The sequence below is a fragment of the Caloenas nicobarica genome, chromosome 1 (assembly GCF_036013445.1).
Source record: "Caloenas nicobarica isolate bCalNic1 chromosome 1, bCalNic1.hap1, whole genome shotgun sequence".
In the NCBI taxonomy this organism is placed as follows: Eukaryota; Metazoa; Chordata; class Aves; order Columbiformes; family Columbidae; genus Caloenas; species Caloenas nicobarica.
The window spans coordinates 185,873,165-185,945,253 of NC_088245.1; the positions used below are offsets into that span (position 1 = coordinate 185,873,165).

Genomic DNA, 72,089 nt, shown 5'->3' on the forward strand with positions numbered 1-72,089 from the left:
TAATGGAAAGGTGTAAATATTTTAGAGATATTTGCACAGTACTAAGATTTTTAAGTACTACACAAATTTAAAAATAGGTATTGCTGATTTCTTGCTTTGGATAGATTATCTTAGTATGCTTTGTTATAAAGCACTAGTTTTCTCAAAATATGGATGTAAAAATTTAGAGTAATGCAACAGAAAAAACTTGCTCTCTGAAAAAAAAAAATCCTGCCTCCAACGAACTTAGAAAAAATTTATCGTTAATATCCATGCATTTAAAATAAATTCAACATTTAAAAAAAGCTAGAAACAGTGGTTTGTTCAAACACACTACTCAGCAGTTGCATCTTCATACATGGCCTTTTTCATGTTAGTGTAACTACAGCAATCTGAACCAAGGTGGATTAATGAATCATCAATACATAAGTTGAACAATAAGTTGAACATTTAAGAACTCTGATTAAATTTCTCATTTGCCCAACTATATTTTAAATGTATGGGTTTACATAAACTTCTACTTAGCTTTTTGTTGAAATAATTAAATAAATAAAATTTAAAATAATAAAAAGGGCAATACCTTACTTTCATATATTTGTGTTTAAATGAGAATAACAAGCACTTAAATATCCCAGTTAGCATGTTTTAACTATTTTTCCTTAAGAATTTGTATGTCATTTGTTTTTGTTTTCCTATTGCCTTGCAAGACCATTTTATCAACAGACAAGGAAAAATGAGGTGTAAGTATACCAGTCTTAAATCCTTCCTATATATACGTTTCATTAAATGCCTAATCTAATAATAAAAGTTAATGTCTATTTAAATCTAATAGTATACAAAACTCCATTTAAAAATAATGTTAGGGCTGGATCTAGTTTAAACTAACAAAATCCAGAAAATTCAGTTGTTTCAGATTTCAAAACTGAAAACAGCCACACTTAAGATATCATAGCTGATTTTACATGTTTTGTAATAACTAGGCAGGGGTTGCGTTTATAGCTATGTATCTCTTTCAGGAAAATTATTTAAGTTGTCTTTAATAGCAAGAGAAGTCCTTAAAGAAAGCATAGACGAGTTGACAAAGTAATCTGCAACAGTTCTTTTAGATGAGCAATAAGCAAAGCACTGTCAGCTTTCAAATTGTGATTCAGTCAACAAGGTCTGTAGAGCCTCAAGCATGTATCTATAGTACGAACAGTAAAAGTGGCCGTGAAAAGTTACACATGTATAGGCTTCTTTGCTGAAGTGCTTCTCATTTTTATCTTTTCAGCTTCATTACAATTCGATTTTGCAAAACAGTTTACAAAGTCAAGCGTACAGTTTGCAACAGCCACACCAACAATTTTTAAGGGGCCAGCACTGCAGCCCTTATTTCAGGATCAACCTCCAACAAAATAAACTGTAGTTTTGCTAAATGAGAACTGCAATAGCAGAGGCTAAGAATAAGAAAATAAAACAAACACACCCCACATCTCTCTCGAAAGTTTCACCTACTCTTTGGGTCAGGAAACAGCCATGCTGACTATCAAATACAAAACAGTCCTAGAAAAGAAAAAAAAAAAAAAAGCCAAGTTTCAGAATAAAAATATTCTAGAGCAAATCAATACTTAGAAAGTGGGTTCTAATGATAACTGAGAACTGCAGCTCTCCTGAAAGCTATTTGAGCTTGTAAATGAGTAAGACTCAATTACTACATTACTGCAAAACTCTTCTCTTTGGATTCCATAACAATTATTTAGACTTGCCTCAAACTTCAAAATACTTTAGTATCTTTTATTCATTAAATTAAATAAAGTTTGCATGTAATGAGAACATGATTCTGCAAATCCCTCTTCTTGGTAGTGAGTCATTAGGACTACTTGTGTATTTAAAAATTTGCAGGATTAGGCCCTGAATTTAAAACCCCTTTGATTTACAGTTGCGAACCAGAAACCATATTTTTTTGCTCAATAAGAACCTATGAGAAATGCTCTGAACTTATGTCAGACCAAGGAACACTCCATCAAACTTTCACCTTTTAAATATGTCACAAGGGAGCCTTAGATACCTTTGCCTTGCAATATAATCCTGATTTTCATTAACAAGAATATAATTGCTTTTGTACAGAAAAAAAAAAAGGAAAAAATTAATAAATTCAAGTGTTTTGTGAAATCCTAATATTCCTAAGAGAATGAGAAGAAAAAAGGGAGAGGAGGGAAAGAAAGGAGAGAGAGGGGAAAAAAAAAAAAAAAAAAGGCAAGCCAGAGCAGTTTCTGGACAGACTGTGAAATATTTATTTATTTGGGAGCATTTTAGGCATGTTACCCAAACACTGTTACAGGATTAATAAAAATACTTTCACTGTGATTTTTTAATCACAGAAAGAAAGAAAAGATTAAAAATGAAAGAATTACCTATGCACTAATCACAAACTACAAAGCTTATATGAAGTTATGTTTCACTTCCTATACTTTCTGTATTCAAAGTTTTGTTTCTCACTGATAATTTTCCATAGGAGGTCTTAACTACCCTAAAATCATAATATTATATGAAAAAAATATTCAGAACATGTATGCCTCAATCACTTCTGTAACAGGAGGTGTTTTACTGGTAAAAGGCAGCAATTCTTCAGTTACACTAGACATTAGTTACAACAATGAGGAAATACGAAATTTACACCTCACTGGATTTGCTTGTTATAAATTAGCAGTTACTGGGATAATCTAAAATTTTGGTTTTTAAAACTTCTTATTTTATGGTACAATTACTTCCTACCAAAAAAAAGTGCTCTTGAAGACAGGCAGATTTGATTAAGGATAAAAACCGGATTCCAGCTGAAAGTTAGAATTGCTAAAGTCACAACGTGTTCATAAAATTTGTTGTACTGTACTATATTTTGCTGAAGATAAAAGTCTTACAGTTTTTACTCCTGCATTTAGTATTTAAACAAATTTACTCAATCCAAGAGCAGTTACTATTTTAATTTCAATTGTTTATGTAAATGGTTAGTTAAGATTATTCATATACAAGTAGATAGGTTACGATTACTCTGAATGGATTTCTCAGTTTCAGCCAAATTAGTGCTTCTAGTGCAAAGCAGGACTTGCAATATGAGTGTAGCGTAGTCCATATTAATTATTCTCAAATGTTCACTGTTTTACTATATAATATCCATTTACTAACAAATAGACAAAATAAATAGAATTTCTGACTATTCTGGTACAGGTGGGGGGCTCTGAAGACCATTTTTTCCCGTTTGCTGCATCTTTGCTTGTCAGGCAGCTTGTTTATCAATGCCTTTAAAATGAAATTTTGCACAGTACCTTGAAATTCACTCAGCTAGTCTCTATTCTTTAACACACCCTCCCAACAACAAAAAAAAGTTATTTAAAAATAAACACTATATCATCCATACTTTGTTTTTGGATTAGCAACATTTCAGTTGGAGTAATTCCCAAGGCAAGAATTTGAGAACAATACTATGTGGAGAATTTATATAACTCCAATGATCAAGGCTGTTGCAAACTCAGCTTTTTATACATATTTTTGGACACTTCATTTCCTTCTGAGCACAGCTTGTGCGAATACTTTTACTTAGTCTTTTATAATTTCACAGAAGGAGTGTAAAGAATAACTATTTTAACAAGAAATCTTGAGCAAACCCAGCAGAACAGGCCTATTTTGAATAATCTAAGTTATACCACTGTATAAATTTTTAAAAATAAAAGCCACATGTAATAAGAGAAATGTTAATATAATATATACCACGCTTATGCTCCATCAACCTTCCAGAGAGAGTTTTTCAGTCACAGGAGTAAGCCATTCTCCAAAATCAGCTCTCTATTGAAAGGTCGAAACCTGCAATAAAAATGTCATGTATTATAACATATTTCTAACACCCACAGTTTCATGGTTGATCCCCAAACATAGATGTAGGTCATCAGCTTGACCCTCGCACTGTCTATGTTACAGGAAATCCTAATTTTAAAAATACTTTTTTTTTTTTAAGCAAACTGACTTGATTAGGAACACCTGTGATATGCCTACTTATTATCAGAAGCCTCCTGAAACAAATCAGATTAGCATGTTTCTGCTTTCATTCTTCCCACAGCATTTTAAGATGAAAGAGGAAGAAAAAAAAAAAAAAAAAGGCGGGGGGGTGGGGGGAAGGGTGTTGTTCTCCCTCCTCTGCACCAAATCTCTCCCTCCACCCTCAAACAAGCAAACAGGTAAGTATAAACTACTTAATGGAGATGTGATTATTGCTGCTATATTTCCTAAAATATGCTATTGACTGTTAAGTATTTAACTTCCAGTGTTTTTCTTTGAGGAGCTTTCATTTTTTTTGCTCTTCAAGGCTGTACCATTATTGCCTTTATCAAAATGTAGCCTATGAATATTTGCTACTTTAAAACATATAATGGAAATATTACAGTGATAAAACACACTCTGAGTGATGAAATAAAATTTTGAAACTTAAAACACCTCCCCCACAACACAAAACCAAACAAACAGAAAACCAAACCATGAGAGTAATTAGCCATGATCAGGTAAGAACAAAGTATAACTTGATAGAGGTGGAAACTATAGTCAAATATCTACTGGAGGAAACAATGCATTCACACGGCCAAATTCTTAAATTTATTCTGACTTTATTTTGACTTTTTCACTGTAAATACCCTGACAAGACACATCCTATGCCTAATAAACAACAATCAGATACCTAGATCAGGTCACCTGTTTACAAATATTTCCATAAATTTGCTCTTAATTCCTTGAGCATATTCCAGAAATTACTAAAACTTCCCTCACAGGTGTGGAACTATAATAAGCACCCTGCTTTAACAAGAAAAACAGATTTGTCATTATTTTCCTGTATTCCACACATCTTTTATTACACCTTCTAAAAAAAAAGTTTCTGCTCTTAAACCAGAAACACAATAGTTCTTCTGAAAATCCCCCCCGCATGTCTGTATTGAGATTTAACATACTTAAAGATAATATTGAAACTGGACTTACATAAAACCACTTAAAAATGAAAATACAAGCTTAAGCTCTATTCGATGTGTAATTATCTTTTTCTCAGACCAAATCTTCAAGTGAATTTTAGTTAATGCTAAATAAAATAATTAGTTGCAACTAGATTCAATGTTGAAAAGTTTATTATAATCTATTTACTGTGGATACACTCATTGCAGTGTCTGAAAACAAACTAAATAGTCACGGGGTGAGGGGGTCCTATTTCTAACAGTGGTTTCCTTTAGACATTAATAACGATCACTGAAAGTCACTGCTATTTTTCAATTTTGAGAAATCTAACAATATCACCTCTAGTTTTAGAAGATATCTTGAGAAACTTTTAACAAAATAAGAGCTAAATGTATATAATACACATTTTCTACTGTTGGGTGTATGTGGTAATAAATGTGTATGTGAGGTCACCCTTATACACTAGCAACAGTTGATTATTGAGATATGGAAAAGTGTCTAGAATTACATAAAGTCATGAAACTTAGTATTCTCTGTAAAGAGAACCCATTTTCTAAATGATACACTAAAATATTACTAGATGCAAATATTAAAGTAAAAAACTGCCAAACTTTAAGTGTTAGCTGCACTAGAGCTCAAATTCTGCTGCCCTCCTCTAAATATTCGTGCAAGCCTGCTGGAGCTCTCACACAGCAACATACGAAGCTAAGATCAAAACTATTCCTCAGTTGCGGTACTATCAACTGTCTAGTGAACAAATATAGTCCAAAGTTTCTTTATTAGAATTGAAATGTTTTAAAAACTTACAATAAAGGGTTAAAAAAATAATAATTACAGACATTGCCTAACATCCTATTAAACATGGGCAGAAATTTTTGTACCTAGCTTATTCTACCCGTTTCTGAAATTGTCCAGCATCCCAAACTAAGATATTTTTCAATAGAGATTCCTTTGAAACCTAATTTCTCTAGCTTGTTATGTATTAACACATCAGTTACCTAAAAATTCTACGTAACTCCTGCCAACAGTGCACAAAACAAAAATAAAATTGCAAAGCAACACTTTCACCGAGTTAAAAAAAAAAAAGTTACCAGAAATCTGTGGCTACACATCTTCACTCTGCCTGATGTTCCCTTAACATTTGTAGGGCATATAATTTTTTTTTCTATTTTAAAAACACATTATAAGTTCTATTAAAAAAATAGATGGTTCTGAGAAGAGTCACAGAGTACTATGTACAAGAGTAATTCAGGCAGCCTGCTCAAAGTTTTCCAAGTATTAGTGATAATAGAAAAAAAAAAAAAAAAAAAAGAGATTGGGTTCCAGTGTCAGATGTTAAGTGTTCAGAAGTTGTAATAATATATGTGTAAAAAAAAAAAAAAAAATTTAAAAAGACCAGTGGGGAGCACTTATTGGTCTACATAAAGTTATTTTTAGTTTTAAAAACTTCATCATATAAATATTTTTCTGTTTGTACATAAAAGCCTACAATTTCATTCCCTCTTTCCTTCACAGACAGTCAAAACTAGTCCAAGATGCACTCTGCCTTTGACAGTTCGTAATGAATGTAAATTACTGGAATAATTTGCAATGGGCCTTTAGGTATGGGTGGATGACTGTATCTACAAAACAGAATACCTGCAGCACATTCGTAGAATATAGTGATAAGCTTCTCAGCTCTCCTTTATATATTCAGTAGTAAATCGCTTCCCAATGCAAATAACAAAAACCAATAAGGTCCTATAAAAGAAATGCTAACTGTTACATGGCTACTTTTTATGTAAAGAAAGGTTGTGTGCTTGTACATATGTAAAAGTGTTACAGAAAAGCATTGATACACCTGTTAGGATGGATTTTGACATTCGAGATGGATGAGATGTGCACCTTCCCTGCAGTGTTCACAAGCAGAGTGTACACACACAGGTAGTGTGTATGCAGCTCCAGTTTGTACTTCACTACAGAATCTGACTTATAAAGATAATTAAGGAAATAAAGATTACAATTTAGCAGCAAAATTCCTTCCATTACATTTTATTTTGGATGGAATAGTAGAAAGTTCAGAATTCCAGAAGCTAAGCTAAAAGCTTAACAACCAACCAAACAGAAAAAAAGAACCCCATGACATGTTGTAATCGTATATATAGTCTGCTTTTAAAATGTTACTACAATAGGTTTCCCGTGCAATACTACCCTAACACATGCAAAAGTCACATATAGTCACACTTTCAAACTACTCTTATTTCTGAAAATTAAAAATCTCAGAGTTACTACAAGCTTCAGTAGATTTATATCTATAAAATGCAAGGGTACCTCTTGGAAACTTTCCATACAACTTAGTGGGTTAAAAAAAATTTTAAAAAAATAATAATAAAAAAAGACGATGGAAGCTTATTTGTATTTTTTCCTAAGAATCAGGATAAAGGATTAGACTAAAAAGAAATATTAAAAAACCCAAACAACAACAACAAAACAAAAAAAACCCCACAACCACCCCCACACTATGCTATATGGTACACCTAAGCAATATTTTATTAAGCATAAACCTTTAGTTTTCACTTATTGATAGAATGTAAATATATATGTTTAGATCTTTAAGTTCATTTGATATTTCCTCTGAAAGTAACTTTTCCAGGGCTAAGTAATCCCAGTTAATGTTTGACATTTTAACTAAGGTGAAAAATGCAAGCAGTTCTACGAGAATCTATTTAAGCTACATGAATTTTTTTCCTCAAATATCTCAAAATAAGGAGTACATCAAATATAAGAAAGGAAAACCTACTTAACATACACTATATATTGATATTAGATTGCTTACTGCTTTCATTTTAGCCACACCCACCCTTATGTAATTGTAAAATATGGGAATGGTGCAGCTGAGAAATAAAAGAGCTGAAAAGAACAGTTGCTTTATGTACTCAAATATGTGCTAAGCACAGATTTTAATTAGAATGAAATCCAGGTATAAATTGTATGCTATTGAACATGGCTGTCAAATAGTGGGAAAAATGCATATGCACCTGTACAATACTGAATTATAGATTTATTTTTCTCTAAATTAGCTTTGAGTCAGGACAGTTATTTCCTTGAAAGTGAAAGTCAGTGTCTGTAAGCGCACTTCCACTGTTGAATAGTGTAAATCTCTTCAAATCCTTATATTTCGAAGTATACACAGCTACAATGAAACAGCTTTGTGCACATTCCCATACTAACTCTTCAAAACATTTCTGAAAGCATTCTGAAGGAAACGATGCAAATCTAAAGAAATAAGTGTTAAATTTCAGTAGGATCTTACTAGTATCACAATTTCAGAGACTAAACTGAATTTTCTAGCTATCAGGGCATAAAGGTACAAATTACAGAGACAAACGAGGTAGTTATTTCCAGGAAAAAATAACTGAAAAAGTGTAATTTGTGTACTGGATTAAAAGAATCCAGTGAAACTAAGGGTTCGAGGCAGAAAAACCTCCTTGAACTATTGTATTTCTGTGTTACACAGAAAATACCTTGAATCACAATCCAGTTGCCATGCTGGAAACGCTAAGTTTTGCATTTCACTTTAAGACTACACGCTCTCAGCCATGTACACAGAAATCTTTTGTACAGCACTTCTGCACCCCAACTCTTCTCTACGTCCCTCCTACGTTCTTCGGTTAACTCGTTATTTTCAGTGGCGAGGGTGCTCAGCGCAAGGCGGCCGGGTCTGGCTTTGAACGCCGGGGAGGGATGTGCGGGGGTGGGGGGGGGTGGGGTGGGGGGGGAAGAGGGTTGGAAGCGGGGGGGAGAGGAGCGGGGAAAGGCTGTGACCCGGTCCAACCTCCCATCCCCAGCCCCGCGTCCCCGCAGCCAGCCAGGGGGGGCAGCAGCCGGTCCGGTCTCTGCTGAACGGGCGCCTTAACGGGGGCCCGATGCTGCCCCTTCACTGCGCATCCTGCGCGCCCGCCAGCTCGACGGCAGCCCCGAGCGCCCGCCGATCACACGGCATCAGGGAAAATATCCGTACGCCCTCCTGCCTCCGGGAAAAAAATACCAAAACCCCCCGCTCCAAACCAACAAAACACTAACAAAAAATAAAAAATAAAAATAATTAACCCCCCCAGCACGGTCAGGCGGCCGAAAGTGAAGAGGGAAGTAGGAAGAGGAATAAAAAGTAACGCCAGAAATTGTAGCTGGGAAGGAGCCCGCTGGCCTGCCAGCGCTCATCGCGCTGCTATGGAGCTCCCTGCCCGCGTTATCCCCGCCTGCGCTCCCACCCGGGAACCGCAGCCACGAAAAGATGTCTTGCGTGTGTATGTGTGTGTGCGCGCAACTCCGAAAACGCGAGCGCCCACGCCAAACCCAGCCCCGAGAGGGTTAAACGGCGTCGTGGAGGAAAAGGCACCGTGTCACATATTAAGTGTGTGCGGCGGGGGAATCGCTCGGCAGATAGACTGCGAGAGCGGTTTCGGCGCCTATCACAATAAGCACGATCGCGCTCGTACAGCTACGAGAGACCGAGAAGCTGCCGGCCACCGAGAAATGACATAGAAACAGCCACCAAAAAATAGCTAAGCCAATGACAAATAGCGACCCGGGTGACAGAGACAGAGAATTTTGTAGGCGGAGAAGAGGAGGTGAATGGCCAGCTCGGAGCCCAGCCTAATACTGCGATATCTATGGGGAGGGTATTTACTCGGTTTTGGGGTGTGTAGGAGGAGAAGAAAAACACCTACAAATAGCTGGCACGATTCAAATGGCCTCGGATTATGTTTCCCCCCCTCTAGTTCAGGAAGGAAACTCGCGTTTTAACGCTAATGGGGGGGAAAAAAATAGCCTTGTGCAATAGGTGATGAACAGCATTTTGGTCCTTCATTAATACCCAAAGGGACAGAGATGATAAATGTGATAGCATGTGGTAGCATAACCGTCACCCAGGTTTCTGCTAAAGGCAGCTCCGATATCGTGACACGGGAAATCAAGCGCTTAAGTGGGAGGTGGAGAAAGCGCTTAAACGGAGAAGTTAATCTGCTAACATGGAAAGGAAACAAGCGGAGGAAAAATGCGAAGGTTGTCCTCGTATTTGGGGGAGGGGGAGGAGGGGGAAAGAAGGGAGAGGAAGAGAAAGAGCGAAGGGGCATTAATCCGGGTTACGAAAACACGGGGAAAGAGGAAGGGGTGGTGGGAGGGGGTGCAAGAAAGGGAGATGTGCATGTAAGTGGGGAAGTCATCGTGGCTGCTGCTGCAGAGCTGGGAAGCAGGAGCCGCCGTGTCCCGAGCGCCGCTCCGAAATTTCCACGGCGGAGAGGCGGGGGAGAAGGCGGGAGGGAGGGATCCGCGGGGGGGTGGGGGTGGCAGGCAGCGGGGGGAGATCAGAGGAAAGCCTGTCATGTTATGTCACGGGAGAGCGGGGCGCACACCGGGGCCGCGGCGCGACCCTCCGCTCCGGCTGTCCCGCGCCTCCCGCCCGCCCCGAGCTCCCCCGCCGGCCTCCGCGCCGCTCTCCCCCAGGGCGGGCCGCCGCGGGTGGGAAGCGGGGCTCCCGGGATCCCCGCCCGGGCGAGATGCTGCCCGCCGCCGCCCCGGGGAAGCGGGGTTACCTGCCGGAGGCGGCAGCCGCTCCCACCCTCTGAGGCTGAGGGAGGCGAGTGACAGATCCGCCCAGGAGCCAGCGGCAAGACCTGCTGCCGCCTCCGGGAGCCTCCCGCCTGCTGCCCGCCGGGCTCCTGAGGCGACTTTCCCCGGCAAGCGGGCGGCGGCAGGGTACAGGTTGCCCCCGCTTTCCGAAGACGGGCTTCCCCCGCCCGCCCAGTTCCCTCTGCCCCAGCCGCGCCCGGTCCCCCCGGCTCTTACCGCCTATGCCGGTGGCGGCACCCGCTCCGAAGCGCGGCGGCGGTGGTGGTGGTGGTAGCGGCGGCGAGGGGGAGAGGAGGGGAGGGGGGCGGAGGGAGGTGACTTTTGGCAGCAGGCAGCGGGCGGCCCCGCGAGCCGCAGCTCCCCCGCGGCAGCGATGCGATCGGGCATCACTCGAAAATGGCGCCGAAAGAGCAGGGCTCTTCATTCAAATTCGTTAGAGCCAGCCCCGCTGCCCTGGGGCATGCCGGGAAGGGAGGGGGGGCCGGCGGGGGGAGCGCGGCTCGGGCTGAGGCAGCGCTGCGGACACGGCGCTCGCTGTCAATGCCGCCCCTCCCCCTCCGCCCCCCCCACTCCCCCCGCTCGCAGCCAGCGCGCGCTCCACGCCCTCCCCGCTAGCGCGCGCTCCCGCGCTACCGACCCAACCGCCACTAATGGGGAGGGGGGGGGGGAGGAGGAGAAGGGGGGGGAGAGAGAGAGGGAGAATGAGAGAGAAATGTCACCCGGAGTCCCGGCCCGTGGGGGAGAGGTGGCGCGTTAGAGATGTGTGTGGGAGAGAGAGGGGGAGCGAGACCTCCGCCGGCCCCGCGGACTTGTCAAGGTAAAGGCGCCGCGGGCGGGGGGGCGGGGGGGGGCAGCGCGTTTTGGGAAGGTAGGGAAAGGAAGCCGGCGGGGGTGGGGGATGTGCGCCTGAGGACCTGAGGAAAATATGAAGAGCGCCTCCCCCCCCCCCGCCCCGCGCCTTCGAGGACCCCCGCGGCTCCCGCAGCGCTCAGGTTGCAACCCCCCTCCCGCCGCAGGCGCGCACCCCGCCGGAGCGGGCGGGTTCGAAGCGCTCGGCGCTTGCCCCGCATCGCGCGGAGGCACCCGCGGGCCCGATCCCGCCCTGGCAGCCGCCGCTCCCCCTCCCCCTCCCGCCGCCTCACGCGCTCCGCCGCACCGGCTCCGCGGCAGCGGCCCCGCTCCCGCCCGCCGCGGCGGCAGCGGCCCCGCGACCCCCCCCTCCCCACCTCCCGCCCCAGCCACCACCCCTCCCCGCCCCCGCCCGGGCTTGCGAACAGCCTCTGGCGGAGCGAAGCTGAGCGGGGCTGTGTGGGCGCATCTCAGGGCAGATTGGGCCCGGAGTGCCGTACGCTGGTCATTTGAAAAAAAATATCTCTCCGAGGAACTTGACGGAGCGAGGTTCAACTCTTGAGAGCGCTCCCGCCTCGGCTGCTCGCAATGCTCGGGGGGGGGAACGTGAACTTTCATTTTCACGCCGAACCCACCTCCCCCCCCACGCCCCCCGCCCCGGACCCAAGTTGTGACGGATCGTAAGGTACCTGATAGTTGGGTTAGCGCTCCTGTCCCCATTTCTCAGGCGGGGAAACCGAGGTGGAGGTTGCTGGCTGCGGAAAGCCGGGGAGGGCAGGCAGGCTCCGGTGCCGCCCGAAGCACCGGTCTGCACTTGACTTTTGACTGCTGAGGGATTCTCTCCCGTGTCTGAGCTCTCCCCGGGCTGTGCCGACCCCTGCCTTTGTACACAGACACAACGCATCCCTGCGAGCGTGCGAGCGGCTCCTCTCGATTTTTGACTTCAGTGTGGTGGTTTTTTTTTTTTAATCTGATCCCGCTTTTAAAAAGGGAAAGGAAAGCAGTCAAAAGCCGAGGCCTCAGATCTGCGAGCTGCTGTTCCCATGACTTTGGGCAAGATTTTCGAAAGTACATAATGAGAGTTTGGGAGCTCTGTTCCCACTGACTTTCAAAATCTTCCCTGCACGTCTGTGAGCTGGTCCTCTCAGACTCAGTTTGGACTACTTGCAGACGAACGTTAGCAGGCTCAGGGCCTAATGCTTCTCTTGATTCCACTGCTCCCTTTTACAGCTACACTGACAAAAATATAAGCAGAACAAGTTTTGAAGGGAGAGGTAATTTGTCTTTTTTTTTTTTTTTTTTTTTTTTTTTTTACACCAACTGACACAGTTGAAAACAGCAAGCTTTTGGGCTCAAAAAGCTTAGACCATCATGGCTACGAAAACGGCTGCTACTCAGAAAATATGTAATTCTGGAGCTCCTTAGTGAAAAAGTAGTACAAGGCAACATGTAAGTAATTATATAGCTAATGTACATTTATGTTACTATATTTTCCTCGGATTTCAAGTTCAGTATTGCTAAAGAAACTGATTCCTAATTTTTTAAGGCAAGTTCTCAGTGAAAATTAGTCAGATGAAAAACCTTCAGTTTGTAAAACCTGTCTGTTAAAAAGGAGAAAATATAAATTATTTGCAATATTTTTACATTTTTGCTGTTATTTTATTAAAATTACCATGCGTGAAATTTTCAAAAAGTGTGCCTTTCAACTGATATGAATGATAGCAAATGTCTTCTATTTTTTTTTCTGAAGGTTATGTGCCTGTGAAAACAGGGATTTGCAGTAGAAATAGCAATGAAAACAGTAAAGAAAAATATAAAATTATGTTGTTGCTGATACCACTTCTCTATACTTAGATTATGTATAGTTTTGCCCTAAAATAATTCTAGTTATTTTTTTCACCCATTTTTCCAACTGTAATATTAGAATAAGATATAGATGATAGTATGTCATACTGTTTAACAGAATATGGTATCCTCTTGTATGAATCGCACTATTGTCCTTTCAGATGTCATTCCTAAGGTTTCATTAAGATTTTTAATGAAAGCGAAATTTTTACACCCTCTAATATCTAATACTTGCTCTCAGATTCCATACTTAATGCACATAGGTCCCAATACTGTACAGACTGAAATGTATATTATTATGTGTAAGCACACTGAGTAGTTCTCTTCATTATTATGCTCTTGTATTTCAGACTTAAGAAGCTAATAGTGATATTACACAATCGTTATTCTCGATATTACTTAAGACTGCACAAAACATAAACCTAATGTAATCATCTTGATTTACATGCTCCATTCATATCTCTGGGATTTAAGTTAAATAACACACTGTTATAATAATTTGAGCATCAGAATGGGTAAATATTTAACTGAGTATCAGAAAAAGTGAGAAAGGCAATTGCCGTAGTCTGAAAATCCATGTAATACAAGGTGGGTATTGCATTCTCTGGCTGTAGCATCTGGGAGAGGGTCATCAGTTTGTTTTCTCAGTGACTAATGAAGCCAAAAAATCACAGCAGGAACCCAGCTGAGGACAGAAGGGAGAGGAAAGGGCTTTTGAGCCTCACCAAAAGTGATGTCAATTCTTTAGATCAAATTTCCATTCCAGACAACTTGGGCTCATCAGAATGGTGGAAGTCTTATCTGCTGTGGTAGCAAATATGAGATTAACCTGCAGTTTCTATAATGGACTCCTTTCCTCACACAGTTGTCGTTACAGCACTACCTGAACACCTTCTAGTAGTGCCTGTCCTCTGTTATAGATTCTTTTCCTTGGAGAGTGTCATTGTATTATCAGAGAATCTCCTCATACTGTAATAAGTGGCATGACCAGCACTTGTCATATTATCTATTCTCTTGTCGCCAGGGGAAGGTGCATGTACAGTTGAATGTTTTCAGTTTATTTTATTTGTCTTCCATATATGTGTTATGTATTTATGTTAGTGAGGCAAGGTCAAAGTAATATGTTTTGTTCTTCAAGCAAAATGCAGTTAGGTTTCTGATGGTCCTTAGCTCTTAGGCACATTAATTCCATAGACTTGCACCAGCCCTGAGAAAGTTCTGTCTCTAGAAATGATAGCTTCTTCCCCTTTCTGCACAAGTTCTCTTGTGTCAGAAGAGGCAAACTGTTGACAACTGTATGCAGTCTAGAGACTTAGTAGGCATTTCTTTAGGAATCCTGGATTTAGGCCCTGGAGGATCTTGAGACCCTGAATTTGTAATTTAAAGTCCCAGAGAAAATCAGTATATAGTGGAAGAGAGTGACTTATAATAAATGACATTGCTGAGGTGACATCCTCTCAGCTTCCTGTATTTGGAGTTTACAGAGTTTGGAGTATCCAGTTTCATACTTGGATATACTAAATTACCTAGGTCCAGTTGAGAGGTGGGAAAACCAAAGCAAGGTACTTCTCTGCCAAAATGTCACGGAAGCTTATAGCCTTGTTAGGGGTGATTAGAAAGCTGGAGGCTGTCTTCTGACTCAGGCACACATTACTTTACAAATTACCTTGCTGTGTGTTTTTAAGATTTATTTTACAACCATGAGGATTAGAGGAATTTGTTGTAATAAAAGCCGGCATTGTGTCGTTACCATGTAACTTTTTAGTTAGATTCTTTGGCTTGCCTGGGTACTTGCATGTTATTTCATTACCTTCATCTGGTCCATTTCCTAGGTAAGTTAGACTAGTTGGAGGGCACCAAGACAGACCCACATGTAGTAACTATAATAATCTTTTTCAGTCACTGCACATCTACATATTACTTTGGTATTCTGTGTTTATATGGCATATGGACATGCAGCCCATGGGAATTCAAAAATTTTTTTAATTTTTCTAATATGAGCCCTGTCTTGCCCCTGATGCTCATCCAGCCTTCTAGATCCCTGTTACAGGTTCATAGAAGCCTCACTTCAGACTTCTCTGTAAGTTTGCTATCAGTTGAAGTTTAAAGTTTCAGTTTAATAGCCTCGTAACTGTTAGCTGAACATCCTCTTTCATGTATGAGTTTCTGTTTCCTTCTGTAGCCATTCAGTCTCTGATTTATCCTGACAAATATAGGATTTGGAATTCATTACTTCTGCAATTTCAGTCTGCTAGCAATGACAGGGGTTGTAATCTAGAAAGGACAGAAGTGTGCAGCATCTACTATTGTACAGTGAAAACAGGGTTCTGAATGTGCCACTATAGACCTGATCTAGGGATGCTTCTGTAGGCAGTAAGGACTGCAAGAAGTATGTGCTTGTTTAGAACTTGTATCTGCTTTATTAGATTTCCTGTAAACTTCAGATGAAAGAAAACCTGGCAGTTTTTGTACTGCAGACTACCTCCCAATTTTTCAGTAGCCAACTTTCAATTTAACTTTTTTTTCAACCTCTAAAATGCTCAACATAGCATAAAGACTAATGGTGTAGTCACAAGGTTGGATTTACTGTATTTCATTCAGATATTGTAATGTTGACTCTAACATAGCTATAGGCCTGACTCATAATAATGAACATATCCCTGAGGATTTAAGAAAGATTTGTTATTAGACTTAGGTTCCATGGTAAAGTTTTGCCAACGTGGCCTGACTGTAACTTCTAAATATTCTAATATTTTTATGGATTTAGTGGTTGTGAAAAGTGCTGGCTTGGTATCTGTGAAAACTGAAGCCTATTCTTTATTCATGGATTAATTACAGCAGAGCAGTTGCCAAGTGATCTTCTCCACAGCACCCGTGAACTTCAGCTTTGAACTGAAGAGGACTCATGAAATGGTGAGAAAATAGTGTGGTGGTCATGCCTATTAAGTTGAGGGGATGCTCTATAATTTTTTTTCTTCCTAGCATTGATTTTGTTATTTAATAGGTATTGAAGTTAGATTTTTTTGTAGGGTAATTGCTGGGACCATAACCTAATTTCTCCTCCTCCCCCAGTATTTCGGCTGTTGATTTCTCAAGCTTTGCTATCTTCCTAGCTGTCCTTGACTTTTCAAAAATAATAGGTTAGTGATACTCTGAATTCATGAGCTAATTTCTCTATTAGTTGGTTTAGCCTTAGTCTTGTGCACGTGCTTAACTCTGTTCACATGAGTAGTTTTATTAGTAGCACTACTTAGAGGAGTGAAGTTCAGATTTGTGGAATTGTTTGAAAGATTGAAGCCTAAACTTTGCCGATATATATGCCTGCATTTAAATTAAATGCTACTGAAATGAATGCAGGAGTGAGGGATCTGGAAATGCTTTAGCTAGTAGTAATTTGTTTGCTTTTACGCAGTTGAATTTATTTCTTTTCAGGCAGCTTGATGTAAGTTGTTCATTAGCTTCTCTAGTTTCTTAATTTCTGGGAAATTTTGAAATCCGAGCTTCAAAACATTTATAAAATTTTAGTAATGCTCATAATTCTCCTGAGAAGAACAAAACATTATTGTATTTAATGATTTTATGAAAAAGTGACTGTATCCACAGAGGAACTAATCCTGCCTCTAATTTACTGTCTTAATCAACGCCCTACTTTCATCAAGTAATGACTCTTATATGTATGGATTTATTAAGCATACTTCTTAAAAACAGTGAGTTTCCTTTTTTACAGCTATAGATAAAGGGTGGAATATTGGTAGCAGGGAGTGCGTGTGTAAGAATATAGTTGTTGAGTGTTGATATTAGCTTTCTGGTCATTTGGATACATGACAGCTTAAAATAGCAGTGCACAAAATGATCCATGGTTCAGGAGACAGATCGAAGTGTTTAGAAGTTCACAGGATGCTGAGAGATGCCCCACACCTTTTTTAATTCACTTTTTGATCTCAAGAAGTGGCTTAATTTCTGTTTTCCTTTAGTAACTGTATTGTAGAGTAAGGAGTGAAAGGAACAGAACCTACTAGCATCTTATGATTTCCACGTTTTCTCCTCTCTCTGTGGTTGTTACCGTAGAGATTGGAATATGGGATATTAACCCTTTTTTTTTTTACCAGGTTGGGTTTGGAAGGGCAAGTGTGTTTAAAAAAAGCAAAAGAGATGGTGAGCTCTTTGTACCAATAACTGAACTGTAGCCTGTGTTAAGAATTACTTTAGTACTGTTACCAAACTCTGAACTAATTTAACCTTTGCCAGTTATTTACCATTTAGTGTATTAATAATATTTAATACTTAACCCAGAAAGAAGCAGTAGTTTTCAGGCAGAGTGCATTGAGACATAACCCTGGGGTAATTTATTTTTACTACAGATTCAACAATCTGTTTCTTTTTTCTTTCTCAGCCACTCTTTCTTTAGTTTTCTTTTTGAGACTTAATTCTTGAATTAACTTTAAGCACTTAATTATTTACATTCTGCTTCATGAAACAATTAATCTTGTACTTAAGTCACTATACTTGCATGAGTATGGCTTTTGAGGGAAGAGTTTGAATCCACGTTAGTCCCTTGCTCTTGTACTTGACTTTGCCCATCTGATAACGGGTAGGCTGGGTCCAGACTAGCGCCTAAGTGTGAGTCTGCATGTTAGCGGGGTAAGGAGTAGGGGCTCAGATTTGAATGCATGCTTGATACTACAGACATAGGGAATGATTACAAGATGATTTACATTTGTTTTCAAATGTAAGCACTTCTTTAGTTGTTTAGCTGAGCGGAGTTTAGATATTCCACGTGCTTAAAGTGAAATGGTCCAAGTTAAGTGGCTTAAAGGTTTTGCTAAAGCATTTTTGAAATTGATGTACTTTTACTTCAATAGAAGAAAAGATAAGCCAATGTCAAACAGTTTTGAAAATCTCATTCTCATTGCTCTGCTAAGAAGATAATTTTGTTTCTTTTACTCTGTCTCCTTTTTGGCTAAATCACTTTCACTTCCTTGACTCTTCTTATACCCATTGTTCCTGCTAACCTCTCCTCTAATGTCCAGTTTTCTATTAACTTTTCCATGCTGACTATTCTTTGTCTCTCTTTACTGGAGTTTTGGAGAGGTCATTACACTTTTTTTCAGTTTCTTTCCTACTTTCATCGCTTCCTGGAATCCAACAACAAATAAACCACTCTGATTTCAACTGTGCCTTTTTGGTGAGAAACACACAAGTCAAAATTTAGTGCTAGAGGAATAGAAAGGGTAAGCAGAGCATTGTGGATGCCATTTATGAAAAAGGGAACTGGAACTTGCATATTATTAAAAATTATTCTCTAAATTGAGATTTCAGGATCTGGATCCAGGCAGTAGGGTCAGCATTTTAAAGTGATTCTGTAAAAATAAGTATACTTATTCTAGAAAAACAAGACAAAACAAAAACCAAAAACCAACCCAAAATCCCATGAAAGTCCAGGTATACTGAAAAGATTCATTAGACTTAATGTCACTGTTCTTTTATTGAGCTGTATCACTGAACTTTTCTTAAGCCTTAGGAGAGACGGCATGGAATTAGAAGAGAAGCAGGGATCTCCATGAAGGGCAGCCAACTGCAGTCTTGGTAAGTTCAAAAAATAGATATAAAATTCTATTTCTGTTATGTTTTCATGTTTATGAAGCAGCATATATTTAGGGCCCTGTTCACAGTGTCAAAACAAAGCCGATTTTATTGAAACAATTTTTACATTCTCTGGATTCATTTATGCTATCACCATGTAAAAATCTGTGTTCTGTTATAACTGAGTTTGTGGTGTAACTCCTGAATGAAAACAATAAGTGACATAAAATTAATCAGTTATTTTCACAGTGATTATGCTACAATGTTTTCATGCCCAATTTTTGAACAAAACAAGATATACAGGATTGTGTTGTCTCCTAATAACTTTTGAATCTACCACTTAATTTCAGCTGCATTTGATATAGGGACAGAAGTCACGAAGTCACTTTTCTACCATTTGAGTGAAATTTATCAGGTTGGAGTAGAGAAAGGACTCAAATTTGTCCTCCTGGAGTAGAAAAAGCTGCAGCACGGACCCAGAAATTTTCTGTTCTGTTCAGCCTGTTGACTTGCCAGTCAGCATGCTTTGTTAGTCTGCCAGTTAACGCATGTGTAGCTCAGACCTAGCCACAATGTGAGCTGCCTCTTTTTCTTCAAGAAAAGTCAGAAGCTGGTGTTTTCTGCAGGAATTTAGGGAAATCTGTTTGGAAGGGAAGGGGAAACCAGCCAGGATAGTGTCAGCTTGTGATTACTGCACAAGAGTGTTGGTGGCACATACAAGCATGCTGATAGGAAACTAGACTTCATTACTTCTGCTAGTGCTGAAAAAGAAAATAATGTTTTTGCCAGGGCCTTGTAGTCTCCCAAAACATTTATGAATCATTCCATTTTATAGTAGTTTCTATACCTGGGTTAGATGCATGTTTTTCGTGTCCACGTCAGAGAAGGGAACTGTTGAGACAGCTTCAGTATTTAATATCTCTGACTGGATGGCAGCTCTGAGCTATTCCTCAGGCTGTCAAAATTGTAAAACTGTTTTCAGCTGGCCCCAGAAACTGACTGTAATTTGGACTGCAGCTATGTGTCCCTGACCCATCCTACAACCTACACTCTTGGAACAGTACAGGAAACATGCATTGTATTCCAATTAACTTCCTTTGTGAAGAAAGATGTGAAGGTAGGCACAGGGACAGAAAACAATATTAGGATCTGGCTGCATCAAGTTACCACGTTGTATTGCTACTTGGGAAATGCTAAATCTGTAGCTACATGATTGTGGGCATCATGATTGTCCTGAAAGGTATGGTCTGTCCTTTCTTCTCAGTGAGAAATGGACAGATTACACTTGACAGAGGTATTGGCTCACTCACTTTGCAGCCTCAGGTAGGCAGCACTAACTTGGCAGATGTCTGATATTTTTAAATTTTCTGTGTCATGGTAGATGGGGATCACTTTTAAAACAGAACTTAGCACTGTAGCACTGCTCTTTAGAAACAGTTGAATTTCTCAGAATAACAGAAACCTTAGAGTCATGCATATGAAACATAAAATTTAAAAGCAGTACATGAGAAAAAACACTCCCAATTCAATATGGTAAGACAACTGCCTTGAAATTTGTCATGATGTCTGAAATATGTATTTTAAATATTTTCATTTGTCCTTCTGCCCAGTTGAAAACCATCAGCCTGGCAGGAAGGAATGAAGAACTGTGATGCTCTTATCCATTTTATGCTTATTTTCATGTCTGTTGTTTTACTAAATCAAAGCCAGTAAGAGAACAACTGGTAAAAAAAAAAAAAAGGACTGCATTCCCTTTATGTGGAACTTTTGATTCTTCTATTAGATCCCAGCTTTTTTTTTTCTTAGAGAAATATTGTTGTTTCCCTAATGCTGTCTGTATTAAAAGAACGAAGAAATCTCTTCAGCATGTTTCTAGGGTCTAGTGGTTGTTCTTACAACCTTTATCACCAGTACTCTTGCACAGTGTCACCTGTTATATTATTTCATGGAACCTATGGCTAACCTGGTTTTAAATGCTTTATAGTATATAAAAACATTGTAACATATAATATTTTCCTTTTAAAGTTTAACATAGATGTGCTTTTAATATGAACAGTAAGGTCAAATCATGAATGTTAAGTTTGGTGTGAACAGCTAAGTGGTGATATATTCTTATTTAACATTATGTTATATGCTTCCTGTGTTTTAAATGATGTTTACTAAGAGCTTAAACTTAGCAAATAATTACTTATATTTGATTTTCATAAGGATTTTTTGTTTTAAAAAAAGATCCTTTTTAGTCTAAAAATGACTAATATTAAGCTACCTTTTTCCACGTGTTTTCGAATACCTTGGTCTTGCATGCTGCTATATGTGGTCAGATACTTTCATGATCACGAAGACCTCAAAAAATTCACAGGCTTATGCCGTGTCCCCAGAATGGGTTTTGTGGGACAGATTTTAAGAAAGCTTAAGCACTGAAAAGTGAGTTGCATCATAGACCAAATAAATTAGGCTAATTTATTTTTAGAAAATAATAATTAAAATTTTATATTTCAAATACATATCAGTAAAAGCTCCCATAATGTGCTGTCACTACATATAAAATTCTTAAGCAATTTTAAGCCAACCTTCTTTAAAAGAGGGAGCTAAAAATTCCTATAAATAACATGCAACTTAAATATGTATGGAACTCCTTTATTATGTGCTAAATGCTGTAATAAAACAGGCTATCAGTAGGTTTTGCTGCATGTTACTAATTTGATTTTTTTTTATCCCAATATTTTTGCAGGTGTGTGAAGGAACAGGTCCTGTTTTCACTGTTGTTACTCCCACATGGGCGGACTCTGTAATTGATTATGTCTGGGTAGGGCCCTATTGAAATTAAGGAGATTCTGCAATAGTGCAGGGTTCTTTTTGTGAAAGTTCTGTTGCAAGATCAGGACGCTACTGTGACTCCTTACTGTGAATTCTGTCAGTGTATCATTGATTGTGCTGGAACCTGCCTTTTGGGATAATGTAAGTCCTGCTTTTCCCCCAAATGTACTTTAGACATGAAATAATCATAAAACATTTCTAATTGGAAAAGTAATATCATTTACATGCATTCTTTTAATTATGTTTTTTTGGCAGTACCAAATAATATATTCCTCAAAACTTCTTAATGGCACTGAGGCTTTGTGGATAGTTGGTCACATGATGAGAAAATTCAGCTGTAAGTACATTGAAATGATTGAATTTTTCAATAGTTAGTCTTTACCGATGTTGACAAACTAATACTGATAAAAAGGTGAACCAAGAGATTTGAATTATGTCAGTTGACTTTAGTTCTTTCTAGAAAATATATACTATATACCCATTAAGGATTTCATTATTCTGGAGTAATTCACCATGTGAACCTGGAGTCCTTCCATACTGCTATTAGGTAGGGAGTTTAAATTTGTTTTTCTTTATTTTCAGAATAGTGTCTCTCTGACTTGGTCTATATTTTCACTCATAAACTTTTTGAAATTTATAGATCTATAAAAACTGTTGATACCACCAATATTTGTGTAGATATTGCCAACAGATTTACTAACATAATTGTCTTGCTGAGTTGAACACTGAAATGTTAATAAATATACACTTGTGTCAATGTAACTTGATTAAATTAAACGAAACTAATCTGGCATTATGAGTGAATTTGATCATGCATGCTGATTAACTATAGTCTTAGGCAGGAAATATATATTTTATTGTACCTAAGTACTTGGTGCTTAATCAATAGTAATTACCCATATCATATGTCAGTGGATTCACCCAAAATAACTATAAATATCTGTGCTTGGATTAAGGAGGAAGTTCTTTTCCTGTAGCTATGGGTACAGTCATTGCTATGACTTCTATTTTTATATCCAAATCAGGAAAAACTACATGTAGGTGTTTTCCCTGTATAACAAAAGGGGTATTATAAACTCCATGCCCTTTTTTATGATGCTGTATTTCCTTACTGGTATTCAAATACAAGAATGTTTTCAATGGCATCTTAGTATCTGAAAAATGGAAGAACTGGAAATATTGTTGAATTTGTGAATAATTATTAAGGGGCTGTAAAGGTCTAGAGGAGTGGTATGTTAGAACAATTAGACATTCTTTCCCATGGAGTAAGGACACAGATAATAGTTGGTAAGTAAAGATTAAGGAGGACAGGATTATTTTTTTTTTTTTGCTTGGCACAAGAGCAGCATGAAATTAAAGTAGTTTGAAGAAAGAGTAAGACCAAAGAAGAAATCATAAACTCACTTCAAAAGCAGACGAGAGAGTCCAATTAAAAAAAAAAAAAAGTTGACAGCAAAAGTACACCTGAAAGGGGAAATAAATGCATAGCTACTGGTATTTCTCATTGTACTGAATATATGATAGATTTCATTTTAAAACTTTCGATAAGTGTTTTCCTCCATTTTTTTCTGTTAGAGGGGAGTATATGGGCTTCAAAGAAGACTCAGTAACTAGTTGTGAATTACGTGTATAAACTAGTTTAAAAACTTAAAAGTGATTCTTTCGAGATTTTGCAATATAAAATTGAGATTTTTTAAAATCTGAAATTAAATCAAGATTAGAGAACATCGTATGTTTCATTTTGCATAAAAAATCTTTATCAGCATATTTTGGTTTTAAAATGTTTAGACCTAATGGATTACTGTTTTCACCTTTTAAATCCTATTGGCCATAGTTATTCTTACTTGCACTGAGTTGGGTAAAAGAGAGAAAAGGAGAGGGAGATGAGGTGATTGCAAAAACCTCTCAAACATGGCCCTCCAGCTGCACCCGCCCCGTCCTGAACCAGATCAAAAAAGGTGCCTCAGAACAGGTCTGGTTTCGGAGGAGAACAGAGAGGAAAGTGACGCGCTAGTGAGCGGGGTGTGAGGAATCCCGTGGATGTTTTGTAGATATCTACTGAGGCAGATCACCTAGAGGTGACTGCTTCTCCTTCCTGAGATGTCAGCTTCCTAGTACTTTGAAGGAAATAATGGTGGGGCACACTTGTGTTCTGCTTGCAGTAGTGCTACTACAAATATTATTGGGAAGAAAAGGAACTCTGAGCTGTCTCCTGGTGTAACCAGCTCTCCACTACTCACTGCCGCTAACCCCCATTACTGAGCACCTGATCTGATTGTTTCGTTGGCTTAACCCATGCTGTAAATGACTGAAGCTAGGAAGGCGGCAAGAAAGCAGATATCAAGACAGGGAGTTGATGTTGTGGAATGTAGGGAGTGGGCATTTGCTACACAGCTACTCATTGTGTGGGCTTGAGAATACTTCACGAGCTGGAATATGAAACTACAGCAAAGAGACTGAGTTTCCTTTAGTGGCAAATCGAGGTGATAGCTCTGGTTTTGTGCACTAAGAAGGAGGAGTAAAGGAATGTGCCTGAACATTCAGCATGCTAGTAGTTTTAAGTTGTGAGATCTTTTTCTCTGCTGCTGTTTGCACTTGGCATGTATTGTGACTGTCCTGTCTTAAGCTGGCTGTAGCATGTTTTTGTTTATGCCAAATGAGGCACTCATCGTATTATGATCTCACCAACATTGTTTTTCTTCAACCCTTGAAAGTCAAAATGTGGTAGCATAGATAGCTGTAATAATTTAGTAATAGATGTGACATGAAATAATTTTCTCATTTCACAGTATTTATAGGAAAAACAATGTTTTATGTGTTTCATATACCTCTTCCCATCCTCTTTTCCACTCGTAAGCAGATATACTGCATGAAAATTTTATTCAGCAGTGCCCTCAGTTCTTTATTTCCAGTTACAACTATTCGTCTTTTGTTAGTAGGTTTTTTTTATATTCAGGTTGAGGCCCTCACAAAACCTCTCCACATCCTATGTGAATGACACCATCGTGCTATTGTTTGTTTTAAGTCATCAAATCTAGGTTACATCTGAGTTTTGGGAATCTTTTTCCAGCCCTTTAAGGATGGTCTTTCTTCTCTGTCAGATGATTATATTTTTTCATCCATGTTTTCCATGCATCATATCTTTATTAGAAAATATTTTTCTTTTGCCTTGACAAATGCAGTCTTGCCATGGTCATTGTCTTGTCAAAGTGCTGCTGTAAATATCTGTTTCCAGAATTACTCTTTTGGTATTTCCAATTTCCTGCTTCAGTTTAAAGGAATAAAGATAAGCTATCTGTCTTTATTTTCAAGGCCTATCAAGACTACTTCTACCTGATACCTCTCCTTCAGTATCAAGAGGTTGACTCTGGTTTTGATCAACATGTGATGCCAGCTTCTATCATTCAGTCATTAATATCATTCAGTCATTAAATTTTCAGACCACAGCGGATATTTTCTCCTCAGCTACCTCTCATGTATTGGTTGACTTCTTCATAAACAGAACTGTTCACTATCTTCCTTCAAATATCTTCTTTAAAGTTTTATGTACTGTGAAGCTTAAAACAATCCAACCAGACAACAGTTGCGTTGCAGGTATATTAATGCCAACGCTTATCACAGTAGTACTGTGTCATTGGATTTGTACTGTGCCATAATCTCTCAGTTGTCTCTTTATGTGGAATTCAAGCACATCTACTCTTTGTTGTGTGTTTATTCATGGCCCAGCATAATGAGAAGTGGTCCAGGGTAAGGCCTCCAAAGATTTATGGTAATACAAACAAGTAATCATGAATTCTCACTGGTTACTGCAATGTAGCTGTTGGATTCTACTGTGGCTAATGTCATGTTATATTTAATGTAGGAAGAAGGTGCCCCAACTAGAGACCCCACAAAAGTGAACAAGAAGTGAGGTGCAGCCAACAGATAAAATGTAAGCCCCAGAGGCTGCCTCAGCTGTGAAAACCAAGTCAATAGCTACTGGCATTGTGTCCTGAAAGCATCCCTCTGTTCTCCACAGCAGTAATAAGAGACTCTCCTTTCTCATAGATGGAAGTAAATGCAAATATTATGAAGTTTTGCAGTGGGTGCAAAAATCACAAATTTCTGCAGTGGGTGCAAAAGGTTAAATGACTCTTTATACTTCTGTAGCTTCCTTCTGTTGTTTAGTGCATTCCCTCCCTGACACAGCATCTCTTGGTACAGAAATCTTGAATAACCACAAGCAGCTGTTCCAGCCATACTGTTGGTCAGTCCTTTTTCAAATGCCATCTAATTTCTGTTGAGAAGGAACCTACACTACTTTTGATTTGGTATCTTGGTACATTGCTGTCTCCTAGTGCTTCTTTTCCACTGTGTCTTGAAGATAATGATTCTTCAGAAGAGTGGCAAGCATGAATTCCGTCATTAATTCCCCAGGTATGTCACCCTCTTTTTGGAAGTGGGTCTGCATGTATCCTTTTTCTTTTAAAGTGACACTGAAATGTCAGTGTATAGATTATACAGAGAAGATAGAATGTTTAGTGCCTAGCTGATACAGAGATAGTAGATTGGACTACGCAGACAAAATCGCACTGTATATACCAAAGAAAAGATAGTCAAATAAGTTAATTTTGTCAGAATAAACTACAAAACGTAATTACAAATGATCCTATATCTGAATAGGAGAAGTCTAGCAAGAGCTCTGGACTAATTGAAGGGGTGGAGACAGTGACTGTGAAACACTGTGGGAGACTGGAGAGGCTATACAACCTGAAAGCTTGATCATAATAAGAGTTCTCAGTTATCTATATATGACTGGATAGATATCATCAAGAAGTACTTTTTAAGAAAACCAGCAAGAGAATCGAGGACAGCCCTTGATTTGGTCTAGATTAGCACACAAGAAGTGGCTATAGAAGAGCCATTCAGTAGCGATATATCATACTCAAGTTTCTCATACTGGTAAGAAAGAAAAAGATTTTAAAAAAAAATCCAGTATTGTTTAAAAAAGAAGGATTACATATGAATGAAGATACAGTTTATATAAATATTAAAAGACACCTGGGAACTTTGCTTTCTGATTCTAACCCAAATGAGTAAGAGTTGTTCAACACAACTAAACAGTAAAGTAAGTTTTTAGAAATAAACAGAGGTTTTTCAAAAAGTGAAATCCAAGCAAGCAAAGTAGAAAAGAGCACAATTCTGGCAAGTTAAATTTTGGAATTATTATAAGGCAGGACATAAAGATTTTGAAATGCAACAGGCTAAAATCCTAAAAGCCAAAGCCTCTTTTTTTTTCAACTGTAAATTTTGCTTGTAGGGAGGTGAGTTCAATAGATAATTGTGGATAAAGGGAATATTTAAAGACAAAGTCATTGCAGAAACAACTGAACTCTGCATGGCAAGGTTTATTACAGGGAGATCAGGGACATTCCCACATGAAAGTTGTTCTTTATAGGGTATATTTCAGATTTAAAATATTTTTGAACAAATTGGTTGAATAAGCAGTAACAGATTGCCAGATAGCATGTTGTTCATTCAGTAGTCCGAGAGAAATTCAGAAATAAAATCGGTGAGCCATGAACTGTGTTGTATAATCTGTCACTTAAATTACCTTTGATAACAGAGGAATGGAAAGTAACAAATATGACACTGGTTTTAAAAAGGGCTCTAGGGATGATCATGGACTAATGGGCTAATAGGTCTGACTACCCTGACACATAAAATGCCGGTGAATGTGATAAAGAATGTAATTAATAGGAACCATTATCTTGGCTTTTGTATGAGGTAGTTTTGTCTGAGATTTGCCAGTTATTTGAAGGTGTCAAGAGATAGAAGAAAGGGTGACCCAAAAGTTTTTAAAAAGCTCTGTAACCAAAGACTGTTTACAAAATGAAGTATTTAGTCACTTGAAATGTTTTGTGGATTAGTAAGGGGTTACAAGATAAGGAATAGTATTGCACCTACTGGGCAGTTTTAACAGCGCCACCTCACAAAGGTTTGTACTGGCACCTTTGCTCGGCTATCCATTCCTAAATGGTCCAAAAAAGTGCAGTGATAAAGATTGCAGATGATAAAAGGAAAATATTCAGTCGGAGTCAGACCTGATGCTGACCCTGAAGGATCTTGCAGCAGGACCTGTGGTGATCCAGGAGCTGTGACTGTCACAGAGGCCAGATATTGCTGACCCTGCTGTTCAGCCACATCTATCAGCAGAGAGAGGCAGCGGCTGTTGGGTTACAGCAGCCGTCACCCCACAAACCCTGAGCTCAGCAGGCTGTGACCAGTCCTGCCGCTCAGGAAGGCAGGGACTTGTGGCTGTTCTTTCTAACCACAGCAGGGGCTGCAAGCTGAAGAGATGATTCTTTCTATTTATCAGGGTTTCACGGCCCCGACTGAGTTTAAAGTGCAGGTTTTGATCCTGGAGGTCCTGCCTGTCACAGGGATGGAATTATTACTGTTAAATTGAAAGACGGTATCTTGCTACTGTGAGAAGCCAGGGTTCTCAAGCCATCTTACTGGTGTTTGCATGGATTTTTAACAGCTCCTGCTAATTCCTGAAATCATTCTGAATGAAGCTGACACTGGCAAAAAGTGGCAAAATGGTATTTGAAACAGAGAAGTGGCACTGGCATGCTGGTCCATTTTGAGCATTAGTGAGAACTGCATATGATATAGAAAAGGATGACTAAGAGGTATGGCACAGCTCTTCTGCAGAGACGGTAAATGGATCAGGATTCCTCAGTTTGGAAGAATGTGGACTGAGGAGCAGGTAATGTGAGAAAGGTCTCTAAAACTAGGAATACATGGAAGTGTTTAATATTAAGTGTTTAATATAAACTCCCTCTTTTCGTAACAGAAAAACAAGGGGCCTTTGGTCACTGTTTTGTTTAATTTAGATGATTTTTTAAATGGCGGAAGGCTGCTTATCACCAGTTTTATTTGCCATGGTTTTGTGAGTACATCTGTTCAAGTGCACAAAAGTCAGCTGTTTACTGATCTTGAAAACTCCACTTGTCCTGAACCAGCTGTGGCCAAAATCCAACCCGTGCAGAATTACAGCTTTTCTGTAAATAAAAGTTTGTAGTCCTCATTGATGACTGATAAGTTTTCAAGCATGAATCAAGTGTAAACTGGTCTTGTTTTCCTAAATCTGCAGATATATTTTTTTTATCGTCTGCTTCTGTTTGTTCCTTTATCTGACAGTAGCAACATTATGGATGGGCAGATCGGTTTTACTTCTGTTGTTTACAAACCTGTGGGCAATGGAGAATGCCAGTTTGCTGCTACTTCAGAAAGCTAAAAGCAGTAGCAGGCCCTAAAATTAGTCCCAAGGGAAAGCAGATAAAGAAGCAGAAATGTTTCACACAACAACCACAAGGTCTGGGGGGAGGGGTGGAGTAGAAGACAGCGTGGTACCTTTGAAACAGCTGTAACAGTTTCCAAGCTGTGGTCCACAAACCCCTGGTGGACTACAAGGCTATGGTAAATTGAACAGCTGTTTGGCTAAACCATAGTTAACAGTGTTTAAAATAGTGTTTCCCACTAAAAGTTTGATCAGATAGGTGTATGGTGGGTTTTGAAAAATATTAAGGGCTGATAACAATCTCTTGTTCCAAAAATATGGGAACCACTCTTCTGGGGTGTATGAAAAGGTGGAGAGCACTCCTCGCTTTCTCAGCTCTAGGTAGGTTGCCTGTCTCTCCACCAAAAGCAACAGCTAGAGGTTCCCAGAAAGGAACCAGGGTGAGCAGTCTGGTAGCATTAACCCTTCTGTCCCCACCTTGTCCTCCCCAGTAACAGAATTATGGGGTTCTTAATCATTGCTTTGTCCTTGAGTATTGCTAAAAGTCTTTGCTACGCCTACTTTTCATATATACTCATGACTAGTAGATTTAGTTTTTTGAGAAGTGAGTATAATTTTTCAAGTCTTGGGTCCTCATCAGGCAAAGATTAAACTTGTCAACTCCACTACATTAAAATATATATCCATTTTTGAATTAATACCTGATTTCTCATTGCCAGAAAACCAGATTTTTAAAGTTTCTCTTCTGTCATTATTAACAGATGTAAACTTCCCTTATAGGTGTTAGCATGTCTTATTATAATATTTGTTCATTCCTTTAAAAAAATCCTAATTCTGTTTGACCAACTTACATCAGCACCCTGAATGGTAATTTTACATTGTAAAAATCTTCTTTGTCCTCATACCAAGTCTCTTAATACTTTTTTTTCCTACCGAAAAATTTCCGGCATCATAAAGTATTTGCATTATCAGTGCTTTTAGTTGCCTTTGACATAGGTTACTTCCCATTGTCCTGAGTACTGTATGAGCACATCCATAAGTAATTTGCGGAGATGATGTCTTTTCCAACATCCTGCGCATCCTTATATTAGGAATTATGGTGGTGTCGAATTTGAAAAATGCCACATTATACACCTCATTCAAATGGTATGAATGTGTTTATCCTGAAGGAATCAGTTGTCTAATCTAAAATGACTGTAGTGTTTTTTATGAAATTTAAACAAAATACTGGAAACACAAGTTAACGGATATAGTGTTTTAGAAGGAACTAAAGAAAGTTGGCAGGTGAGCATGCCCTGTGTAACCTTTTTTTGTTCCATATTTCTCAGTCGTATGTTTTGATACATATATTGAAAATCAGAGAGGTTTTCTATGTTTTTATATTATCGTGCTAAATACCTGTTGCTAACTTACATGATTCTGAAGCTGTCTGCTCAGGCTTAAGCTACTAGGTGAATATGAGATCAAGGGGAATCTTTGCCTTGTATCAGAAAACAACATGTAAGGCAGGGGAGAGTAGCTTCTGCTGTAGTGTGGAAAAAGGTTGTTTCCTGGTGTCATCTGTGAGTGACAGGAGAGAGGGATTTATGGGTCTAGGCAAGGCAGATGGGTACAGAAGCAGTGATGGGGTCTATGGGTAGAACTGGGGAAGAGTGTATGTGAATGAAGAATTTGGTATAGGGATGAGAACAGGATTTCCATGGGAGTTGGAGAGATCACAGTTGAATAAATACATCAGGGTCAGTTGGAAGTCACTTTACCACAGAATGTGGATGCAGCTGTCTATCTGAATCTAGTTCACGCCACCCTTGCCCATGCTACAGCCTTCCCTGTGTCTTCTGGAACTCCAGCTTCTTCTGCAGTTCCTGCACATGACCCTTCAAAGTGGAAAACCTACTTTCCTGTTTACTTCAGAAACAGTTGCATGCAAGATACAGATGATCCCACAAATCCCTCCCGTCTAAAGTTTCTCTTCTGTCTCACTATACTTTCTCCTGCCTATGGGGTTCTGCACTGCAGGTGCAGACAGACAAATGACTCATAGGATAGAATCGTAGAATCATTGAGGTTGGAAAAGACCCTTAAAATCATTGAGTCCAACCATTAACACTGCCAAGTCCACCTCTAAACCATGTCCCTAAGAACCTTGCCTAAATGCCTTTTAAACACCTCCAGGGATGGTGACTCCACCACTTCCCTGGGCAGCCTGTTCCAATGCCTCTTTCCATCAAGAAATTTTTCCTAATATCCAATCTAAACCTCCCTGGCGCAACTTGAGGCCATTTCCTCTCATCCTATTGCTTGCTACCTGGGAGAAGAGACCAACACCCTCCATGCTACAACCTCCTTTCAGGTAGTTGTAGACAGTGATCAGGTCTCCCCTCAGCCTCCTTTTCTCCAGGCTAAACAGCCCCAATTCCCTCAGCCACTCCTCATCAGACTTGTGCTCCAGGCCCCTCACCAGCCCCGTTGCCCTTCTCTGAACCCTCTCCAGCACCTCAATGTCTTTCCTGTAGTGAGAGGCCCAAAGCCGAACACAGGATTCTAGGTGCAGCCTCGCCAGTGCCCAGTACAAAGAGACTCAGGTGCTGTGGAAGTGCTGGATGCAAAGTAATAACGCCTCTCGGTTCCAACATACAGTTTGCATCTTCTCCAAATGGGACATGTTCCATCATTTGAAATCTGCTGATAATAGATGAATCTTTTGTTATTTTTCTCCACTTCAGGTAATACTCATTAGGATGTGATAGGGTTTTTTCCACATGATGAATTACGATTTTTTTTCTTTTGTAATGCTTATCTTACTGAACAGCAGAAAAAAATCTCAGACTTCTAAAGCCTGGTCCCTTTGATTTGCATTTTTCTGTGATCTACGACCTTCCTAAAAATAAATACAGTATTTAATCCAGTGGATGATTGCTCCTACTGGTGATAAGTTGAAGCTTACTGACAGGATGGTTGCTTTTCTTAATTATTATTTTGCAGACCACTTAAAATTGTTCACGAAGTCTAAAGAGTCTGCAGAAAGATTGAAAGCCGATGTCTTAGGGCATCCCCCTAAATGCAAGTTTTTTTGAACTGCGGGTTTGTTGTTGTTGTTTGTTTTTAGAAACAGATCTTTTTGTAAGTCTTAAGCTTTTATTTAACCATTTTCCTTCTTAATATATAACTGCACACTTATGTCTATGACTAAACTTAGCTAGCCAGAAGCATGATTTCTGTTAAAGTTTCAAATTCAGTAATTAATTAATATTCCTTTCAGCTCCTGACATTACAAATAGGTTAGGTAACAAGATCACCATAACAATAATAAAACAAAGCATACTTTTTTTTTGGTCAGAGGTACACTTTAATGTAAAACTATTTTGGTGTTTCTTTCTTGGACAGATTTTTCTGGTGGATATAGAGATCACTCTTTTAGTTAGTCAATACTGGTCCCTAAAAATTGGCTCTGCTCTTATTGCTTGTCCTATGTCATTTTATCTTTAAAGACTGCAGGAGTTCATGACTGCTGAGAGGTAACACCTTGAAGTTTTGGCACTATCCTCTACAAAGTTACTTATACTGTTATGTCAGTGAAACATCAAATGTTGATGCTATCTGTGAAACAACATTTGATATAATGGCTATTAAGTTACTTGAAAAAGGTCTTGTAAAGATGGATTTTGTGTTTAGAAGAACTGGCATCTAAAAATGTATGTCATGTATACAGGTAATAAATGCCGTTTGTGAATTGCTACAGGCGAAAAAAAATATTTACATTTATGTACAATATGCTAGTCTTAACCCTAGCTATTTTTATCTCCTTCTAAATATCTTATCATAAACTAGTTGTAAAGTATTTAAAGAGATGAATCATTTCATTTGTTGAAGCATTCAGTGCATCATTTAAAATGGCTACTAAAGGAGGGAAGTGGATGTGCGCTTCTCATAACAGCTATGCATAAAAATAAGGTATCAGAGATAATAATATAGTGCCAAATCAGTAAAAATGGTTGTTATGTTTTGCTGTATGAGCAGAGCTCTTCACAGAATGGTGATCTCATTCTAAGATTACAGTTATCTAAGTAGATTTTCATTGCTGAATTTTATTCTGGTGATTTTGTATCCTTATTGGAAATAAGAGAACAGAAACACCTAATTTTTTGATCTTCAGCCATGGTAAAAGCTTTCAGAACTTGGTATTTCACCCCAGGATTGGATCCATAGCCCTTTTAAATTTTGGAGTTTCAGAAATTGTGCAGGTGAGTAGGAAAAGCAAATATGAAAGGAAGAAACTCAAATGGAGAGGAGGAAATTATTTTCTTTTCAGAAGGAAGGGAAGGATGAAAAACAATGTAATGAGCATAGGAGAAATATTATAATAGGGTGAAAATGGAGGAGCCAGGTAAGTATTTACACTATTAATTTGTATTTAGTGTTCTGACATGTTATGCTTTATGCTTGCATGGAGAAAAGATTCAGACTTCAGCTTTGTGACTAACTGCTGTGCTGAGCTGTGCTTTGCTCTGTACATTTTTGCTTTAGCACGGTTGCTTCTAAGGAAAGCTTTAAATTGACTTTCAGAGATGACCTGAATCACAAAATGCATTATACTACTAGCAAATGATGACTGCCCCAAATGTTCTGTCTTCCTAAGTTAGCTCTTCAAAAAAACCACTATTAGACATGAAAAATCAAAGCCATTTTTTCCTATATGTTTCTGTTGTTAATTCTAGTCACTAGCATTTGGAGCAGGGCGCAGGCAGGCAGTAATACTTAAGAGTGGCAAAATTTGCATGCAAAATCTAGTTGTAATAATGTTGAAATTGAAAACTGAAATTGCTAATTAATCGTTATTCACCAGCACTAGCAAAGCAAATTAATTCATAACCAAATATAGCCATAGAACAATAGATTACTTACATCAGCTTTCATTACAGGTTAGACATCAGTGTGTGGATTTCATCCATAAGCTGTAATAAAATAAAATAAATTAGAAAATTGGCAAAAAAGTTTAATTCATAAGTTGTTCATTTACGTGTTTAGTTATTCCTTGAGTCCCATGAGTATGTATGGTATTATAGCAGAGTAAATATTTAGGGGAATTATGTACTACTTAAACTGAGCAATTAACTAATATTTCTGTAGTGACTATAACTGGTCTTCATGAATTACCGTGCTAAAAACTTGTTTCTTTTTAAACGTGGTGGTTTGCATCGAGTGCCGTAACTGTCCATCCAAGCAACACTCCAGGGTAACTGATCCCCGAGCTGATGTGCAGCAGTCGCATCCCCTCTAAAACCGCCCCGTGGCTGACTGGGGACACAAAGAGTGAAAATGGGTGGAGCAGGGAGAGGCCTCATGGTGCCAATTCACAAATATTTTTGAAGTCCTAACATCTCCTTTTTTGAAGTCCTAACATCTGCTGATAGAGATAGGTCTACATAAGAATTAAGCTATAAATTGTTTTGTGATGAGGTTCCTTTTCTTGCGCAGTGTCTGTGTCACTGGGCAGCAGTTATTAAAGGCACCCAGTGAAGATATGAATACCTGAAAACTGATATAACTCTAAACGGAAAATGAAATTAAATGCAGTTTTAAATAAGAGACTTCATGCTGTATTTTATAATTAGCCCTTACTGTTATGTTGTTTTGCATTAGTGTTACACTATGTTATGTTACACGACTCTAGAATTGTTTAGATCATATAAACTCTTCAGTGCAAAATAACACTTCAATTGGACCCATATGTAGATTTTAAAGGTGTCTTTTTAGTTGCATGGTAACTGACAACTCTGTGTTGTTCTCATGTAATAGGCAGTATCAGGATGACTATTCTGAAATAGTCATTAATGGAAAACCATGGTATGCATAGGTCTCCAGTGAGGTATGAATTGCACAGTCCCAGGATTATGTCTCTCAGACTTTCCATAATAAGAAAGTGCAGACTGTGAACTGCCCCTTTGGTGTATATTCCAGCCCCCAGATCAGTGCCCAGGGGGAAAGCTCCCTTTCCCATCCTCTTCTCTGATTATTTATGCTTTGGTACAGCAGTTCTGTAGGAGCAGAGTCTTGTTTTAGCGCCTGGGCTGGCAAGCTGCTGAAGGTGGGATGAAGAGGTTGTCCCCACAGACCTGCTCCACACTGAAGCTTCCTGCACAGAGACTGGGCCGTATACTGACTTTAAAACCAGCCCTTCACCCATCTTGTATGTAATTATAGTTCATTTAAAATAACCATTATAATGTAAGTATCTGTCACCATGACACAGGATTTCAGCATTTTTTCACAGCAGTGAAAAACTGTGTTCAGTAACAAATTACTGAAATGTCAGCAGCGCCATTTTAAGTATCAGTTAAATGTGATATTTCCTGAATCAGGTCTTAAATGTTGGGAATGTAGAATCCCAGTGATTACAGCAGATAAACTTAAAGCCCCAGTAGTACATAATTAGCCCTAGCAGAAAAGCAAATTTTCTTTCATTTGGGTCAGACTTCATTTTTGTGCTCAGTATAGTGACCACAAGTAATGTTCAGTAACAAAAAATATTATGCAGCACAAACATGTTCTATGCAGATGAAAGTCATTAGGAAGTTTTCGTTGTGCTGAGTAAAGGAAGTTGAAAATGTGCTTTTTCTCATATTATTTTAATTCAAAAGTTGTTATCCATAAGTATTTAGCTTAAAGATATGCTGCTAGGTTCACAAATACCTAGTGAACCTCACAAAATTAATCACATTTCAAATACGTGATTCAGAGTCTAGGATTCAGATCTTAGGATGGGATGAATCGCCCTCTGGAGGTGCCCGTTTCAGTCTACTGACTTCACAGGAATCCTGCTTTGAACTGACGAGCTCAAGCTAAAAGTGAAGTGAGTGGTCTGTCACCTTAAGAGAGGAATAACTAAGCATTTCGTATCATACTAGGTCTTTTCTGTAGATCTTTCTTTTTAAGAATGGCTGCCTTATTCCTCACTTCTTCTGTCAGTGTTCCTCTTGTACTGTTTCTAAAATGAATAAACACAATTGTTACTGTTGCTATTTCCTGTGTATTTTGTTTTTTCCTGTGCTTTTCAATCTTGTTATCTTTCTCTGTGGGATTTTTGTTTGTTTGTTTGTTTTAGCTACCAAATCTTCTGATGCTTTTCACTTGCTACCTCTCTGACCATCCTACCTTCCATGCTGGGAGTATTGTCCTAACTTCTGATGTGGAAGATTGCTGACACTTTCCTTTGATGCTGATACCAGTATTTTCTGTGAGAGACAGTATTGTAGTGAAGACATAGAAAAAGAAGAATATGGCACTCGTTAATTTTTTATGGTTTTGAGTAGTCAAGAAGTATTGTTCTTCTGCCTTCAATATAAAATGTGCTGCTTTCCTAATGTACTTTTAATTGAAAGATGTTTGTAGAAATGTAAAATCAAATGTCAAGAATATAAAATCCATATTAAAGACATTTAGATTTAACAAAATATAGCATTAGTCTTTATTTTAAAAATCTAGTCCTACATGGCTCACTTGCAAGAAGTGGGAGAGATTTTAAAAGTTGTGGACTGGTGAAGTCTGACTTATTAAAAGGTGAATATTTTCTTCCTCCCAATGTAATATTTTCTTGATTTATACCTATTAAAGATCTCTCCTTCTCTTGAGCTCTCTGTCTTCTCCTTTTTTTGCTCCTTTTGTTAATGTAAATTTCCTATTCCTTTCTGCACTGGACTCTCTTAAGTCTTTTGGTTCAATACCAATCCATTTTTCTCTCATGTGTGCATCCATTTGCCTAAAATATTGCCTTATGCATGATCATATATATTCAATAATATACTTCTAAACACCGTAAGGATCTGCTATTTTAAGACTTCCAGTAAACCAGATAAGAAACTTAACAATTCAGTGACAGCATTTTACGTTTTTTATAACACATAGCATCAAATTATGTTGCCTCCTACATCAATAGAATAACAACTATGGACAGAGAGAAACATTCCTGTAAAAATATAGACTTATGGTACTTGTTCAATATAGGAATGCTAACTTAAAAAGAGCATCTGAATGAAAGCGAGCATACTGCATTTATAAATGTTATGGCAGATGTTTTCAGATTTTGTTTGCAGATAAAGAGAAATGCTAATGGAAAGAGTGCTTTGTATCGATAGTAGTATAAGCAGTTAAAATTTTTAAAAAAAGGACAACTAAAACATGTACACATATAAAATCAGGAGAATTTTTGCAAATCATGCTTTGTTATAGCACAAGCATTAAATAAAAGTTACTGTCTGAGGGGTAGATACCTACATATTTTATTATCTATACTAAATATTCTTTAGCTAATCTGAATTCTTTGGATTTGAGATAGTGCAATAAAAGGAAAGCCAAGTCCACGATAAAACAGAAATAGTGAAGTTCAGAACTTTTCAGTTTAGATGTGTAAAATATGATTCTGAAGCCTCTTCTGATACTTGCAGTAATTTGCAATAACAGTAATAATAGTAACTTACTAGGAGGTGACTGGAGGTGTGGCTAAGAATGTAACTTATGGTGCCCAAATTTTTAAACTAGTGTAGTTACGAGCAGGACATTGCATAATTTTGAGCCCATTAAAAAAGTACCTTCTTTCCCAGATTCATTTACTGAACATGAGGATGGCATTACACACAAGGATTAGAAAGCGGAGAAAATTTAGAGTCTCTAAAGCAGTCACACTGATGATGAGGTTTTGTGTTGTACAGTAGTAGCAGTGTTTTTTTGTTAGAATGAATCAACTGCAACTAATTTTGTAAAAATTAACTATATGAAAATTATCCATAGAAAAAGAAAGAATATTAAAAACTATGTAAATCCCATTAGAGTTTTCTGGGCTATATCCTCAAATGGTATAAATTGGCGTGCATAAAGTTAAGTCACCACTGCTTACTGAAGATTTGGCCTTTCTATTAACTGTATAATACAATAACAGATCCTGAAATAGTCCCTTACTTAATACTTGTATTCATTTTACAGTAGAGTGGTTATGGAATAAGGTCTTACTCATCGTGAGAAATAATACAAGTCTAACAATGGCGTATTATTGTTAGAAGGAAGTGCTTCAAACTGACTTGAATTAGCATAGTTTTAGCAAACGACTTTGGTTTTGAAAGTACTGTATTGGTATTGCTTGTTAAATTACAAAACTATTCCTTGGGTAATCACACTACTAATCTAAAATGTAGAGTTGTAGTTTGAAGATAAAATTATTTTTACACTCAAGTTTATGTTTATTTGATTTGCAATTTTTGAGTGATAATGTCTCGGTTAAAATAACCAGTTAAAATGTCCATCTTTTTCATATATGAAGAACAGTGAGGAAAGCATTGCTGGAAATATTAACAAAACAGGGAAGATTTTTCAGCAAATGAATAAGTGTAACCATAAGGAAACACTTGCAAGAGGACAACAACATTGAGTGACTATTACTACATTCAGACGTGAAAACATACTTCATCTATAAATTCCTGCAGGAAATAATAATGAAAAATTAGGTATTTCTGTTCATAAACACAGCCAAGGTACATGTGGTCTTGAGAGGTGCAATACCACTACAAATTCCATGAAATGTTCTTTGATCACATTACAAACAAGTCTGTCTAAGACATAAGTAGAATATAACTATCTGTTGCTATATAAGGAAGATAAGGTGAGGGAAGCATAATTTATAAAAGAACCACCCTGCTTGCAGATCCTGCAATTCACGTGGCTGGCAGACACAGAAATAATTTCACAAATGAAAATGGAAGACGCAAAATCCATGAAGATTATGTTGAAGGTTTGTTTCATTTGACTTTCTCCAGCATTATCAGGATCTCTATTATTATTATATGTATATACACATATATGTATATTACACATACATATATTGCTATGTATATGAAAATAAATGTGTGAAAAGCTGTAGAAGAGGAATTTGAATTACATGCAAGAAATGTTTCAGAATAGGCTACAGGGGGATATTTTTGTGTAGAACTTAAAACAACTGGAAGAAGTAATGAGAGTTAATTCAGTCCTGGGTCTGATATCGATCAGGAAAAAAAAAGGATAACAGATCTAAAATGAAGACCTTATGAATGTACAATACTTCTGGTTTAATAAAGAGACCAGAAAAAGGGTAAACATATTGTGAAAATCACTGACAGAATGGTAAAGAGTTTGAAGAGTAATAGCAGAAAGCTGGTTCCGCAATAACATTGCAATAGAATAAGAGCAAGATTATGCTGTAAATAAATGTTGAGTGAAGTATAAAGTAGAAGGAAAGAAAATGGAACTGGAAATGGGAACTTTAAGCTTGCCATCATGCGAAGATAAAATAAAACGGAAAGAAAGCTCGGACCGTGTGATGCTATCTGAGAAAGCCTAATTATCCGCTTAGCTACTATAGTTTTGCTAATATAATCTGAAAATATATGAAACTTTGAAAGAAACTCTAAAAAGCAGGTTTTTTTTTCAATTTTCTTCAACATTTAATATTTCTCTTTGTTTCCAATAGAGTAATACTGAATAAGAGGAAATCTGCGATCACTGTCTACATATCATTTATTTGAAAAGATAGTTGAAGAGAGAACAAACAAAAATGATAACTGAAAAAAATAGAAAAGTGTCTGAAAATATGAAGGGGTCCAGATTCTGTACCCTTATTCTGCCCACTGGAGGTAGCGCAAGTAGCCAAGAGCCATTCCAACTCGCAGGCTGAAAATCCTCCTGCCGTGGGGAGGTGACAGTCGGCCGAACACTGGGCTGTCCCTCTCCCACACTGACAGCCTCATCCTTCTGCCAGGGTGAGTAATGGGAGCATGAGAAGGTTCCCGTGCTCTCTACCCATTTTCAGCTGCATTTAATGTCTTAGGTGACATTGGTACTAGAAAACAAAGTGGACTACAGCCTGGTCAAGAGTTGGTAGCAAATGACAGCTCCCGTTCACACGGCTCACCCATCCGCCCTCCTGAAGCAGGGTAGCCTCCTCCCTGGTCCCTCACCCCTGCTCTTCCCCAAATCTTGTTGTGTCTTCACCGGGCGCTTGTTGGCCTGAGCCAAACACATCCCAGGGAGCACGCTGAGAGTGAAATGGCACGGATTATCACATGGGAGAGCTCGAGCACGTGCCTGGGCCCTGTTTAGCTCAGTGGAACAGATGTAACCTTATGAACTGCATCCAGTTGGCAATAATTAAAACCGTACTAGCCTGCTCTAAATTAAAATTGCAGTGGTATGAAAACCGATGATCTATAGGTATCTTTCAGACTACTGTTTCTTGAACAGAAATGTCAATGAATGTATAAATTTGGATGTAATGTGTGACTCTATAAAAAGGAAAGAAAGCCTAGAAAATCTGAAAAATCAGTAAATTAAGAAAGCTGGAGGAGGACAATAAAAGGCAAACCAGTATTTATCTGATGTTGTAGTATTTTTGAAAGGAAACTGGAAAGCCAGTTAGAGGAATGAATATTGTCTTCAAAATAAGCAAGGTTACAATAAAGAAGTCAGTATTTGACCATTTGGGTTAATAGGTTTATTAATAGTTCATTATTAAAATGCTGTTGGGGTCCAACCTATGTAGACCTCCTTGCAGGATAAAAGCCTGAAACACAGTGCATTTGCTTACAGTGTTTTATTCTGAGACGTTTGAGAAGGGCCTGATGCTGAAATGGGCACACTGCAATATAAAATAATGACCTCATCACGCACATGATGGGATAAGTGCTTTACTGAATATTTATACAGATTTCAAAAGGGGATATGCAATAATATCTTGGGATTAACATAAGCTCTGTATTATTTGGACAGTTTTCCAGTGTGTGATGTAATTACTATTAGGTTCCAGGTCATATTTTGACCTTGTGAGGTCACCAGTTATTTTCATGATCGTTTCTAATTTTACAGGTTGTAGAAAAGTATGTGCAGGATGCAAAAAAGGGGGAAATAAAATTACATTCATAGACTACTTTATGACCTGCGATTAACTACTTAAGTCTGAAGACAGAAAATAAAAAGGGAAGGCATAATGTGGCAAGTCAGAAAACGTTGGAATAGAATGCATTAGTATTCAGTTGAATATTGTCTTTTAAGTTACTCAGAGGTAGATAGAGGAAATAAACTGCTCAAATAAAAACTATCTGCAGATTCTGAAAGGCGAGTGCTGAGGATCTCTACTTCCTACTTTGCAAAATTGATGCTTGAAATATCTGTCTAAAGTGTGGTAAACTCAAGAAAGGTATCACAATGCCATTGGGTTTATGCAAGGAAAGCTGTCACTATTTTTGTTAGCATGTTACATTTAAAAATACAAAATTAAGGAGCGGCTAGATCTGTTACACATGGTGCTGTTATAACCATACCTGTAATGCTTGAGGCATTTTGGTATGGTGTCACAGGTAGTTTAAAAGAAAATAAATGCATAACAACATAATGACTCTCCTGAAAACGTGCTAAAGTTACTAAATGTATGTAATCCACAAACAAAGCAATTTTGCGTGCTTCAAATTTTTAGATGTACAATACTGACTAATTTTAAATCTAGTATATAAAGGACATCAACAAAATAAATAAATTGGGCAAGATTTTAGAATGCTGTAGATCAAAGGAAAATAGCCAGAAGTTGAGAAGGAAGGTTGGGAATAGGTGTTTGGAAACAATTCTTAATAGGAAATGATTCTTAATGGAACACTGGGAAGCAAGTAGACCATCGTAACAACTATTCAGCAATAGATTTGCCTATAGATTAAGCAGTGTAATTCGTTTGGAGAATGAGTCCTGCAGAAATGCAGGCAACTTTTCTGGAGGAGCTAACTGGCTATTCTGGCTTTACTGTGTTGCCATCAACCATATGTGCAACACAATGGAGAACTATGTTGGGAAAAATCACTTCTGTAATATGAATGTATTCTTCTGTACCTTCAGCTCACTTTGGCTTCAGTAGTGTTATGTTCTTGCAAATAATAGAAGCTACATTTTTAAAAGCAAAAGAATATCAATGAAAAATGTAAGAAAGTATAATTATATACATGTAGATGGAGAAAAACATAAAGCAAATCCGTCACGTTACGTACCTAGCTGAAAAAAGAGAGAGTTCTTTCTTATAATTACCTCAAAATTTTGACATGCAAATGCTTTATATAAAATTCTAATACTATGATCCCCTCGAGCCTAGTTTTAGAAAATGACATGAAACAACCAACCAAAATATTTGAAGTTGTCCACTTCTCTCTGAATACATTGCGTATTCTAACCAGAACTGCCAGAACTGGTAGTTCCTGCTTTGGGGGAAAAAAGTAATTTTAAGACTTCTATGGAGAGAGGTTCTGGAAAATGTTATGGTGGATAGTGCAGGTACAACTGTCTGCTAGAGACGTGTTCATTAACTGCCTCTGCCTTTATCGCGAATACATTCTGTGCCCATCACTTCTGCTTAAATAATCCCTTGTTGGGGGTTTGCCTCTCTGTGTTTCCCTAGGAAGTGGGGGGAGATAGTTTTTAGGAGCTGCTGGAAGCTAAGTTGTAGTATGGCAAGGAGGAGATGGCTACATCAGAATTTTGGCTGAAAGGTACAGAAATTGTAAAAAGGCTTTTCCGGAGATGGGACCTGGATTGCTCTTAGCAGGAGTGTAGGTTCTGGGGGCCCTTGAGCCTATTTACTCGTGTAGTATATTGAGAACACACCTAGGTATCATGGGATTTGGGTGTTTTGAAGGTGGATAGATTAACTAGATTACAAAGAAGAACTACTAGATTTCAGGAATTCATTATGAAAGTACCCTATGAATAAACTATATGAATATTAAAAAGCAAAACCAAACCATAGAAACCACTTCTTAGAAGACCTTTCATATGTGACTGTGGTGTAGTTGCATAGTCTGTACAAGTGAAGTATGGCAAAGAAGCAGAAAAACTCTGGGCTAGATGTCATAAACTGCTGCCCAGTTTTTCACTTTTTTTTTTTTTTTTTTCTTTCCAAGGAACTAATTTGGAGATTCCTGGGATAAACTATCTCTGGGTAAAAAAAGTAGAGGGACTAGGTTCTCTCAAGGCAGGCATCTGGAAAGAAATGTGAAGAGAGCCAGCCACTGCAGCATTTAGACCTCTTCTTAGTTCGGTTATTATCTTACATCCTCTGTTTTACTTTTCTTGATCCAGTATATTTCCGCTTTATTCAGACAAAACTCTTTGAAAACAATGCAGAATGTGACGTGCTTTTACCACAAACTAATAATTGTGTAATCATCAAAAAGAGACTCCGTACTACAGCTAGCAACATCTTTCTACCTCCATTTCAGCAGACACTATCTGTTTTGAGACAATAGAGATACAGGCTTTAAGTCAAATCTTCCTTCTAATACACTTGATTCTCAAAGAAAACTGGATTTATGTGTGCCTGTCCATCCATCTATCCGTCTGTTTGTTTATTAAGAATATTATAATTCTCGTAGCTGTTAAATGTAAAAACGAAAGTTATAGTATTAGTAAGTAGAAGGCATACAAACCTCGTATTTTATCTGACTCTTTAAAGAAAATAAAAAAATAAGAAGTGAATTATTCTACATTCAAAGAAAATTAAGTGTAATTACTGATTTCAAAAAAAGTTACTGAAGAGATGCACAGATGCATTTTGTTTCAAGGTTCTGTGGGGCCTACTGCTCTGGAGTACCACAAAATTCCAAGTAACATTGATTCTACCTGGTTTTACAGATGAAGCAAAATTGAAGGACGCTCATGCAAAGTAGACAAAATATAAGTCAGTGAATAAAATTGTTGTATCTGTGTGTTAGAATAAAATCTGGAAAAGGAAAATGATTTTCATGTCCAGGCAAAGGTGAATCCATAGGAGAGCACGAGTGAAAAGGTTTTTGGAAAGCAGGATTTATAAGGCACATTTCAAAATCATTGTATTTGTTTAGCCTAGAGAAGACTGGGGAAAATAACCCGACATCTAAAGATTATTGTGAAGAAGATGGTCATCATTTGTCTTTTGTACCCAGTTGTAGAAGGACAAGAACAATTTATCTTAATTTACGGTGAAGAAGAACAGGCTACTTATTTGGAAAATCTTTCTAAGTATCAGGACAGTTAAAGACTGGAACCAGGGTATCTGGCAATGCTGGAGCATCTTCCTCACTGGCAGTTTAGAACAGATTAGACAGAACATTTCTGTCATAACAATGCTCTTACATCTATCTTCTTTCATAATGGTTGGCTCCACTCAGTAAATAATCTGGAATATTAAGAAGTAATTTGAAAAATAAGTTTGAAATGTGGAGATGAAATTGCACGGTCTGAACACATGATAAAGAATCAAAAATGAAAGTATCATTTTTTTGTCAATAGATGTATTCATGTATTTTGTATTCCTTTCCGTATTTTAATTTTCACTTACTTTAATTTTAAGGTTCATATACATATAATTTCTATTTCCAGATTGTCAATAAGGATAAAGCATTTTACCTGTTCATGCAAGCAGTACTATTACTCCGCTTACACTACTTGCTTCTCCAGTCAGGAAGCTGGTTTCAGCATTGTCAATACCTTTTTTCCTTGGCTTCTAATTCTATTTAACACATGCTCTTCACGGATGTATAGCTTTGTAGGTATTTCAGGGAAATATTCTGCATTCAAAACATGTGTAGTTTCTTTTATGTCACATATAGATAACTAGACTTCATTATTTGATAGAGTATCTGAAAAAGTCTGATTCCTAAGCAAAACCAGAACTTTGATGGTACATTTTACTTTCTGTGGTTAACAGCCTATTTTTACTGTGCTAAGTAAAGCCTGTTAGTAATAAAAATGAAACCTAGTATCTATGCTGTGATAATGGAACCCCAAAGTGAAATTAGTTACTGATATTAGAAAGTATCACTTGTATTTCTGCTCCAAACCTCAAGATATTCTATTTTCCTGTACTCAAAAACAAAAGTAAAGAATATGTATGGTTTATGTTACCAACGTTCAAGGCCTTGATTATGATGTCTTTCGGGTATATGTTTTTGTTAGAGCACAAAATAAGTAATGTAAGAGAGCAAGGATATTGAAGGAATAAAGGTCATTCGCCTATTCAGAATACTGACAGAATTCAGTCTATTCAGAATAATGGCTAGCATGTCCTTTCTAAGAAATTCAATTTGAAGGATGATGAGAAAACTGTTTATTACTGTGATAATCTGTTAGCTGCTTAAGGACTTACATATTCATATCAAATAATAATTAAAGTCTTCAAATTAAAGTATTTATCTTCTAGTGGTTTTTCTTGTATTGGGTCTGTGACATGAGGGCTGTGAACATTTGCAAATGGACTTTTATTGTACCTTCTTCCCTCAAATTGTGTTAGAAAGGTTACAATTATTAGAAGCAGCTGTAATAAATATGTGAATAGTGTACAGAGAATCAAGTGACTTTCACTCAGTTAACCTCCCAGAGAAGAAGATCTATGTAAGAGAAGTAGTACCCCTTCATTTTGGAGCTCAGTCTATCTTGTTAACTTGATTTAGAACCAAGGGGTTCCAGTATAACTTTTCTATTTAATACTGTATTTCTTTTCCATTTTTTTTTTTTTTTTAAGAGGAGAAGACATCTACTTAAGCTATTTCAGAATTAACTTAGAAAGAGGCTACCCAAGTCTTAAAACCTTTATAATACAAGCCAGTCTGGAAAAAGATTGTTGTCAAATTGATATATTTAATTTTGGGAGTCTTACTTGCCAACAATAACTGACTGCACTATAACTTTGTTTGCTACAGGGAAAGTATACCGTATGTTAAAATTCCCACAGAACTGTGGAACAAGAATATGAATCACATATCGTTCCACCTTTATATTAATACAGTTTATGCAGAAGAAAAGCAGTGGTCAGAGCAGCTTTTGGAGGAATACATTTAGCAAATAACTAGAATGTTTGACTCACACTTTTTTACAAGGATAGGAAAATATAATTCCTGGATGGAAGTGAAATACTGCTTTAAAAAGGACTCTGCAAGTTGAGTGACTTGACTTGTCATGAAAGCCAAAGAAATAGCTTATGATCCAATATGTTTCGTGAAGAGAGAATAATGGTTCTAAATTGTGAGATGCCTTAATGAATTGAACAAACTGAGAAAAATGCAAAAACTGCTAAGGCTCCTTTTACTTACAGTTGAAATCTAAGGTTGTCTGGTTTTACTTGTCAGAACTTGCTCTTCAACATGTATATTAATTTAATAATTTTTGTAATTGAACATTCACATTTATGTTTATTGTTTGAAGTTATAAAATGCAAACTATATTTTCAGCTTTGCCATTCAATATTTTATTGAACAGTTTATTTTTTTTTCAGACTGAAGAAAATACTTACTTAACCAGAGGGAATTCGTTATGATGAGGAATTTAGTTTTCCTGCATATCTTCAGAGGCCCAATGCAGCTACTGCAGCAAGGTGCCTGTGTCTATTTTGGATAGTATCATACTCAGAAAAATACAGAGCTAATAATACAGAAGGATCAAGCCCCCATTTGCAAAGGTGCCAATGAATTTATCATTTAATAATTTTGAAAATATTGCTTACAGATAAAATAAGGACATTCAGAAACAGAATCATTAAAGGGTAGTTAGGAAGAAAAAGAATACATGCAGTTTGATTAAGTGAGGTAAACAACCATATGTGAGGAAACTGGAATGATATTTATTTAAGTTGGCAGGAGAACGTGTAATTGGAGGTAGAATTGGGAAAACATGGTGTGTAGTTATTCTGAGTTATTCTATTTTAGCAGATTTAATGATGTTTTAAAGTGGTAGTAGTCCCCTTATTTAACATAACTGCAATTGGGCTGGACAAAGTAGTAGAAGCTGTACTTCAGAAAGACAGTCCTGTGGTTGGTGTAGGTTTGAAAGTATAAGCGTTAGCGTATAACAGTGTGGAATTTTTTTGGCCAATTTTGAGAAATAAATAAGAAAATGTCAGAATTGAGAAAATATTTTTTTCTGGAGTACTAGGAAGTGTATTTGTATGTAATTTTGGGCTCTGTTGTGGTGTAGGGTAATGGTATAAAGAGATGATTGCTTTTGTAATGCAATTCATGTGTTAATTTGTATCGTACTTCTATAGTTTTCCATCTAAGCTGGTCAAAGCACAGAGAGTTATTTTAATTGCCTAATTTCTATAAGGTGCATGAATAACACACCTGGGATACTTTTGGCTGCTTTTTTGAGTGGTTGTGTAGATAGATTTCATTGCTGGTGTGTATGTGTCCCATGAGTTCAAGGACAAATTATTTGGACAAGCAGAGTCTGTTAGATAGTATCATCAGACTACTACTTGAAGCACTCTCATGCCCTCTGTCTTTAGGGCATTAAATAGCGACATGAATACAAACGTTAATGGTTTCATTATTTGCATTATATCACCAAGATGGAAATAATGCAGTGTATGTACTGTGTGACTTGCTTAACTTTATATGTAATGGTATAATTGATTTCATGAAGTAAATTAAGTCTCTTTTTGATCATTAGCGAAATACAGCTTGAGTTAACATACTAGATATATCTCTTTAGATATGGATAAAGGAGTCATAAGTCACTGGTGTTTAAGATATTCCCTAGAGCAATTCTTCAGAGACCAACATGTTCCACAATAACATTTCCTTTTTCCAAGAGGAAACATACAGTGAGGGAGGGAGAGAGAAGTCTTCCCTCGAACAGAAATCAATTTATTCCTAAATTCCACAAGTAAAACTACAGTTATGATTGAAGACAATGTCTCTTACTCAGTGTCCTAAAAGCTGTGATTCTGAGCTTCTGGGACACATCCATTACCAGGGTCCACTTGTACTGGTAGGGAAGTCTGATGGAGGCAAGAGGAGCGTGATTCCCAGCACAAGTTGCTGCCCATGCACATAGCAAGGGATAAAAGATTGATCAGCAATATGGCATGTCTTTGATTCATGTATTTTAAAGTCCAGGGCCTGAAAAGGCCTATTTTATTACTTTCATGCTCCCTGCAGGGACCTTGATAGTGACCGGCTTTGTGTTGAGTGCCTTATGTATTTATAGCCCTCATAGTAGTGATTGTATTTTAGTACCGTGTTGTACATAGTGCTCAGTGACTTGTTGGTCTCGTGGCTTTTATCTCTCTTATTGTCTAACAAGCTATCTGTTTTATGAGAAACAATAAACACCAGAAATGGATTCCCTTCTATGATTGCAGAAGCAAATGCACTGTTACAAATCAGTGACAGAGCCTTCTGAATCCACAACTTTACAGGGAAGGTGAGGGGGATAGCAGTTCAGTGTCAACTATCCGTGCCTCAGCACTTTCCTTTGCTATTTCAACTTCAGACTGAAGTTGTATCCATAATCTCCTAACCAATCACTAATCCTCAAGGATTTTCAACTGCCAGTCTGCAAGATGTCTATTTTTACATGAGGGTCCATACAGCAGAGAAAAGACATTAGATTCCTCCTGTGAACACTGAAGTACATTACAGAGTGCTATTACTTCAGTCTTTCTCTTGAACCAAGCAGGAATTTTCTGTTGTGTTTCTCCTGCCTCCTCCCAGAAAAAGTAGCCATCATCACAGCCTGTCTCAGAAGACAGAGAACTGAACTGTAGTACCACAATAGATGATCGATTCAGTTCACACAGGTCTAAAACTATATGATCAATAGTTCTCAGACTTAAAAAACCGGCAACATGGATTTGAAACACTTGGTTATAGTTTTGCTGTTGTACATCATATTATCAACAGCTTTTTTACTTCCCAGAGGAGAGATCCCAGACAGTAACAGTTGGATTAAATCATGTTTTGTTTCCATGTAAATATTTCAGAGTCAGGACCCTCTGCCTTGAACATTTGGTTTTGTTTTTCAGGGACTTACCAAACAAGTGCTGATAGTCAAGGTAATAATTAATTATATGCTTTGTCAACAAGCCGGTGAGGGGCAAGACCATCTTCAGGAACTTTTATGTGACATATGGCTCTGAATTAAGCCAGGCAACCTTTGGAGTTAGATAGAGTTGGTAACGTTAGAGGCTCTGAGCCTTTTTAACCTTCAGCATATCTAACCATTGCCACAGGGACTCAACAGCAATGATCTGTCTTCCAGAGTTACCTTTTTCAAATGAGGACTCCTAAGTGTGCACTTGGTCATAACTGACGCAAATAGATGTCCCGTTCTAACTAGAGGAACGCTGAGAGCTCCTGAAAAAAATGTTTTGTTTACCTGTTTAATAACAGTTTGCCTGCTTTTTTTTTTTACCTTTCTTCGTGTTGTGAAACTTTCAGTACAATCTCTTTGCCTGCTTAGCCAAACATACTCTTCTGAAATAATAATCAGATCCTGCAGCCAAACCCAATATGATTATAGCTGATAGACTGGGCATTGCCTACGTCAAATCTGCTAACAGAAACTATTTTGCAACAGTACAGATCATTTTGTGTCAAATGGAGTCACTTCGAATTACTCACAAACCTAAATGAAAAGACTTTCTGTTTGAGTATTGTAGCATCATCACTCTCCCTTAACCTCCTCTACTTCACTAGTACAGGACTCTTCAATAGCTTTGACACTAACTGGAGTCTACATAATTTCTCTAAAAGAGCATTTTTCTGCAACAGCTGCTCTGCCTGGCTTCTTCTGTACAGGGATATATTATACCTTACCTTGTAGTAAGATTTCTGAAAGACCTTTGTTTATATTTTTACCTAAGAATGGAGACCTGTCTTACCTATCCGTATAATTTTTTACTAATAGAAGCTGGGATTTCCTGCCTGCTTCAGCAATATTCCTGTGCCTGGTAAAACATAGCAGGGAAAATAGGAGTATACTGCGTGGATCACAAATCTCCTACTGAAATAACAGAAAACTCTCACAATCTTCTGCTGTTTTAATTATTATGTTAACTGTGCCTGCTTAAGGTCTACTGCCAAACTCTAGGAACAATGCCCTCTTCCTTTAGAGGAAGCTTGAACTACTTTATCTTCAGTTTTCTACTTCAGTTTTCAGATAAACTTTACATTGATTCCTTGAGCTTTAGTTCTTAGCAGGTCATTTTCTTAGAATGGGTCTGATTTCTGTGGATGGGCAAATTTTCTTCTCTTAATTTCCACTCCCTAGTATTCTTTTAGATTCTGCTTGCAGAAAGGCCGGCAGGGTTTTAAGAGCACAATATGCATGACTGCATCTTTTCCTCTAACGCATCTTCCCTAACAGTGGGAAAGAATGGCTCTCTCAGAATGTGCTCATCTAAGCTTCCATTTCCCCAGGATCTTGGAAGGACTTCTGTGCAATAGCAGCTTCAGCATCTGCCACAGATAGCAGGCAAACTGGTGGTTGATTGGCAGAGCTAAGAAGAAATAGATTTCCAGCACAGGGGCGACAGGCTCTGCTTCAGAGACTTTATTTACAACATCCCTCTAACGCTTCTTCAAAACAGCAATAAACATTTTAAAATCACACGTGAAAAGGATGGATAGGGATCAACTTTTCACCTCTATCAATAAAAAAATGAGAGTGGCAGTAGGCAAGTTCAAAGCAAATAATACAATAATTGTATTGTGTTATAGGCCCATGGGTAATATACTCATGACATTCTTTGCCTAGACAGTATGGATGAAAGAAGTTCATATGGATCTAAGGAGAGGCTGCACAAGACCTTGGAAGAGAGATCTAGTAAAGGTCACTGGCTAGACAAACCACATCAGGCTCAGGAAACACCCCCCGGCTAAAACAAAGTTGGATGCTGGAGCCTATGGGTAATATCAAATGTGCTTGTCCTGGTCCTGTCGTTGTCCAAGAGTGTACCTGGGTGAGAACTGGCCTATGTCTGCTGCTGGAGATTGATAAGTGGGCCAAGTGTATGCCTGACCTGAACCAGTCCGACCTCTCTTGTATTCTTAAAACATGGTTTGTTTATGAATCCCGGCCTATGCACAGTCTTTGCAGAAATGAAACAAATGCTTTCAAGCAGTTTTCCCTCTTTAAATTCAACCAACTAGAACCAACCTTAGTCAGTCCTTCTCTGTTTCTGCACTGTCAGCTTTGCTAACTATGTAGTCTGTGTTATTTCAAAGATTTTATGGCACGTGTTAATGAAATGTCTCTTCCTCATCTCTTTTTCCTCACTTAATCATGCCCTTACCTAAAACAATTTTTCTTCATCTTTATCTCTTTAGAAACTTGTTGCTGCCATTGTAATTTTGAGTAGTGACTTTCCTTGTTCCTTATGCTGGCATTCAGATTCTCTCTACTGCAGAGGGAAAATATTTGAGCCCACCAAAGAAGAGAGGAAGAAAAAAAGAATAGAAAATCTATGGGATATTGTTGTTTCCATCATAGTAATTTGGGAGGAGCAATTTCACTCTAATCCTTGTTAAGTGAATAAATCGAATCCACAGATCTGTAATGCCCAATCTGTAAGTAGTGTTCCAAAATGCAGCAGGCCAGGATCACCACCTTTGGCATTCTCAGAAACAACTTTCCTTCTCTTCCTTTCAGTTTGGGCCATTGTCCTGACAGTGGGTTTATCCTCCTAAGCCACTTAGCAGGGACAAGGAAATTCAATGGGAAGTCTCTATATTTAGCAGAGATTAAGGTGGTCGATGCTTGTGTTCAGTTCCCTGGTAGCTTAAAGTCCTTCCAGTGTTCAGTAGACAGGCACAGGTGAACCCAGCGAGAGCTTGACGAGGAGGGGAGCAGGAAGGGATGGAGAACAAGGGACGATCTAGAGCCCTTCATAGCATCCCTTCACCTCCTGCTGCTCGTAAATCTGCACCTGAACAGGCAGTGCTTTTTAAAAAAAAAAAGCCTCTCCTGTTTGGCATTTTACTTTTAGCACCTCAGGTGTTGAGCAAATGAAGGCAAACCTCTGTGCCAGGGCTCTGTCTCTTTAACTTTGTGTGTACACCAGCAGGCACAGTAGGAACCCATTCTGTTTAGAACATACTATAGCATAAATGCCTGATAAATCGGAAAGGAAGGAATCCACATTTTTTATTACTTGTGTGGCCTCCTGGAATTATTAATGTAGGTTTAATGAGTTCTATATGTACACTTGATTTAAATTAAATGTTTCTATTTTTTAACAAGACCACTTAAAATTAAGTATGGAAGTAGGGCAGCCCATATTAAGGTTACAGTATTTTAAAATTACACAATAAGAATATTGTGCAACACATTGTTTGATGCTGAAGTTTTAGAGAAAGTCAAACCACTGAAGAGGTGGAAGTCACTGGCAGAGCACTTGGAACGATAACCTACAGAATACCGAACCTGCTTCTGATAGCTTTTTTTCTTTCTTTTAATATACTCATCTACTTTATATTAATGGCTAGTATATTCAAAATTGAAAAATCTGCTGGGAGATGAAAAAGCAAGCAATTTCATTTTTTTCTCATCGGGTCCATGAGCAAAAACCATAAGAGGATGAGATGTACTAGTTCTAAGTCTTGAAGGTCATGCTGACCAGAAACAATCACTTAAGTTCACCAACTAACAGTGATTAATCCTTGTTGAATAAATCAGTTTTCAGTGCAACATGTTCTGATAATTTTTTTCTTACATATTATGTACACCTATAGTTATTTAACCGATTAAGTGCTCTTTTGCTACATTTTAATTGAATTCCATCTACACATAGTTTATGAATTATAATTGGAAGACTGAATCATGTGGTAAAGAAAAAACATTGTTTTCTATCATAAAATGTAAAAATTAAGAATCAGAGCTTAGCTATATAGATGATTAAATAAAAATAGTACAGGCATGAAATAACAATTTGGGTAGCAAAAAGAATATTTTGTAAAGACAGTATATTTGGTTGAATAAGGGCCTTTAAAATGAAAAAAAAGGCAAATATAAAATCGTACTAGAACAGACTGTGCAAGACAAGGTCTTTCTCTTTTCTGTTTTAAAAGGCAGTTAGAATTGATAATTTGACTCAGAGACACAAACCAATCCACCCAGTCTGCCGATAACATGCACTTGCAGTTCTGGGTCCTAAACAAACACAATATGGGCCTTGCGAGGGCTTTAGAAAGCCCTGGTTAATAATCAGTTGTCCAGGAGTCCCCTCTGACCCGTGCGGGCCCTCCTTCATCTTGGAACAAAACCCCGGCAGCTGTTGCTTGTACAAACCATCCCGGGGCAGCGACTGCACCCCTTGCGTTGCCTCTGCCTCCCGCAGCCAGGGAAAACCGCGCCTGCGACTTGCCTTCCGAGCAAATTAAAGAAAACTGGGCGGCTGAGCTCCTGAGACCTGCCTCGGAATAAGGTAGAAGGAGATGACCCAGGGTTAGGCGACCCTGACTATCAAGTGTGTTGCTTGACAAATAGTAATTGCTTGACAATTGCTCTAGGCTTGGAAAACATATGTTATCATGTTCGTGCTGTATCCGCTGATAGAGATTGTTTTCATTGCACATACTGGCTGTTTCTAACTCCACTGAACCTACTGATGTGTGAAAACAGAGATAAGTCCAAACTAGAGGTCTCAAACTTGAAAGTCTGAAACTCGAAAGTCTCTCCTTTGTTTGAGTTATTCCTTTTGGCTAGCGGATGTCTGTCTTTAACTCAAGAATCGGCCTATGTCCAGCATCTTTGAAATGCCTTTTTTTTTAAATTATTTTGAATGGTGTCTTTGTTAGAGCTGGAGAAGTTTCAATGAAAGAATATCTCAGTTTTGTGCTTGGTGAAGGCTATTGTGTTAATTATCTCCTTATGTAGGTTTCAGCATTAAGGCTGTTGGACACATTAAAGAGCAGTCCACACTCACAGCTCAGTATATAAGGCAAATACAGAAGTTCAGCATTGATTGCATATTGTATACACTGTAAGAACTTAAATTTTTTGATCTGTAGCATAACAGAACTTCCTTTTGAACTACTGTCTACAGTTACTGTTTCTTCCCCTTTTGGCAAAAGTTTCAGTGATAATATAAACATATGCCTCTTTCAATTGAAGATCTTTTTTCTATGAAATAAAGTTGGTTGGTTGGTTTTTTTTCTGAAAACCTGCTGAGTCTCTCCCTGAAATAATCTTATTGTTTTATATGTTTCTGTATATCTTAACACATGATTGCTTAAGGTATCGAGAAACTTCTCAGTGCAAGAAAAGCTGGTAGAGTTTTTAGGGGCATAGTTTGCTAAAATAAAACAAAGGAAGGGGAGGCAGCATGTGATGTATAGCACTCATATGGACCTAAGTGGTTATAGAGGTGTATGCTTGCTGAATTAAAGAAAAGGCATCAAGATTCTGTTGGGGTCAGTACATGGTCACTCATGAGCTCAGGGTCATAGGTAGAATATTTGTGACATGATTTGCAAGAGAATGCATGGGCTTTGATTCATTTGTTTGCACAGCATCAGAAAATAAATAGGATACTGCTTTCTTATTTGATGACGACTTCAGTCATCTGACTCAGCATCTTCCATTAAACTTCTTTTCTTATCCTTCCCTGCATTTTTGTGTGCCTCTATATTTCCAGCAGGCTCTCCCTCTAGAATGATGAATCTTGCGCATGAGAAAAGGACAGTTTTGCTACTACTTGTAAATTTGTTGTCATATAACTCAACCTACCATTATTTTAATCCTTGCTTTAAAATGAAATGTCTGCCAGTCTGTATGTTGAAATTGTGTATTATTAACAACTACAATAGTAATACCTAGATGTAATATACAGCTTTTCGTCTATAGCTCTCAACTTTTTTTTTTTTTTTTACACCTGGAATGAGCTTCTGTTCTTTTTAAAAGTCACAGAGCCCAGGTAGAAGTGGCTGAGGCAAGATTAAATGGCATTTATACCTTCTCATCGTTGGGCCGCTTGACAGATGCTACCATAACGATAGAGCTCGTCTGGCCTCTGAGTGCCACTGACTCACAGCCCAGCATCTCCACAGCCAGACTTCCCCCATTCCAACAGGAGGAGGCTTCTGGCTTCCTTCCACCCTTCCTACAGAGGGATCCTTCCCTGAGTGAGATGGGAGGCTGTGGGTGCCCCTTCCCAGTCAGGTCTTCGTAGCTAATGTGAAGAGTGTGGACGACTGGTGAGGATTTCAGTCACCACAGTTTTTGCTTCTTTTATATGGAGATATGACGCAGCATGAGAACTCCTTTAAGGGAGATCTTCCTAGCTGGATTAGCCTTTTGACATTCAGTAGGCACTGCTAACGAAGCACCTTGCCTCTGGAACTGTGAATTTTGTATTTTGAAAAGATAAATACACAGGTAGAGAAAATGTTGCTGAACACTTATTTCAGATCTTATGTTATTTTAGACTTTTTATAACCTTAGTATATGTAGCCTTAGGATGTCTTGTAAGCATTATTTTGTCTCTTAGATTCAAGTTTTAATTGTCCCTGTCTTAGAATCGAAAAGCCATTGGTGAAATTCTGAGTACAAGAAAGGATGATGGCCCTTGTTTGAATGCCCATTCCAAACCTTGGCTGAAACACCATCCATCTTCCACCTTGGTACAGACTTAACATCAGCTATATGATTTAACTTGAAATGTCTGTAGTAACAGTAACTAGTAATCCGCACTCAGATGGTGGAATGAAAGAGATAGCAATTATATTCTTTAATGTCTTAATCAATCCAGTTTATTTAAGTGTGTTCAGGAAATTATGCTGTCGCTTAATTTCTTTTTTCGTTTATTTACAGGTCTACTTTACCTGTAGTGCTGAGCTATTGAGATAGTTTGCTTTTTATGGCTTGTGTCAAGCTTGAAGCTTTCAAAACCATGTGTCAAAGGTAAGTTAGCTCAATGATATTCTTATTTGGGTACGTCCCTAAAAATATTGTGTGTTTACAGGGGAGGTTTTCGTCACCTAATTGAAGGCTCAGCACTGTTGATGAGGCACAGTCCTGAGTAAGGGACGTTGTGAAGCAGTAAGCGTTCCCACAGGGAGCTCCGAGAGAGGTTTCTTCGTAGGGCTCTCCAATATACTGAGGGAGTGCGCGTACTGCACCAGCTTTTAAAATAGTGCAACCTGATCCTTTCTTTACAGCTCAAAGGGTGGGGGTGGGGGCAAAGGTGAAAGAATAGTGGTGCAGACCCTCCTTCCCATTTTGGGTCTGATTTTCTCTGATGAGTGAAGAGAGCATTAATTGTGCATGACTGTTACGAGAAAGGACCCTTTACTCTCACCCTTCACAGTTCTTGTGACATAGGCCAGGTTTAGTCTAGTCCATGTTAGCAGAAACTAAGTACACTTACAGGGTTATAATGAGCTTCCCCCTTATTTTCATTTTCCCTCACTGGTATGTAAATCGTTGCTTGTAAGGGATAAAAGTCTGTAGGAGTTACGATACTGAAGTGATTGCACTGATGTGGAGCTCCGTCTAGTTAGCGTGCAGTGTTTATTGCACTGTTTAGTGTTGTAAAACTGAAATGAAATAAACTCCATATCAAAAATAGACTGTCTAATATTTCTCTAACCAACTAACAAAAGTAAAATTTATGAACTAAAGTGAATTACTAAACAAATCTTTACAAACAAGGTTAGACAATGTGCAAGTCAGGAAATCGGTTTGTTGATGTTTCACTTGTTGGTAGGCATTTACAAGCTATCCAGATATAGTAGATGATAGATTTAGCTTGGAAAGACTACCAAAATTAATATTTAGTCAGTAGTTGTGACAGCCAATCAGTACACTGTCATACAGTGGAATCTTTGTGAAATTTATTCTTTTATAAGAAAGGATGTTCATGCACATACTATGTTCAGCTAGAAACAAGAATATTAAGAGTCCTGAAAAAGTACAGTGATTTCAATATTGTTTTGCCAACTAGTGTTGCCTGGTCTTCAGCATATTTATTTTTTGCTTTTTTGTGCACTGTAAAGGGCATATTTTCATCTGATGAACTACTGCTGATTTCCTAATTTCCATTCATCTTTTACCAAAGATTTATTTGTAGCTGTAATCCATGCTGAGAGCACTTTTTAAATCTGTGACAGGTGTGTCCTGTGTACCCATTATGTACACATTTTAAAGTAGTGCCCTGATGAGCTAATTTCATCTATATATATATAGTATGAGACTGTTAACTGTACATGTAAAAATATTCATGAAAATCACTAGAGTACTTTAAAGTATTCTGAAAAATATATTACTTTTTATGAAGCATTAATGCCAAACTTTAAAACAGTTCAATTAGACATCCCGTGGTATAGCTAGAGGATAGGACTCAGAATCCAGAAGTAGGTTCAAGAGAAGGAACTGGGGAAAACCATACTTCTCATTTCCAGATACTAGAAATGATACCTGCATAAAGCTTTCTCCAAGAACGCTATCAGTCTTCAGTTAGAGGGGCCATGACATTACTATCTAGCTGCTGGAAGAAAGAGAGAGTTTTCTTTCCCACTTTCCATAAAACACCAGTTACTATAAAAGGATAGATGGAGCTGTGCTGCTTTCTTCCTGTACCTCTGGCTCTATTTTTAAAAGCTTTTTTCCTCCCCCTGTATCTTACCCATTGTGAATACCTCCTGAGCTTTCCTGCTGTTAATAGTTTTGTCGTATGAGTCCAACAATATAAAATGGACATTTCAGATAACTCAAGAGCTGGGTACAGGCCTCTAAAAAGCAGTAACTGGACTTGCAGTCTTGTTAGTTATGCATGGCTGCTGCTCGTTAAAGTGCTGCTGTTGTGCAAAAGCTGAAACACTGGAACTGCCTGCTTGCAGAACCAGGACCACTATGCTGTCTATATCCGTCAAATTTCCAAATGTGAGATAGTAACACCCTTTACAACTGAAAAGATAGAAATGTGTTTTAAGTTTTGAACAAAAGCAGTAGAAATTCATAGCGTAGGCCCTTATGGCCACCAGAGAAAACTGCTTGCTATCATTGGGAATTATGAGGCTGCGCTTTTTAAAAGAACTCGGGGAGCTACAAAATTGTATTCAAAACATAAAAAGTATCAGACACCAAACGGTAGAGTCAAAATGGTCACAGATACAGCACTACAGAAGAAGCTGACCAATAATCTTTTTCAAGAGTGAAAAGGGAAAGGAGTGGTCATTCAGATAATCATATGCTAAATTACTCATTTATGCAATTCAGGTAATCGAAAGTAAAGCAGGCCTACATAAATCAATGATAAACAAGCTATGTTTTATAAAACAAGACAAACAAGTAAGAATCTTGGTCTTGCAGACCTACAAAGCCTTTGTATTGTAGCATAAAATTAAGTAAAAACTACAACCTCCCAGTGAGTTAGTATAGTTTCACTTTTCTTTATACTCTAGTAACCCAACTCTATTCTCCGATGCTTTTTGATCGTTAAACCAGAAGGGGCTATTAATGTGAGGAGATATATATGTGTGTGTGCACATATATGTATATGTACCTCCTTCCTGAGTGGATTAATTTAAGACATATATGTAATACAGAGAAAATATGCTCCTGTTTTATTTGCTGAACACTAATACTTTACATGTGGGATAATGAATTAACATTTATCATCTCTGAGAGTGTGACAGATCTGCAGAACAACTAATACTGATCCCAAGGCCAGAATTCAAGAGCGAAACAGGTTTGAGGTACACGGGAACTTAGCTCACGGTGATGGGATTTGGCTCCAGTTTCTGTGCCATAGTCTGTAAGCCATGTCCCTACCCAAGCTGCTTTTCCAACCCACCGAATACATCTACCCACCTTTTATTTTCAGAAAACGGATAGTGTTGGGATGTGCTTTATACAGTTGCCACTTTGATCCCTTTCTGTGACAAGCTCCAGAGCTGCAGCATCAGCCTGGCAGCAGCACTTGAGCTCCAAGTGCAGCAGAACTAGGGAGCCCTCCAGGAGCCAGTTACAGCCCCCGGTCACTGGCCAGCCTGTTGCCTGTAGAAGTCAGCATGCTGAAGTTGACATTGATGCCTCAAGGGACTAGCTACCAGCTAAACAAAACTGGAGCACAGGGCTAGCCAAGCATAGATTCTCTGTGACCCTGTGTCAGGACCTGTGATCCTGTTGTAAAAGCCAGCTATGTTACCTCCTTGCCCCCTGAGACTCCCAGGGAATCCCCAAATAAATGAGGAGGGGAGTTATTTACACCTCCTTTGTGTCTTCGTCCCAATCTTTTTGTTTGTTTGTTTGTTTATGAAACCAAGAAGTGATGGAATAGTTTAAAAAGATATATTTGTTCCCTTATGAACGCTTACTACAACAAAGCATGAATAATTTGCCTCATTAATTATAGATAGTGGAAAATGTGTAAGTATCTATGTGGTTAAAGAAGTGAGCGTACTGTCATTGACAGTATGAAAACTGTTGTGTACAGCCTGGAAAGGCAAACGTATTTGAATATTACTGGTGGGTTAGAATATTAAGAAGTCAGGAGACTATAAAGTCTAACTATTAAATATACCGAGGGCAGAAATGCTCATTTGCTTGTGCAGAGGAAATAGAGCAAAGATACACCACAGCAGAGCAAGCTAGCAGGACAAAGGAGATACTATTGACTCATTCCAGACTGCCGACTTAGCAGCTCAACTTTGTTTCCTTTTAACTTTTGTAACAGTAGGAGCTCAAAGCTTCTCAGTCTATTTTCTGCACAAATAGAAACACCCAGACTTCAAAAAGTAGTACACTTTGAAGAAACCCAAACCATTAACACATTAAAAACTGTGTGTACTACTAAACAGGGCTTCACGGTTACTTGCATTTTGCAGTGAGTAGATGCTGATGTTTTAGGCATAATAATTTTACACTGCTGCATTCTGGCAAACAATTCTCGACAAGTATCAGTTTGTAAAACACTTTTTGTTAGTTTTAGTGTGATACAGATTTATTGACTTTGCAGTGGGTAAGTACTACTTCAATATTTTCACAGACTGAGTAAAAAACCTCACTTTTCCTCCCCCAGTAGCATATTGCAACAAGTTTGTAACCCTGTAACACTACACTTGTAACACTGGGGAAAGCATACGATATGTGAAATTTAGATTTTTGTCCTCAGCGCTTTAATCTATTTCCCACTACAAAAACCCCCACCAACACCACCAACAAAACCCCATCTTTTTATTGTCCACTCTGGACAATTAAGTGTTCAAGGCCATCACTAGGACAGCTTCTACGCTCACGTTTTCCCTGTGCCAGACCCCACCAGGGGCATGTTCCCGGGCAGGAGACCAGCTCCTCGCGTCCCAGCTTGCTCCTAAGCGGGTGCCCAAGACTTAAGAGAGCGGTTTAACTTCAGAGATATCCCCCGCTTACAAGTACACTTCGCCTCTCTCACCAAGAAATCGCTCCTCGAGCGTACAGTATGCTCTTAAAACGTCATAAAACGTCACAAACGCAAATTAATCGGCATCATGTAAACCAGCCCAATGCTAGAGCGTGTACATTTGATTTAACTGTTGAAGTATTCAGTCTTGGGCTCGGCTCCCCAACCCCCCCATGCTCACGGCTCCGGTCCCCGTGGCGGTGGGGGGGGGGAAATGCGGGCGGGGCTCCCGCGTCCTGCCTTGGCGTCGGGGGCCGCGCCACCCCCCGTTGGCATGGCGGGCTGTCACTCAGGCGACGTCACAATACGCCTGTGTGAGCGCTGTAAACACTCGGGCGGGCGTGTGTGTGTGTGAGTGTCGCGGGGGCGCGCCTTCCCCCCCCCCCCACCCCAGCCCCCCGGCGTAAGCCCGATCCGGGGGGGGAGGCGCGCCCCCGCTTGTTTCCCTGCGCGCATGGTAGCGGCACGAAAGGTAGCATCACTGGAGCAGGGATGATGTAATTCTCCCTCCGGCCAGTAACTGCCTGCGCTTGCACCGATCCGACTGGCAAACGGGAGCGGGGGGGGGGGGGTGGTTTTACTCGTATCAGCATCTCCTGACCGCGCAAACCCCCCTTTAAACGCCGCTCCGCTCGTCCGTTCCCCCCCCTCCGCCTCCCCGCGGCGCGGAGGAGGGATAGGGGTTGGGGCGGGGAGCGGAGCGGGGGAGCCCCGCGTCGTGTGTGCAGGGTAAACACGCCGGTGAGCGCCGCGCCGGCGGTAAACAAGTCTAAGGTGCCCTCCGCCGCACGGCAACTTGCTGCGGGCGGGGACTGCCCCCCCCGCGCACACACACACACTTCCCTTTAACAAAAGCCCGTTTAATATCAGAGTCAGCTTTTGTTCGGCGGGCAGCGGCAACCGTCCCCTCTCCTGATCACTTTATTTCACCGGTTCCCCCTCCTCCCAAATCCACGGGTCCCCCACGCCCCGTCCCCCGTGCGCGCATCCCCACTTGCTCCGTGGCTCTTTTCCCCTCCAAACCCCCCCAGTCCCCGGAGCGCCTGATGCCTCCTGCCCGCTCTCCGGAGCAGCAAGCAGGTAGGCGAGCAGGCAGGGCCCCCCCGTTTCCCTCCCCCTTGAAAAGGCAGTAGCTAAGTGGCACTTACTGTCAGAAGAGGAGAGGGGGGAAGCCCTTCTTTCGGTGCAAAAGCAAAAAAGCCACTCGCAGGACGTTGCCAGCACAGGAGACAGCGAGAAAAAAAAAATATAAATAATCTTCCAGTAGCGTGTGTGTGTGAGGGGAGGAGGGAGGATTCGCCTTTTAACCGGAGAAAAATAAAATCAAAAAATAACCAGCCCACCCCCCACTCGGTTGCCTTTTTTTGTGCAGTTTCAGCAAAGCTGCGAGGAAGTTGGTCCTTTTGTTCCACTATTTATAGATTGCGTCAACATTGCGAAAAGGAGAAGGCGGAGCGGTGGCACTTACTCCTCGCCGCGGGGGGGGGGATTGGAGGGGGGTGGGGGTGAAGATATCGGGGTGGAAAGGCGGGACACACACACACACACACACACACACACACAAGCCCGGGGTATACAAGCGACCTCAGCGCTCTCCCCACCCGCAGCCGCCTGGAGCACGGGGGGAACCGGGCGGTGCGGCGGCGGGGAGAACCGCGCTGCTTCCCCGAGCGGCTGCCGCCGCACAGCACCGCCCCGCGGGCGGCGAGGCGAGGAGCGCCGAACCGAGCGGCGGGGCCCCGGGCCCCGCCGCTCGGTTCGGCGCTCCTCGCCTCGCCGGTATTTTCCACCTTCACCCCCACTCCGCGGTGCGCCTCCATTCCCCCCGGTAGAACCTGTTGCGACCCCTCGGTTGAAAGCTCCCAGGGCAGGTGCACACACTGTCCAGCTCCGTTTTCTTTCCGAGGTGGCCGAAGGGTTAATTCGGGGAGCCGAGGGGAAAACATTTTAAAACCCGGGGATCGTGAAAGTTAGAAGTCTCTCCTCTTTCGCCACCCGTGAGGAAGGCGGGGGGCTTGAAGGGGTGGGGGAAACCGGCGCTTTTCTGGCCGAAGGCCAATGTTTCTAAAGTGAATGTAAACAAAGAAAACTGCAAACACCAGAGGAGGGCCTTCCACCGCCGCCAAGGCTGGGGAACGTGTTACCAAACGGGTGCCGAGCTTTTCCTACCCCCCGTTTCCCTCTTCATCCTCAGTGCCCACGATCACCCCGGCCACCGCCCTCGGGTGCCGCGGGACGGGGGGAGCTTTCCGCCGGCGGGGACGGCGCAGGGTAGCAAACCTCAAAAAAAAAAAAAAAAAAAAAAAGGCTGCTTTTTAAAATTTGCTTTCAACTCGTTGGGGTTTTTTTGTTGTTTGGTTTTGGGGTTTTTTGGGGGGGTGGTTTTTTTTTTTTTTTTTTGAGAGCGAGGGCTCGCCCCTCCCGCCCCCGGAGGCAGAGCCGCCGTGTCCCGAGCGGGCGGAGGCCGGGACCGGGCTTGCCCGAGCCTGCCGGGCGCTCCCGGCTGCGGCCTCGGGGTTGCGTGGAGCTGCTGGTAACGTGCTCGGGGAAACATTCGCGGAACTCCTGCTCCGTTGGCAAAACCTTCTGTGTTTAGGCGGGGAAATCCTCGCTCGCTCGCACCGAGGCCGGCGGGGTGTCACTGCGGGGTTAGAGAGGAGCTGAAGGGAAGGAGGAAGGCTGGAGGCGTGTGTGGCCGTGACACCGGTTGTGTGATCGCTCTAAAAACACCCGTGATGGACACGCGAGCGATGTGAAATCCAGCCGTCGGACTGGGCGAGGTTTGGAATTTTTTTTCCCCCGCTCCTCACTGTCGTGAAATCTATGGGCGGATGATTTTCCCTCTTAGTTATGCTTCGTGACAACGGATGCCTTCCCGATGATTATTTTTCTGGGGGAGAGTGCGAGTCCCTCGGAAAATCTCCCGCCCCGCCCCAGCCCACGCACGGCCCCTGCTTGCTGGGACGCTGGGGAGCTCAGGTAATGGTTGAGGAAAGCTCCAAGTGAATAAAATAAAATCCGTTACTGTGGTTCCTTTCCTGACCCGTTCCCTGATCCCGGGCTTTCCTTCTTCTCTACAACTTTGTGCTTCTCAGCGAGGTCGCCGTCCCACTTCGCTGCTCTTGCGACGGAACACGAAGCTTGCTCATCCTCCGTGAGCTCTCCGTGGGGACTGTGGATACTCTTTTGCTGCTCTGCTGTGGTTAAAACAAAATAAAAATAGAAAATAATAAAGAAGAAAAAAGAAAATAACGAAAACCACCTAGTTCCAAGGCAAACAGTGTTCGGTGTCACTTAAAAGACGGATGGTCTTTCGTGTACAAAACCCTTGGCAAAAGTGAACTCTTTTAACAGCCCTTTAACTGGTGGTGTAAAAATTGACTGGTGGTGGAAAGTAGTAAGTAGTGGTAATAAAGAATAGATCCAAACTACCAACCGTGAATAAGCCTTCCTGGAAGGAGTTGAGAACTGGATAGAGAGTAGGGACAGGCAATTCGCTTGCTGCTTCTCTGAAAATTTAGAAGAAAATGGGAGTGTGACGCGCTGGCACAATTTTTTTAAAACACGCCTCTGAGACAAAAGATTAAAAAAAAAAAAAAAAAGAAGAGTAGCATTGCGGTGTAATTGGATGAAGGAAGATAAAAGCGAGAGATGAAAGGTGCGAGCACTGAGGAGCCGGCACGGCTGCCCCCAGCGCTGCCCGCTTCGCCGCAGCCCCACCGCCCGGAGCCGGGGGCTGAACTTCGGCAGAAGCCACGGCGTTCGGAAATGTCGCAACAGCACTTTGGAAGTCTCTAAAGAAAAGCTGAATTGTTCGAACTTAGGTAACTTAAGGAAACTCGTTATGACCTACATTGCTTTTTCTGAGTCAGTAGCCGCAGCCCCGGCGGGTCCGGCCGCGCTCCCGCAGCCGCCGCGCACCCCGCGGGCGGAGCCGCCCCCGCCGCCCCCCTCCCCCGCCGCCGCCCGGGCTCGCTGCTCCACGGGTTTACAAATAAACTCGCCTGGATCGAGACAGTTTCACTTCTGCGTCAGGAATGCCTCTGCGTTCTTTTTTTCTTTTTTTTTTCTTTTTTTTCCCAGGTTTGCGGACAGAGCACTTTGCCTGCTTCTGTGGTGGTTTAGCGGCTGGTTTGTGTGGGGGAAAGCTAATTTAAGCGGAGGACAAGGGGTTTTTTTTCCAAGTTTTTAAGAGCTGTACTATATTTTCCGAAGAGGTACCGATTGCTTCCTGCACCGGGCAAGACATGCCTTGTAGGGAAAAGTTCCTATGTGTTGCACACTGCTTTGCTCTTCAGATAGACAAGGAAACTCTGCAATTCAAAAGCTTACCAACAGCTTTCCATATTATTTCTGTAATGTAATATAAAAGTAGCAACGATTAAGCTCCAAATGTTCACATTCTGAAGACTCATAGTTTAATCCAGTTTGCAGCGAGCTCGGACAGTTACACCGACCCTTTGTAAAACGCAAGGTCAGCATCAGTGGGAGAACCAAGAATATTTTAACATCTTAATGAAAGTAATCTATGCGCAAAGGTTACCGCATCACCCCAGCCGGGCAAGGGACTGGGAAAATCAGCCAGTCCGCTTTCTTTTATGTTCAAAATTACTAAAGAGTCGGGATGAAATGACCTCAAAAAACTCCGCCTTTCGAAAAGAAGCCTTCGGTGTCTCTCCCTTGCCCCCCGCCGCTCCCCCGCGATTCTCACTTTTTATTTATCGACACGCCGTTGACATCAGCAACCAAACTGAAACGAGAAAAAGCAGCTCCAAATGCCTGGATTTTCCGGTCAGGCGTTTACTGGGTTTGCACGCTGCTCCGAGTGCTGCTTTTGGTAGTATTATCATGATCACTGATATATTTTTGCAAACGTTCAGTATCTTATTGGCCAACTACAGCAACTCACTGCATTTCAATATGGGACAGAGACAACAAATCCAAATTTCTTTATTTTTTTAAAAAAGAAACTTTCACAGCAGTGGTGGGGAGTTGATTAGATGCTCTGTACTAACAACTTTTAGCAGTTCTGCGTTTCCTGCAATACTGAGATTTCAGTCTCCCTTCTTAAGAAAAATAGCGAAATTTGGAGATAGCGATCGAAAGCAGCTCCCCGTGCCCCTAAGCAGCCAGTGGGGCAGGAAAACGCCAGCTCTGATTTTGGGGATCGGGGAAGAGTTTTTTCTCGGTGGGGAGGTGACATCTCTCCCAGCCCCGTTTCCCCACCAGATGAGTTTGCAGCTGGACACGGGGGGACGTCCCCACTGTCTCACCGTGGGGACGAGCAGCCACCTCCGCTCTGTGCTTGGCGGGCGCTGCCAACCATCCCCACAGAAAGTCAGCGCCTGCCTGATTTTATTTTACAAAGAACCCCCAAAATTCCCCCGTGGTGTCACGGAAAGAGCGCGGTGGTAACCGCTGCTTTCACAGCTCTCCTTGCTCACAAGCCCCAAATGTCAAAGGCAGGGGAAAAAGCATTTGTGCTTAGGGAGGAAAAAAAAAATCAGACATAGCTGGGGAGGAGAGGGGTGTGAGGGAGGAGGGGGTGAGAAGGGTTCCGGCTGTGCTGGAGCTGACACGGTGCGTTTCCACTTCCATCGAAGCGGGAGCGACTCCAGCATCCCGCTCCGGGGTCTCGCTCTCTTCCCCGGCGCTTTGCTCGGGTGTTGTGCGGGAGTCCCGCGGCTCCCCCGGTGCCGCAGCCCCCGCGCCCTGCGGGGCAGCCCCGGGACCTGCCGGCCTCCCCCTGCCCCTCGCTCGGACGCCTCCGGAGGGCTTGGGCAGCCCCGCAGGGGGGTCGAGGGCAGGCGGCAGAGCCCCCTCCCTTCCTCCAAACCGCTCTCCGTGCGGTCAAGCCCACAGAATGGGCTCGAAAAGCGAGACTTTGGGAGACCTGTGGAGAGAGTGGACGTGATCTGCGCGTCAAAGCGAAGCTGAAGGATCAGGAGCCGCAGTTAGCACCACTCACTTCTACCGAGATTTTGAGACTTTTTTTTTTTTTTTCGGTCTGGAAACTTTTCAATCTAGAGCTGCGTAATTTCGTAATTAGTTTTTCAGACACCGTTGTCTATATCCAGCGCGTGCGACCAGGTTGTTAAAAGACTGGATGTTTTTTGCTCGCGCCAACTGGATTTCTGCAAGACTTAATTAACCCCGTGCGCCTCATCACGTTTCTTTTACCGAACAAACTAGCTATTTGAGCAGCCTGCGGTCAGCTCGGTGCTGCTCTGCATTGCAGGGCTGAAAGGTACGATGCAATGTTCTCAAAGTGATTGTAGACTTTCAGGATATTACTGAGGTTAAATGAAAGTCCCGGGGTGGTAAGAGCAAAAAACTGGTAGCTGTCCAAGAACAAAATCGTTATTTTTAATTGAGTCGAGTTGGATTTTTTTTTCCCTCTCTTTTTCTTTCCTAGCGTAGCTGCAAAGTATCTTTCTTTGTGTAATTAATGGAGGCTTTAAAACGTGCTCGTCACGACTGACTGGCGGGAGGATACATATAGCAAATAATGACAACCCTTAGCGAAAGAAATGCGGTGACCTGGGTTTGGATAGCGGTGTCCCAGCAACGATTTGTGTTTTCCTGTTTGATTTTTTCTTTTTTTGCCTGTTCTTCTTCTTCTTCTTTTTTTTTTTTTTTTAACTTTAATTATTTCAGAGCTGTGGCCAAGAACAGAGGGTGTTATTTCAGAAATACCCTCCGTGACCCCCGAGCCACCCCTGGCCGGAGAGAGGCTGCCGGACACCGGGGCCGGGAGCACGGGGATCTCATTTTCTAGCCGCAAATGTTAAATTTCTCTCTCCTTTTCGTTCCCCAGTTCAAAGATTTGGCTGATAATAACCAAATCTCTGTATGACCGCTCGCTTTCCTGCCAGGCTCAACATCCAGCTCATCCCCTCGATGTCAGGTTTCCGAGCGTCCCGTTCTCGGACACTCTTTTTCTCAGAGATGTCCCGAAGCCCATATTTTTATGTGTCCTCCCTCCCTCTGCCGCCCCGGTGGCACTGAGGCTACCAGTTTTGTCTCTTGTCAAACTTCGCTTAGATTTGGGTGTAAATTCAGGCAGTTTGAGCTCTACAGACGACTACGTTATCTTCCTATTTGGCATAATTAAATTAAGCGATTTTAAATCTCGTCGTTACGAACACCAAATGCAAATACTCGGCATCTTGAGTGTCTGCTGGTACTTTTATTTCTCCCGGCACATGAGGAGTTATTTAGCATATAGAAAGAAGCGAAGAATCACCTCCTTTTAGCAGGTCAAACGGTGCAATTTATCAAAGAAAGTTCAGAGAGGCGGAAGACGCTGGAATATCGCTGTAAAAAGGCAGCAACAACTGTGGTTTTGGTGTTGTTTTTTTTTTTTGTCCCCAAGTTTAACCGCCTTCTGGATTTGAGATAGCCGCTTCTTCTTGCTTGTTTACTTGTCCGGGGAAGGTACTGAGTTCCGAGGGGCCCGATCCTGCTCCCGGGGCAGTTGCCGGCGAGGTGGTGGCGGGGTCGGTGCCGGAGCGGGGGTCACGTCCACACTCAGGTCTTGGTCAGGCGAAGCGGTGCGGAGGAGCCGCTGGCAGCCCCTTGCGGATCTGCCTCCCGGACTGGTTTTGGCTTTCGGGAAAATGAGTAGTTACTGTAAAACGTTCAAATTGCTCCGATGGAAACTTTTCCGGTGTATTGGAAATACGTAATGACAGGAACGATAATGACACAACTTTGAAAAGTAACTTCTGACTCCCTGAAAAGCAAGAAAAAAAAAAAACTTTCAGGACCTGGTAGTTAATGATAGTCATTTCCATCCCGCTTCGCTGAAACCAAACCGCGTGTGTTTGAGGGAGTTTCAGACTTTCCGTTTCCATCACCCGCGGAGAGCAGGGGAGCCCTCCTTGACCCACCGCCTGTCCCGTGGTCCACGGGCACCGCCGAGTCGCCGGCCCCCTTGCCCGCAGGTTTCCTCGGGGGGGCAGCGGGCGAACCTCCCGGCAGCGGGGTCTCCCTGCCGCCGCTATTCGTTTTTCCCCGCGGTGCCCGTGCCTCCTTGGCCGCCCTGGGCAAGGCAGAGGGCCCGGGGACCGCCGGACGGGCACAGCCACCGCTTCCACCTGCGCTGCGCTCCCCAGCCGGGACGAGCTGTTCTGCAGCGCTGCAAATACTTTCAAGTCATTAGTGCTTCTTAGTTGCCTTTTTTTTTTTTTTCAAATTGTTTCTCTGCTTTCTCTACACCAGCCTCTTATCTTTTTCTCGCAGATACTCGAGCCAGTGAAACCAGTGGGTGTGCAGGCAGTTGCGGCAGCCCGGAGATCTCGCTTTTTTCCCCTCTCTCCGCTAAAAGCTACAGTTAAAATGCTGGCAGCGTGGTGATTCGTTTCCAGCTGCTGCTGCTGGTCAGTATTTACCACCAGACAGTCATTTATCTCCCGAGTTCAGCTTATGATTTTTTTTGTCCGGAAGGGAAATGCAAAAGAAATTTGTCTTCGGCCATTTTCTGTAAACTTGACAGCTCGAGCTGCGGTTTTGTCCGTGCTCGGACTTTCCTGGGAGAGCTGAAGCGTTGCTGGCGTTTCCCGGTGCACGGTAACTTTGCAAACACTACAGCTGGGCTGCAAAGCAACTTGTGGGTCCCCATCGACAGAGCCCCCGGCTCCTTTTCCCGTCTGTGCCTCTGAGGCAATGGCCGTAACCTGTCCCGGGCCACGATTAACCCTTTTCGTGGCCCTGGGACTGTCACCGAGGGGTGCACTCGCCGAGTGCCTCCGTTTCGTGCCGGCCGGCCGGAACACGGGGGGTGACCCTCGCCCTAAGGCAGCCCGGGGGACGCACCGGAGGAAGATGGATACCCGCGGAGGAGCTGTGGCAGTGCTGAGACAGTCCGGGACTGTGCTGGGAAAGTCTGGGACAGCGCTGGGACAGTCTATGACTGTGCTCGGACAGTGCTAGAACAGCTGGGACAGTGCTGGGGTAACCTGAGACTGTCCTAGGACAGTTAGAACAATGCTGGGACATTCTGTGACAGTGCTGGGACAAAGCTGGGGCAGGGTGGGACTGTCCTGAGACAGCTAGGATAGTGCTGGGACATCGTGGGATAGTGCTGGGACAGCTTGGAACTATGTTGGAACTATGCTGGCACAATACTGGAAGAGTTGGGACAGTGCTGGGACAGTTAGGATAGTGCTGGGACATCCTGGGATGGTGCTGGGACTGCTTGGGATTGTGCTGGGACGGTGCTTGGAGAGGGCAGCGCCAGTAGGAGCGAGCAGCCGAGCCGGGTCGGGGGGAGGCAGGGATGGGGGATCCCCGGCCTCGGCTTCCCCCGCTCCTAGCGGGGAGCCCACCGGGGACACCCTCGACCCCGGGGTCCTGGCCCGCCTGCCCACGCCGGGCTTCCCGGCGGCACCGCGGCTTCTGGGCGGCCGGTGCGGGAGGTCGGAGCGGGGCCGGCCCGGCCTGCGGAGCTGGTCCGGGGCTCTCCGGGCAGCTCTCCCAGGGCTCCTGGCAGCCAGCCGCCGCCTCTGGCCGTGCTCTCCGATAATACGGGGATGCCGTGCTGCGGCGTTCAACGTGTCCGCGTTCCCGCATCTCTTCCATGTAAAAATCAACGTCTAGCCCAGAGCTCGGAGAAACGGCCGATAACAACCCATTCTGGTTTCTCTACAGCTGCACCCAATGCACCTGGTGCTTTCCTCTCTCGTTATTGGTTTGTTGTGTTGGTTTTGGTTTTGTTTTTCTTTTCTTTCCCCTCTGCCGGGCACACGGGGCGGCCGCCCCCCGCTCCCACAACTCCAGCCCGCCCAGAGCGGCACTACCGATGGTTCCCCATAGCCCGGCGGCGACCCGACGTGCTACTCACAGACCTCCTTCTGCCCGTCCGTTTGTCGCGGCAGAGTCGGACCCGTTGGGTGGAAACTGAAGGGCAAATGACAAAAATAAAAATCTGCCGTAAACATTAAAAAAAAAGAAATAAAGGTAGACTTATGTTTGCATCTCAGCCGTGGCCTTTCAGAGCTCCCAAGCAAGCTGAAAGCTGCTGGAGTACTTCATGTAGCTGAGAGTGTGGGACGACGTTTCCAGGAGAATAATTTAGACTTATTATATATAGTCATATCAAAGACATCAATACTTGTCTATTGAAATTGAAAATTATTTGCACTCTGAAATGCCGCTGGCTCTGAAAAAGTGTTTTCTTCATTACTTTTGCTTAGAGATATAAAATGCTGTCCTTCCTTGGCCATGGGCATTTAGCGGGCCAAGTTCGTTAAAGATGTGTGTTTTGTGCAATCCCACAGGACAACTTTAATCGCTGGTGAAATGTTATTTGACTTGGCAATGTAACAGTGGGGATTTGACTCATCAAGATGTAAATTAAGAGTACATAGAGAAAAAAAATGTTTCTCCGCATACATCTGAATGTATATGTCCTCATTTTGATAGATTAATTAGTATTACTTCTCAGTCATAAATTAATAAGTGCTCTTGGGGGAATTCAGGGAAGAGTAACCAAAATGATTAGTGTACTAAAGGGCTAATATATGGAGAAGCATTGTTCAATATCTGTAATGTGTGTCTGTGTAGATAGAAATGAAAGTAGTTTGGGTAACGAAATGTGTGTGTTTGTGGCCGAGGAGATTTGCAACGTGCAAATGCAAAGTACTGCTTCTGCCGCAGTGCTCAGTTGCCTAGAATTCAAACTGGTTTTGGGTTGTTGCTTCAAGGTATGCAAACTCTAGCCAGAAATGAGACTTCAGAAGCTTCACAGGCCTGGCCTGTTTCATCACCTAACTCTGCGTGACTTAATGTGCATGTTTGCCACTCTTCTGAGAGTCCAGACTTTCTCACGTATTTCACAGCAAATTGAAGCACTTGATTTGGGACTTCGTATCCTACCTTAGAGGCTAGGGCCCTGAAATCTGGATATAATAGCACTAGCATATAGGTACTGTACCGGTTATGTCTCCTTTTTCCTTATATTGCAGTCATTCTTCCCCACAAAGAAACAAAAAGATGTTGGAGAAAACACCTGAAGGAGAAGAATGTGTCCTCAGGATTAGCATTTCTTCACTTTAATAGGTATTTTTATATTTTTAAAAATCAGCTGTTGCACCTGTTCTTGTTTGTATGTTGCCTACCTGGCTTATAAGCTTACTTGGGTAAGATCATGTTTGGGGAGTCCAGAAATGACCTAACTCAGAGCAATTCTGTATACTGACTTACAGTGATTATAGACAGTTATAGCATGCTTATAAAATGTGATAGTCATGTCATAGGCATGATGGCTCAAGGATATCAACAAGACATTAAAATGATAAAATTTATATGCAAAGGAAGTCTTTTTAGGTACTAAAAGCAAGTCAGTGTAAAATGGTACTCAGAAAGTGTTTGCTCATCACAAAATAGTTACCTTATTTTAGTAAATGCAGCTCACCTTTTATTACAGCTAAAGTGAGTGGCTCAACTATGTGTGACACTACAAAAACTATAACTAAGTTAACACATCAAGACATCTTTGTAGAGACCCTTGATTTCCAGATGTTTTATACAACCATTTCTAGTACACATCAGCTATCTCTGATACAGATTTCAGGAAACAGACCAGCAACACCTAATTCACTGCCCAGAAGTATGTTTAGTTCAGAAACTTCGACAAAGCTTTCCACATGAGAGTCTTATCCATCTGAGAGCATCTTGAATTATTTGGTGCTTGGTTAGCTCAGATGGAGCCGTAAGCCTGGATCCCCAAATGTCATCTGGGATCCTCGGACATCTGACTCCTGTTTAAATATTTCTTGTTGGGTAGTAGGAGGTAAGTATCTGAGTAGCTTTAGATTTTGAGCCTCATTTTTTTCTTAGGCATTGTATCAAAGATCTCTCATTGCACCTGTAAATGTACACTTACTAGAAAGTAACCCTGGACAAGAATATTCCTGCTTCTAATGCAGGGATTTCAGCTGTTCTGATCTAGTGTCC

The 72,089-nt window shown here is 40.6% G+C and overlaps 2 long non-coding RNA genes across 3 annotated transcripts; one reads left to right on the plus strand and one right to left on the minus strand.

Moving 5' to 3' along the window:
* Positions 1 to 1,445: 1,445 nt before the first annotated feature.
* Positions 1,446 to 10,853, minus strand: LOC135992340 (uncharacterized). Its single transcript, XR_010606724.1, has 3 exons — positions 10,774 to 10,853; positions 3,724 to 3,816; positions 1,446 to 1,521 (listed from the first exon to the last, which is right to left on the minus strand). It is a non-coding gene; the product is annotated as an uncharacterized LOC135992340 (long non-coding RNA).
* A 413-nt stretch (positions 10,854 to 11,266) lies between these two features.
* Positions 11,267 to 36,283, plus strand: LOC135992331 (uncharacterized). 2 transcript variants are annotated; one of them, XR_010606721.1, is made up of 8 exons: positions 11,267 to 11,374; positions 12,736 to 12,855; positions 16,090 to 16,164; positions 18,767 to 18,837; positions 21,566 to 21,792; positions 21,907 to 21,988; positions 25,989 to 26,067; positions 28,175 to 29,753. It is a non-coding gene; the product is annotated as an uncharacterized LOC135992331 (long non-coding RNA). The 2 variants fall into 2 exon arrangements; XR_010606722.1 differs by lacking the exons at positions 25,989 to 26,067; positions 28,175 to 29,753 and adding an exon at positions 36,042 to 36,283.
* Positions 36,284 to 72,089: the final 35,806 nt, after the last annotated feature.